The 60,948-nt window shown below is 46.1% G+C and overlaps 1 pseudogene; it reads left to right on the plus strand.

Annotated features, from left to right (window-relative positions):
• Positions 1-9,323: 9,323 nt before the first annotated feature.
• LOC135544310 (sodium/calcium exchanger 1-like) lies at positions 9,324-55,667 on the plus strand (annotated as a pseudogene).
• The last annotated feature ends 5,281 nt before the right edge of the window (positions 55,668-60,948 follow it).

Genomic DNA, 60,948 nt, shown 5'->3' on the forward strand with positions numbered 1-60,948 from the left:
TGATTATTTTATATTTTAGTAGAGTGTGAAAGGAGAGACAGAAAATAAAGGAAGCAAACGCTTAAAGGCTGAGAAACAGAAGGCGCATCAATGAACTTCTTGACACTTGTAGACTCAGCTGGGGATTTGATTTGATTTAATAGGATCCCCATTATCCGACGCCAATGCTAATCTTACTGGGGTCCGACACATAACGAAAAAGACATTACAGACAAAACACATTACAATTGACATACAATTAGAAACATTAACGTGTAGTGTGTGTGTGTGCATCTATTAGTTACACAAATATGTCAGTACATACTCACAACAAGTAGGTCACATGGGGAAAGGCGTTGTGCCATGAGGTTTTGCTTGATTCATTTTTTAAAACCAGGTTTGCTTTTCACTTGTGCTGTATAAGATGGAAGGAAGTTCCATGTACTTATGGCTCTGTATAGTACTGTACGTTTCCTTGAATTTGTTCTGGACCTGGGACTGAAAAGACCCCTGGTGGCATGTCTGCTGTGATATGTGTGTCAGTGCTATGTGTAAGTTGACTATGCAAACAATTTGGAATTTCCAACACATTGTTTTTTATAAAAACAGGAAGTGACTCAGTCAGTCTTTCCTCAACTCTTGACCAAGCATAGTATTAATATTAGCCCTCTGATTACAATGAAGAGCAAGAAGTGAGGGTCTTTTCTGGGCCAGCTGCAGCTTAACTAGGTCTTTCTTTGCAGCACTTGACCGCATGACTGGACAATAATCAAGATAATATAAAACTGGAGCCTGCAGGACTTGCTTTTTTGGAGTGTGGTGTCAAAAAAGCAGAGCATCTCTTTATTATGGACAGATCTCTCCCCATCTTTACAACCATTGAATCTACAGTGCCTTCAGGAAGTATTCAGACTCCTTGACTTTTCCACATTTAGTTACATTACAGCTTTATTCTAAAATTGATTTACAAAAATTTTTTACATCCTCAGCAATCTACACAGAATAGAAATGACAAAGCGAAAACGGAAAACAAGTTTTTAGACATTTTTGCAAAAACAGAAAAACCTTAATAACATAAGTATTCAGACTCTTTCCTATGAAACTCTAAAATTTAACTCAGGTGCATTCTGTTTCTATTGATCATCCTTGAGATGTTTCTACAACTTTTTATTTATTTATTTTAAATTTTACCCCTTTGTCTCTCCAATTTCGTGGTATCCAATTGTTAGTAGCTACTGTCTTGTCTCATCGCTACAACTCCCGTACGGGCTCGGGAGAGACGAAGGTTAAAAGTCATGCGTCCTCCGATACACAATCCAACCAAGCCGCACTGCTTCTTAACACAGCGCGCATCCAACCTGGAAGCCAGCCGCACCAATGTGTCGGAGGAAACACCGTGCACCTGGCAACCTAGGTTAGCGTGCACTGCGCCCGGCCCGCCCCAAAGGAGTCGCTGGTGCGCGATGAGACAAGGATATCCCTACCGGCTAAACCCTCCCTAACCAGGACAACGCTGGGCCCCACGGACCTCCCGGTCGTGGCCGGTTACGACAGAGCCTGGGCGCGAACCCAGAGTCTCTGGTGGCACAGCTGGCGCTGCAGTACAGCGTCCATAACCACTGCGCCATTAATGACAAAAATGTCTAAAAACCTGTTTTTACTTTGTCATTATGGGGTATGGTGAGTAGATTGATGAGGGAAATCCATTACAGACAAAACACATTACAATTGACATACAATTAGAAACATTAACGTGTAGTGTGTGTGTGTGTGCATCTATTATTACACAAATATGTCAGTACATACTCACAACAAGTAGGTCACATGGGGAACGGCGTTGTGCCATGAGGTTTTGCTTGATTCATTTTTTTAAACCAGGTTTGCTTTTCACTTGTGCTGTATAAGATGGAAGGAAGTTCCATGCACTTATGGCTCTGTATAGTACTGTACGTTTCCTTGAATTTGTTCTGGACCTGGGACTGAAAAGACCCCTGGTGGCATGTCTGCTGTGATATGTATGTCAATTGTAATGTGTTTTGTCTGTAATGTCTTTTTCCCATAATCCATTTTAGAATAAGGCTGTAATGTAACAAAATGTGGAAAAATTCAAGGGGTCTGAATACTTTCCGAAGGCACTGCTCCGTCAAGGAGAGAGGAGAGGAGGAGCTAGGTTCCTACGAGAGGTTTATGGCTCTGTTCAGGGCAGTCTTTGACCATTCACCAGAGAGCAGAGACGGAGGAGAGTGACTACTGCTGAGTACGCCTTCACCTTCCGGACTGTGGCAGCCTCCAGCAGATGGAATGACCCGGCACTCTGCACCCTATTCCGTGGAGGACTGAGCAAGGAGGTCCAGACCAGAGTCACACACATCACAGCACCACTCACCCTGACCGTGGGACTTCTGCACCAATAAATCCTTCCCTTCCTCATCATCAAAGCACCCGTACACAGTCATCCTCAGCCTCCCGTGGCTCCAACATCATGACCCCACCATCTTTTGGTCAAGGATAACAAATCACTGCCTGGGTTCCCGGATGTCGGAAGACCTGCTTTCCGTTACCCTGTGATTCCACTCGGTTGAGAGTCCTGTGGTTGCCCTCCAGCCAGACATCCCGGATGTTTACCAGAATCTCTGGGAGGTTTTCTCCAAGAGCCGTGCCACCTGTGTCCCTCCTCATTGCCCCTGTGACTGTGCTATCTACCTGCTTTCAGACTCTGCACCTCCGCCCAGTCACGTCTTCCCTCAGTCGGTGGCTGAAATCGAGGCCATGGAGGAGTACATCCAGGAGGTTCTCCAGCAGAGTTTTTCCCGCTCATCCACCTACGATGCATTGGCAGTCTTCTTCTTTGTGGCCAAGAAGGACAGAGGTCTACGTCCGTGCATTGATTACAGAGGCCTCAATTCCATCACCACCAAGTACTTCTACCCTCTCCCAGCCTCCATCGAACATCTCCGCGGGGCCCGTTTTTTTACTAAACTGCACTTGCGGAGTGCCTACAATCTGATCCGCATCCGTGAGGGGGAAGAATGGATAACGGCCTTCAGCTGGATGTCTGGGCACTACGAGTACTTGGTAATGCCTTATGGGTTAGCTAATTCTCCGTCGGTGTTACAGGCATTTGTGAATGAGGTGTTCCGGAACATGATTGGGTGCCAGGTGGTTGTGTATATCGACAAAATCCTGGTCTACTCGGCCACCTTGGAGGATTACATAGCCCACGTCCGGGTAGCGGAGGAGGAGTGCCAGTTCTATCAGGTGGCTGTCTCCTTCTTGGGATACCGAATCAGACCTCGGGAGTGGTAATGGTTGAGAGGAAGGTCGAGGCAGTCCCAACCACCTTAAAGGGACTACAACATTGTTTTGGGGTTTTCCAACTTCTACCGCTGCTTCATTAAAAACTTCAGCTCCATCTCCTCTCCTCTCAACTCTCTCCTCAAGGGCGGTCCCAGTAAGTTGGTGTGGAGTCTTGCAGCCGTTGTGGCCTTCCGCCTACTGAAGGGGTGTTTCACCTCCGCCCCGTTGCTGAAACACCCAGATCCCACTCTGCCCTTTGTGGTGGAGGTGTATGCCTCAGAAGTGGGTGTGGGGGCTGTCATGTCCCAACGCTAAGGTAACCCACAGAAATTGTATCCATGTGCATAATACTCTCCAGCATAGAGTAACTATGATGTCAGCCACCGGGAGCTCCTGGTGGTGAAGTTGGCATTAAAAGAGTGGAGACACTGGCTGGAGGGCGCCAAGGACCCATTTCTCATCCTCACCGACCACTGGAACCTACATATGGACAGCGTGGCGGCTGAATCCGTGCCAAGCAAGGTGGGCCCTTTCCTGTTCTGAGTGCGCCCATCATTCAGCCCTCTCAAATCATTGCCCCCGTGCTTTTGGACGTAGACGTGGACATCCACCAGGCTCTGGAGATGGGAACCCACGCTTACTGCCTGCCCTCCGGAGCACACCTGCATCCCCACGGAGGTAAGGGATTGGCTGTTGACCTGGGAGCATACATCCCTTGCCGGTAGACACCCACGTTTCACTCGCACCGTTCAATCCATGTCCGTAAAGTACTTAAGGCCTACCTTGGTGCAGGATCTCGCCCGCTACATCAACTCCTGCTCCATATGTGCCCAAACCAAATCACCCTGGCACGCTTCAGTAGGGAAACTCCTTCTCCTTCCAGTGCCTCTGCGGCCTTCGTCTCATCTGTCCATAGATTGCGTTACTGATCTTCCCCCTTCTGATGGTTTCACCACTGTTATGGTTGTGGTGGACAGATTCTCCAAATCCTCCCGTTTTATCCCTCTCTCTGGTCTCCCTACTCGTCTCTGACCATGGACCCCAATTCACATGACGGGAATGGAGAGCCTTCATGGAGAAGCTGGGTGCCACGGCCAGCCTCACATCGGGGTGCCGGTCAAATGAGCTGGTGGAGAGGACTTACCAGGGGCTGGTGATGTTCCTTAGACGTTGCTGCCAGGCCCGGCAAGGGGAGTGGGCCCGTTTTCTTCACTGGGCAGAGTACGTCCAGAACTCATTTTGTCATTCCTCCACTGGGCTCCCTTCCAGTGCGTCCTGGGATATCAGCCGGCCCTGGCCCCATGGACCCCGAGCCAGACCAAAGCCCCTGCGGTGGATGAATGGTTCTGGCTCGCAGAGGAGGTTTGGAACGCTGCCGCCGTGATGCTCCAGCACGCCATCTGCCTCCAGAAGGAGCAGGCGGACCGCCACCGCAGTGAAGCTCCCGTGTTCCATCCTGGTGATCACGTCTGGCTCTCCACCTACTCCCGCTCCTTGGCTCCGGCACTCAACATTGCCGGTCTACTAACCACAGGTCCTGGCAATCATCATTATGCACACCTGCTCCCCATCATTACGCACACCTGGACCTCATCATCACCTTGATTACTCTCTCTTTATTTCGCCCTCAGTAGCCTCAGTCATCAGGCAGTAATGGCTTTGTTCACATTCAGTATGCTTCTCCTGTTTTGTTTATCTGCCTTTTCTTATCATTAAGCGTACCTTTTGCACCTTCTTCCTGACTCCCCGCGTATATAAGTTAAATAGGCCCTCCTATTGCACATCAGGCACCAGACAGAGAGCAAAGGGAGAGGCGTGTGGTCAATCCCTGACAGGGTGTCTGACTGTGTGTCGTTGACGATAGGGAACACATGCTTCAGTAGTGTGAGAACGGCAGGGGTGACCTGCAGGTGTTCTCTAGCTCCTCTCTATTGGTCCCTTCATAGTGTGCTGCTTCGCTCTCATTCCCCTTGCTGTGCGCTAGCGGTGAGCAGCCCCGTGGTCTAACCTGGAGAAAGAACGATGTTTGTATATTACATCATCAGCTGACATTAATGAGGCAGTTACATTGCATGACCTCGAAGAGATTGCCTTCATGGTTAGCCTCAGTATTAGAACGTATATTCAGTATTAGCACTGAATTGATTTTATGGTCTCTGGGCCACAATGAAAACTGTTAAAAGGGTATAGGCATATCAATGATCAGTTACTGTATTATAGGATTTACATGATCTGTGTAGCATTGCTCAGCAGAGTGGAGGGGGTTGCTGTCAGGAGGTAGATGAAAATAGAGGGGAGGTGTGCGCAATATTGACTAGGCTGGACTGAAGAGGCAGAGTGAGGCAGATATGGTGTAAATACAGTATTGACTGCTTCTGGTCCCCAAACCAAACCCCTACCACATGGAATCTGCACAAGTAAAACAGCCCTTTGCTAACTGAAATCCATGGGTATGTATACCATCAAGTCTATGTGTGTAACACTAAAATTACAAATGTCAAATAGAAATTGAGATGGAGTGCGGTACCTAGTCTGAAACTTGAAAGGAAATTGAATCAAGTTGTACTAGCATATTCTGCCCAAGAAAAATCTGATGGTGGATATGGTTTGCTCATGTTGTTTCAAACTCTATTTGTTGTTTCTGGCCTGTTGGGTTTGGTCACTGATGGCAGAATTCTCAGTGGAGGCAGAGAGAGACGACGGCTAGCTGATTGGACCACTGATTAATTCTCTACCGCACACACAGCTGATGTCCAGTTCTGGGTCTGGTCTGTGTCTCTGAACCCAACATATTGGTGTTGTCTGGAATCAAATCAAATCAAAATCAAATTTATTTATATAGCCCTTTGTACATCAGCTGATATCTCAAAGTGCTGTACAGAAACCCAGCCTAAAACCCCAAACAGCAAGCAATGCAGGTGTAGAAGCACGGTGGTTAGGAAAAACTCCCCAGAAAGGCCAAAACCTAGGAAGAAACCTAGAGAGGAACCAGGCTATGTGGGGTGGCCAGTCCTCTTCTGGCTGTGCCGGGTGGAGATTATAACAGAACATGGCCAAGATGTTCAAATGTTCATAAATGACCAGCATGGTCGAATAATAATCAGGCAGAACATAATCAGACAGCAAGGAGTCATCATGTCTCCTGAGATTCGGTCCTGACCCCCCCCCCCCCCTAGTTGAGATGATTCTGTGTCTCTAAGGCCAAGTGTGTCTGTCAGTCTATTTTGTCACCTGACTCACCTCCAAGAGAGCGAAGGGAGCTCCCTACAGAAAATCTGTATTTTTACTCCTCTCATTTAATCCAACTATAATCCTATCTGAATCCATAACCCATCTTCTCAATATTCATGCAGTCTTCTTCTTCTTGGCATCTTGTAATATTATATAATCCTCCTGGCTCTGAATGACAATGTTTTTGAGATGCAACAATTTCCCATTTGACCCCTCAACAGTGCGCCTCATTTGCTAAAGGTTTACATGCTTGAAGACGCTTGGCGTTTTAAGGGTGCAAATCAATGAACCAAACCAATGTAAAGGTGCTCAGAGGCTTCTATGTCCTTTCGATGTGACGCAAACATTTTGTCCCTAGCTGACCGTACATGGTTGCTCACTGTTTTCCAGATCTCTGTTCCTTATCATTAAATTAATACTCAGGGTGCATACATGTGCGTGCCATGGCCACAGAGTGTTTTAGCCTGTCAACCATTGGGGAACTACAGCTACTCTCCAGTCTCACACTATGTTGGGCTATGTTGTGTGGTAAATTAAGTTAATTTGCTAGCTGGCTACATCACCCAGGACTAATAAAGTGTCGGCCTGACAAGACGAGGTAGTAACTCTGACCGTTGACTGGCAACATCTCTGCCCGGGCTGCCGGAAGCTTCTCCTTATGGTAGTTTATGCAGAATTGTGCTTCAACTCAGGAAATGCAGAATGGCTTCATGATTTACATAAATTCACTGAAAACCTGCAGTAACTCATGGTTATATTAACAGTATTGCACTTTTCATGAAGCCTAATTTTGGCCAGCTAATAGCCCAACCACCGATCAAGAAACATTTTGGACTTAACATTGAAATCCTGTTGCTGCAGTATTATTTTGTGGCGACAGTACTGGTCAAATTAAGGTCCAACATCTGTATAGGGCCAACCATGCATCATATACCGCACAGCAGTGTGTTGAACTGCTTATAGTGGCTGCAGGAATTTTCCTTGGGAGAATGGAAGGAAAAAACACCATAATTCCCCTCCAAGAAGTTGACGTTCCAGGGAGAGCCATTGGAGCAGGCAGGCTGATGATAATGTGAACTGTGAATAGAGGACTGGATCCCCTCCACAGATCAGGGATGCTGTTCTGTTCACCCACCTCTGAGCAATCTCTTCTTTAGCTCATAAGCCTCTATGGCCAAATGCACTTACCCACTTACCCAGAGAGGCTGTTTCTGTTGTTATTGGTACAGTAACTGTCGGTGATCATTGTTTGGAAACAAAGCAGTCCTGAAGTGTTGCTTATAGGGTTATGATCAACTAAAGAGGTGGGCGACTGGTGAGGTGTTCACATGGAGAGGGGAGGGGAGGCTGGCACTAGGAGGTGAGAGATTGTGGACCATTGTATGGCTTGGAGGGACAGGAGCTGCTGATGTGACTGTACTGTGCTGTTTGTAGAGAAAGAGAGGCTAAGGAAGCAGAGGCATCATTGGTCCTCCGTACGTGATACAGGCTCTTATAAAACACGCCTCAGCCAGAACGTTTCAGGGATGAGAAGGGAAAAAAACACGTTCTCTTTTTGTGAATATGACGCATTACACTGTTATTGTTACCACTGACTCTGGGCCACAGTTTAACACATTTGTTAAGCTCCTTCGACAGAAACATTTAGAAGAGTGAGGGTTATTTTTTTCAAAAAGTGTATTACAAAGTGAACACTCACTGTACTTGATCTATCACAGAGTTAACATTGACCCGGCAGCACAATAGGAAGTCAGTCACACAACAGAGAAGGGGTGAAACAGGAGCTGTTGAATGTGATATTCAGAGAACTAAAGTATTAAAGTACTGGTTGACAGCATCAGCTACAGCAGTAGCAATGGATATTGTAACACCAATAACAACAGAAACAGGGTTATGGTAAGTGCATTTAGCTGTGGCGCTTTATTTGCCAAAGAGGAGATTTACTCAGGTTGGTAAACAACAGTGGTGCTCATCTGTACTGTGCTGGCCTCACTTCATATGCACAGAAAGATACATTTGTATGTGTTCATCTACAAAGCCCTGTTGGGTAAAGAGGGAGTTTTAACCTCTGTAGTCTGGTCTCCTTCACCACCAGCAGTTACCATACCCGGTCTGCTAGGTGTTTGCTATTTAAAGTCTGCTGGACATTCACAGTATTAGGCAAGACTGCCTTCTCTTCTTGTGCACCAGACGCATGGAATAATCTACAGTCCATGCTTTGTCTCAATATGTTAGTGCCACTGAATGAACTTAAAATAATGATGGGAGACTCTGTTACAGAGGAGTGCAAATGCTTTCTTTTTAGGCTGGATCATGTTGTTGTATTGTTGTATGTTTTAATTCTGTAATGTATTGTTTGTTGCTGCCTTCTTGGCCAGGTCTGCCTTGAAAAAGAGACCCTGGGTCTCAATGAGCTTTTCCTGGTTAAATAAAGGTTAAATAAAAAAAAACATCTAAAACAGCAGTCGATAATTCTGGTTCTGGAGATCTACTTACTTGGTCTGCTGGTTTTCACTGTCATCCAGGCCTCAATTGATGAACCAGATATATGGGATGGAATAAACTATCACTGTAACTAACTCTCCCATCACATTGTGATCGACCACTAGAGCACCTAGCCTTAGGGAAAGACGAGGACTTGTGGACCTTACAATGATCTATCTGCAGCAGCTAACAATCAATATTCTGCTTGTGCTTGTCTTTCTTGTAACTCATTACACTTCTTCCCTTGCGTCTTCCAGGGGTGTCTGTTAAGACTTTGGATGTGAAGTGGGCTGATCTCTGGAGCCAGCTGACTCGAATGTCCAGACGCCGGCATGTTACACACCCGCATTCTGAGCCTTGTCCACCCCTTCGCTGCCTCCTGCCTCTCCACGTCCTTCTTCCTCCTCTTCCTCCTGGGGCTCACCCACCTCTCCCAGGCCGGCTCAGACCAAGCAGCACCCAGCAGCCCGCCCAGCAACTGCTCTGATGGAGACCCCTGCTCTGAGGGCGTGGTCCTGCCCATGTGGAACCCTCAGAACCCGTCAGTGGGCGACAAGGTGGCGCGGGCCATCGTCTACTTTGTGGCTCTCATCTACATGTTCTTGGGCATGTCCATTATCGCCGACCGCTTCATGTCTTCTATTGAGGTCATCACCTCTCAGGAGAAAGAGATCACCATCAAGAAGCCCAACGGAGAGACCACCACAGCCACCGTACGCATCTGGAACGAGACAGTATCCAACCTGACCCTGATGGCCCTAGGCTCATCTGCCCCAGAGATCCTGCTGTCTGTCATCGAGGTGTGTGGCCACTCGTTTGAGGCAGGCTCCCTGGGCCCCAGCACCATTGTGGGTAGCGCAGCCTTCAACATGTTCGTCATCATCGCCCTCTGTGTGTACGTGGTGCCAGAGAACGAAACGCGCAGGATCAAGCACCTGAGGGTATTCTTTATCACGGCAACCTGGAGCATCTTCGCCTACATCTGGCTCTACCTGATCCTGGCTGTCATCTCCCCGGGGGAGGTGGAGGTATGGGAGGCCGTGCTCACATTCATGTTCTTCCCCATTTGTGTGGTTCAGGCCTGGGTCGCAGACCGACGCCTGCTCTTCTACAAGTACATCCACAAGCGTTACCGTGTCGACAAGGCCCGTGGCATCATCATCGAGACGGAAGGAGAAGGCATGTTCACCAAGATGGACATGGAGATGGATGGCCAGGGGGGCAACTCCCACCCCCACCCCAAAGAGGTGCTGGACGGCATGCTGGAGGGGGTGGAGGAGGGCGGGGGGATGGGCTCAGAGGAGGATGAAGCTCGAAGGGACATGGCCCGCACTCTGAAGGAGCTGAAACAGAGGCACCCAGACAAGGACACGGAGCAGCTGATTGAGATGGCCAACTACCAGGTTCTGGTCCAGCAGCAGAAGAGCAGGGCCTTCTACCGCATCCAGGCCACACGCATGATGATCGGTGCTGGGAACATCCTGAAGAAGCATGCTGCCGACCAAGCCAGGAAGGTGGTGAACTGCCATGAGGCCAGTGGACAGGAGGAGGATCCCCACACTATTTACCTGCAGTTTGAACCCTCCCACTACCAGTGCTTCGAGAACTGTGGCTCGCTCAAGCTGTCTGTTGGGCGCCATGGGGGTGAAAGCGGCTGCACTGTCAAGGTCGGTGGGGACAAGCAACTCGTATTTGTCTTTGATACTAATTATACTGTATAATGGAAAGATTATTATGTTAAAAATCAATCACTCAAGCCACATGTAATAATGGGAAAGGTTTTTAGATGAGATAAGGATCTAGCCAGGGGTACATTTTAATTATTTCTGTCTAATTAATAAATTAAATCGGCATTGAGTTGGTTTTGTTCCTGGGTCAACGCAGGTAGACTACCGGACCGAGGACGGCACAGCCAATGCCGGCTCAGACTATGAGTTTGCCGAGGGCACGCTGGTCTTCAAACCCGGTGAGACGCTGAAGGAGCTGACAGTGGGGGTTATTGATGACGACATCTTTGAAGAGGATGAGCACTTCTACGTGCACCTCAGCAACCCTCGCATTGTGCACCGTGCCGAGGTGGCTGTCCTGGAGCCCAGCACCATCACCACCACCAGCAGCATGCGCAACCTCTCCCCCCACTTGTCCCCCAAAGCCGCCCTCGGCAATGCCCACACCGCCACGGTAACATCTATGATGATGACCACGCAGGCATCTTCACGTTTGAAGTAGATTCGATGAGGGTGAGCGAGAGCGTGGGCACCATGCAGGTGAAGGTGCACCGGATGTCTGGGGCCAGGGGTAAAGTGGCCATCCCTTACCACACCCTGGAGGGCACCGCCAAAGCTGAGGAGGACTACGAGGAGGTGGCCGGGAAACTGGAGTTCCAGAACGACGAGACCATGTGAGTAACACCACTTCCTGTCCTGTCCACTGCTCTGCTGCTGTTGATGGCTTGTGTGTTACATTTCAGCATAGTATTCTATGGGCCATTTTTGTGGCATAGATGGCACATATTTGAAGCAGGATTGGAGAGGAGATAAACAGCAGGATATCTAACAGTGAGGATGCAGTGTGGAGGACAGATAGAGGAATTGGTAGTGATGAAAGGGATACATATATGTAGCTATATTAGAACACTATATTTTCTATGGGAGTTCATTAATTGTAATGGGTAAGTAATGGTTGGCATTTGGGATTTCACCATTTTCAAGAAGGTAATATAGAGACATGAAGAAGAGACTAGTAAAAGAGAGAGGATGAAACTAAATTAATACTGCTAGAAAAACATGGTGGACAAGTATGTAAAGGAAGAGAAATAAAGAATAGGGGACTGAGTGAAAAGCAGTGGGTTTAGAAAATGGAACCGGTTTGTCTGATAGTGATGATTTCAGTGATAATTTAGACTAGAGAAAATTGTGGTAGATTTCGAGGGAGAGAGGAGGTAAGAGGGCGTAAGGAGAGGTAGAGAGGGGATGAGAGTGTAAAGCGGTGTGTTTTAACATTCGTCTCTCATTGTAGGCAGGGTTGGCTGACGGATGAGGAAGAGAGCTTAGAGAGTGGTGTGTGGGCGTGTGTGTTTGTGCTTCATGGAAGGTTGTTCCACCTCAAAAAGCACAAGAAAGAGAGATTTTGGCATCCACCATCTACGATTGCTCTGAAACCATTTCTGTAGTTAGAAACAGATACGATTTGCATTCCTGCTGCATCATTATTTTGTTGAAATATGATTTGATCTCTGAAAAATTAAACTAATTGATTGCACCTAAATTAAAACTAATTCTAAAGCCAATCACAGACCCCCCACACCTCACACCAATCCCACCCTAATAACCAGTATACACAGTATCAGTTCTCTATGTATGAGAAGTAGTATGGAGCTGTGGCTTGGAGTATTGTTTCTTCATACCATGTAATGTATTCTGAGCGAATTTGGTGATGGTTATTTTACCCTGTTCAGAGAAATTAGTAATTGAAGTTGTTCAGTTTATATCCCATCCTACATCCTGATATATTTGTGGCACAAATCCAATGCATGTCAATGGTACCTATATGAGCATTTTCATGATTCATGTCAAAATCATCCTAAAGTATAACATTTGTTATTGTATAAATCAATGAAGGTCACCCGTGATACAGTATTCAGTCAGTATTTGACATCCATCCATTGCTGAGGACGTTGCGAGATGACTTTGAAACCGGCCACTAGGGGCAACAGTGAGCGCTGATCGACAATGTCCACAGATCAATTTATAAGCGAAAATGTCGGTCAGAAGCGGTACCAGAACTATGCAGATCCCCTAAACAGGGGATTTTACATCTAAGAGGTTTTAACCATTTTGAGTTAACATCTAACCTTAAGATTTCTGAGCTAATGCCTAAGCTTAACCCTAACCTTCAAAATTCAGAGTTAATGCCTAAACTTAACCTTAAACACTTCTAAATGTAATGTTTGAGAAACATGGATGAACGTCCAATTCTAACATGAGACTGTGACCAATTTTCATGCGAATATTATAAAAAAAGCCTCAACTGGCTTGTTGCAGATAAAAGGCTGTGCAGGATGATGTACTGCACATTACAACCACTTTTGCATTAAAGTTCTGCCAAATGAACACACGTTAAATGTGTTTCCATTGCATTTTCTACTCTATCGATGATTTTGTCACACAAACCCAATTTGCACTTGCTCTCTAGACAACGGTGCGCTGATAAAGTGGACAGGACAGGTCAGGTTATATGATGAGATGGATAAGAGCAAGATCATTCTTATTTGTTAATTGGCACCAATCATCATGTCACTCAGTGAAGACTGCTGGGGAAGACTGCTCATAATAATGGCTGGAATGGAGCAAAGGGAATGGCATCAAACACATGGCAACCATGTGTTTGATGCAGTTGATACCTTTCCACCCATTCTGCACCAGCCATTCTCATGAGCCCGTCCTCCCCAATTAAGGTGCCACCAACCTCCTGTGATGTCACTAGCATACAAATTAAGACCCTCAATATTTATTGGAAAAGGGCATCAAGCTCTTCGCCCATGCACTTTCCCCACCCTGCAAAGTTCACCATGACTTCACAGGGTGATGAAGTATCAGCAGCCCAAAAAACTGTTACATTTTTTATTTTATTTTATTTAACATTTATTTAACCAGGTAGGTCAGTTGTGAACAAGTTCTCATTTAAAACTGCGACCTGGCCAAGATAAAGCAAAGCAGTGCGACAAAAACAACACAGTTACACAAACAAACGTATATTCAATAACACAATAGAAAAATCTATTTACAGTGTGTGCAAATGTAGAAGATTAGGGAGGTAAGGCAATAAATAGGCCATTGAGGCAAAATAATTACAATTTATCATTAACACTGGAGTGGTAGATGTGCAGATGATATGCAAGTGGAGATACTGGGGTGCAATAAAGATAAATAACAATATGGGGATGAGGTAGTTGGGTGTGCTATTTTCAGATTGGCTGTGTACAGGTACAGTGATTGGTAAGCTGCTCTGACAGCTGATGCTTAAAGTTAGAGAGGGAGATACAAGTCTCCAGCTTCAGTGATTTTTGCAATTCGTTCCAGTCATTGGCAGCAGAGAACGGGAAGGAAAGGCAGCCAAAGGAGGTGTTGGCTTTGGGGATGACCAGTGAAATATACCTGCTGGAGCGTGTGCTACGGGTGGGTGTTGCTATGGTGACCATTGAGCTGAGATAAGGCATTGTTTTACCGTGCAAAGACTTATAGATGATGTGAGCGTCACTCCAAAGCGGAAAGGAGGAATAAACGAGTTGGTTTCTTGTTTGAACGCCGTTTTCTATTGAGGGATTTTGGTCAATACAAACACTCCAACATAATCAATGAAAATCTCCCAAGGAAAAACATACATCTTCTTCTCCAGATGAAACAGGAAAACAATACGATTATCTTTAAACTACAACAAAGTCACGGGTTTGTCACCGTCTTAATAGTTCTTCGTTGTTAGCTTCTCTCTCTTGGTAGCCATCTTCCAGAGGTAGGCTTTTCCCTCCTTCTTGCTGGTTCCCTCCTCTCTCTTGTAGGGAAAAGATAATAGGTCATTAGTACCATCAGCTGTGCTTAATTGCCTCAGGTCCCCTTGACTCACATGCCTAGTTGGGCCTACTATCCATGAGTCCAGCCTGCCCTCTGGTGGTCCTTCCACAATGACCTGGAGCTAGTGGGTTTGGCGACGAATATGTAGCGAGGGCTAGCCAATGAGAGGTCGCAGTGGTGGGTAGTATATGGGGCTTTGGTGACAAAACGGATGGCACTGTGATAGACTACATCCAGTTTGCTGAGTAGTGTGTTGGAGGCTATTTTGTAAATGACATCGCCAAAGTCAAGGATCGGTAGGATAGTCAGTTTTACAAGGGTATGTTTGGCAGCATGAGTGAAGGAGGCTTTGTTTGCGAAATAGGAAGCCGATTCTAGATTTAATTTTGGATTGGAGATGCTTAATGTGAGTCTGGAAGGAGAGTTTACAGTCTAACCAGACACCTAGGTATTTGGAATTGTCCACATATTCTAAGTCACAACCGTCCAGAGTAGTGATGCTAGTCAGGCGGGCGGGGCCAATGTTACAACAGTCACCAGGTAAACAAAACCAAAGCACGATTGATGTCAAAAGACTGCTTACAGGGTAAGGAAACCAACATGTAATTTTGTAATTTGGGGGGGAATTTACACTTTTTTCACATAGGAAAATGCTTATCTTATCTGTTTCTAACTGCAGACAATATTTCAGAATCATTTGAGATTGGTGGGTGTCATTGTTTGCTAAAATGACATGGAACGACCCTGAAATGTGTGACGAGAAAAGCGCTGGTAATAATGCCTGGGAAAAGCGTTGGTGATAATGCCTGTGAAAAGCGCTGGTAATCATGCCTGTGAAAAGCGCTGGTAATAATGCCTGTGAAAAGCGCTGGTAATCATGCCTGTGAAAAGCGCTGGTAATCATGCCTGTGAAAAGCGCTGGTAATCATGCCTGTAATCATGCCTGTGAAAAGCGCTGGTAATCATGCCTGTGAATCATGCCTGTGAGCGCTGCCTGTGAAAAGCGCTGGTAATCATGCCTGTGAAAAGCGCTGGTAATCATGCCTGTGAAAGCGCTGGTAATCATGCCTGTGAAAAGCGCTGGTAATAATGCCTGTGAAAAGCGCTGGTAATCATGCCTGTGAAAGCGCTGGTAATCATGCCTGGGAAAGCGCTGGTAATAATGCCTGGGAAAAGAGTGGTGTGTATACATGTTAGATGAGTGGGTGGAGGGACAGGTGCATGTATTGTCTTCATCTGAGGTGTGTGTGTGTGTGTGTGTGTGTTCTGTGTGTGTGTGTGTGTGTGTGTGTGTGTGTGTGTGTGTGTGTGTGTGTGTGTGTGTGTGTGTGCGCGTGCGATTGACGGTGGGAGTAGAGGAGTAGGAAAGGAGGAGGCCAACTTTAACAGGCAAACTAATGAGCTTAAAATTGAAGCATGCAGTTTGCTGTGTTTCCCTTCCGGTTCTGAGCTCCATTAAATACACTGGGATTTGCAGACAAACCTCCCATCCTAAAAAATGATCTAGATTTGTGGATTAGTGTTTCCATAAACCCCTTTTTTATTTTTCTATGTTTGTTTGTGTGTGTCTGTTTGTTTCTGTCTGCTCTTCAGAGTGTGTAGAGCACTGACTGCACTCTTGTGTTGTTTATTCTGCTATTCGAGGCCCGAGAGGGAAAAACAAGCATAAAACAATGCAATGAAAAGGAAACGGGGAAAGGGGCCAGTTATATAACCAGATGCGCTGGGAGAGAGACAGGCTCTACCGGGGAAATCAATACAGGCATATTCCTCACTACCCTCAGTCTATGACTTCACTGACTACTGGATCAATAACCACCTGAGCATTCTGACACAAATGCACACACACACACACACACACACAGGTGCTAGTTAGGTGCTAGTTAAGCAATAAGGCCCGCCTACTGGTACCCTGTGTATATAGACAAGTTATCATTTACTCATTGTGCGTTTATTCCTTGTGTTGTTATTTTTCTATTATTTCTCTTTTTTAAGAGAAGCGAAGGGCCTGGATACAGCCCTTAGCAGTGGTATATTGGGCACATACCACAAACACACAAGGTGCCTTATTGCTATTATAAACAGGTTATCAACATAAAAATAACCATAAATAAGTAGTTTTTCTTCATACCCATGGTATATGTCTGATATACACACAGTTGGAATGCTGTTTACCCAATCAGAATCCAGGTCCCAAATTACCCGGTTTATAATAGTTATTTGAACACAAATGAGTCTGTTTGAATTTCACAAGAGGAGGGATTTTTTAAAGAGGTTACAAAAAGCTCTGAACTTTGAAGATGTTGTTATTTGAAAACAACGAAATAACACAGCGGTTTGTTAAGTAATCCATATCTTTGGGAGAGGTGAAAAGCACAGCATTTTTGACAGTAGATGTCTTAAAGGTTTCTTTCTTTCTTCTCCCTCTTCATCTCTCTCTGTTCCTCTGTTCCTCTGCTCACTGTCCTTATTTCTTATTCTGTACTAACTCATATATTTCCCCCATGCCTCTCATCTGTCAGTCATTTGGAATAGCAATTACACTCTGTTACCCAGCTACTTAAATGAGTTAGGACACTCACTGTATGGAGAATAACATACTGTAGATACTGCAGCTATAGTGTTTAATACATTCAGAGTTCTTATCCACATAATCATCTTGCCTCATTTTAGCTGGTCTTTTTGATGTGTTAACCAAATCCTCTACCCTGGATTCATCCAAAAGACTGAAATACACACACACACACACACACACACACACACACACACACACACACACACACACACACACACACACACACACACACACACACACACACACACACACACACACACACACACACACACATACGAACATACACATTCAATAATGTACGTACAGGCACATACACACACCGTATTGTGTTAATTGACAGATGATATTACCTCACCAGTGGGAGGTGGATCTCTCATGAAACAAGTATTATTCTGCCATCTCTAATGAAGACAAAACTCTTGTATTATTTTTCATTATGAAGGGAATTACAGATTGACTGGGGAATTTTTTCCCCCATGATGTTGACAGCTTTGATGAGTATTTATAGATCATCCGTTTGATCAAATGGCCATACAGATCACAAACACACGCTGTCTTTTGCCAAAGCACAGAAACATAATCGCCTCTAATCCTTACGCCATAAGGTGCAGCTGCAGTGATGAGCAAATCTAGATCTCTGCCAAAACCAAAAGCATCATTACATTGGAGATGTATCAGGTGTCACAAATCAGGAAAAGAGGAGTCAGATTATTTTATCTATTTGTTACATTTTCATTTTATTTCCGTTGTGAATGTTCTGGGCCATGGCGAAATGTTAAAGGGTGTGTACTATTTCACACGACTCCTGCATAAGTAGAGCAGGAAACAAATACAATTACACAAATAAATCAAAAGAACAATACAGTATTCTGAGTTACCATGTAGTCAATCACTGTTTGTCAAAAACTGGGTCATGTTCTCAAGTCTCCCCTGCACCCCTGCCCTGTATCTCTATGGTTATTGAAGACCTGGCCATGCTCAGCAGGCAGTGTTGTGTGACCTGCACCCCCAGCTCCTCACCTGCTACCCACCAGGGTCCTCTGACACACCATAGCAGCTGCTCCATGCCTCCCTCCATCACTCCCTCACTTCAGCCTTCAGGACCGTGTAGAGAGATCTGATGTGGATCTGATGACTGTGTCTCTGTATCTTTCCTGTCTCTGTCCTGCTCTTTTTCTTGCCCGTGTATTTTAGGAGCAGATCCAAATAATATATGTGTACAGTAACGTCACAGTCTGTAGCTTATCTCTCATTACCCCTCCTTAGTGCAGCAGTGTAGTGTTCTCTTACTGGCATGCTCTATTCAGTCATTACACACAGGGTGTGTGTGACGTCTCACTGACTCTTCTGTAAAAGCCTTTTTTTTTGCTAGCCAAACCACTGCCTGTGCGTGTCCCAGCTTGTGTTTGTGTGTGTGTGGACAAAAATAGACAGCCGCCCACATATCGTTAGGGAGATGGAGGGAGAGCGATAGAAACAGACTTAATTTGAGAGTGTGGAAGGCTGATGCAAACACATGGGCTCCCACTGAGACCTACTAAAGAGCACACCACAGCAGCCGAACATTTCCACTGTCAGACTACATTTACTGTGTGTGTCTGACTCTGACTGGGTGCTTCCACGCCTTTTGTACGTCAGTGAGTGTAATATGCTACAAAAAACACATACATAGTATCACTTAAACAACACACATGTACCCACAAAACTCTGTTACCACACACTAATGGGAATATTGCCAATGCAGCAGTGTACTGGTTCTACAGTTCTACACCACAACTGTTTTTCTGCATGAAACTGAACATCCCTCGTATACAGTACATTTCGCACCCTACTGCAATTAGTTTTTCTGGCTTGTTTACGTTTCCCTCTTGGCCGTTAATACTGCATGTGGCATGGAACTCAAGCACAACGTTGGACGCTCTGTCGCAGTTCACGAGGGCTTGTAATTAGGGACTAGGGACTTCATCTCCGTCACAGGATTGTGCTGCCAAAGCCACCGTTACTATGCTACTTTACCATGGAGATTGTTGCTACCACTGCAGCTACTGTACCATGTTAATACTGCTACCACAATACTATCAGCAGTATCTGCTGTCTGCTGTTAGGACTCATAAACACAACTGCATTTACATAATTGTAAATTGATTAATGGTGGTAAAACAGAGTTCTGTGTGTTGTTGCTTTGAAATAAGTTTGGCATTGAGCGCCGATGTTACAAGGGAAATGACACATATCAATTTCACCGAGCTGACTTCAACTTCTTTTGTCACTGAGCAGACACTCTTATCCAGAGCAACTTACAACTTACAGGACAGATTTGTCGGCTCGTGGATTCAAACCAGCAACCTTTTGGTTACTGACCCAACGCTCTTAACCGCTAGGCTACTGTACCTGCCACCACAACATCAAACATGTTTAGGCAGATTACATCTGTCTCTATCTCTCTATACTTTTGTCTTTACCACCCCCTCAGATTCACTGAGTTGAGAATTTATAGTTTATATCTCAGCATCAGATGTATGTGATGAGAGGTGTATTTTGTATTTCACTGCAGAAAGAGAGAAGACAGGCTGCTGATAGATGGAGAGATAGTTCCCTTAACATGATCACCTTTTCCCTAGACATCCCCCCCTCTCTCTCTCCCTCTTCTCTCTCTCTCTCTCGCTCCCTCTCTCTTCTCTCTCTCTCTCTCTCTCTCTCTCTCTCTCTCCCTCTTATCTCTCTCTCTCTCTCTCCCTCTCTCTCTCTCTCCCTCTTATCTCTCTCTCTCTCTCTCTCTCTCTCTCCCTCTTTCTCCTCATCTCTGTCTCCCCCAGCCACTCGCCCCCACAGTATATGTTAAACAATTAGGGACTACAGAGGGTTATAATTCCTACGCCAGGGAAGAGAACTGGGTAAAGATACATTCTTCATCTTATATCATACCTCAGATCGGTCTCTCTCTCTGTCTCTCCCTCGGTCTCTCGCTCTCTCTCACAGTAATTATGAGGTGGCTCTGTTTCAGAGTTGTTCCCTAAATCCCTCCTCTCATCTCTTCAGTGGGGTTCTTCCTCTTTGCCTCAGCAGTTCTTCACTTGCTCTATCATTCTGTCTTCATCTATGAAAAATCACGAAGTATTGATAAAACAGGGCTTTTGATTATTGACTAACATTTTAGAATGTTTTTGGTGTATAGAAACCATTAATTGTTGAAAGAAAAGCAGTTGCATCTACCCTTAATAAAGGTATGGCTTTTACACTGTTAGCATCAGGCAAACAGGGCAGACAATGTGGGAGAGAATATAAACGCTAAAGAAAAGGAGAGAGCTTTCTAAAGAACGTGTGGGAAGAGAACAGGGACAGAGAAAAGAGGAGCTAGTGGGAGATTTATCATCGATCTTGGCCATTGAGTATGGCTGACACAGACAGTCTATTGGGAACAAGCACCGCTCATAGGACTACCAAGAGATTTACATTCATTTTTAAATGGAGAAGTACAGAGATAAATATTAGAATTTATTGCCTAATATACACTTTCTCCTAATATACACGTTCTCCTCGCTCCCAGTGCCAGAGCAGCCTTCTCCTTAGGAAGGTATCAAGTTTTCCAGCCCTGCCACTACAATGCACTAGCCTCATGCCCACAGAACAGTAGAATGGCCTCAACCTAGAATGGCCTCAAGCACTATCTCAACCTTTCAATGCTAAAGCCACATTAATACTATAAACCCAGATGTGATGCTTCACTAACTCTGCATTAATTAAATATATATATATATATATATATATATATATAGGCTTTGATTTGAAAAGAGCCCAGTTAGGTGATGCAATACAAAGAAGAACATTTCACAGAGGACCAAGAGAAGCATCAGTTTAGATTAATGCTCCTTTAGATTAATAACAATAGTGATAAAACAATAATAACAGTAATAAATATTGCTGCGAGCAGCAATGAACGGGTGTTCACAGGATGACAGAAAGGACACAAGATCTGTTAGATAACAAAGTAAGCACTCTATCATGCAAAATTGCGCCAGCAGCAGTTTAATGGGCGCCCAACCAATTGTGCTATTATGTGGGGTTTTTTGCGTTATTTGTAACTTATTTTGTACATAATGTTTCTGCAACCGTATCTTACGGCAAAAAAAGAGCTTCTGGATATCAGGATAGCGATCACTCACCTCGGATTAGACTAAGATTTTTTCGACAACAAAGACGACACACAAAGACATTCTCCAAACACCCCACAGGACCGACATCCCCGTTATTTGCAAGAGGAAGTGACGCAGGTACAGAGAACAAAGAGCCGGATGCCTGGTCAGGACACGGAGAAGGCGACTGGGAAAGCTGCCGTTACCATCAATACTACTCGCCAACGTGCAATCATTGGACAATAAATTAGATGAGGTACGATCATGAATATCCTACCAACGGGACATCAAAAACTGTAATATCCTATGTTTCACGGAATCGTGGCTGAATGACAACATGGATATTCAGCTAGCGGGATATACGCTGCACTGGCAAGATAAAATAGCACACTCCCGTAAGACGAGGGGGGGCGGTCTGTGCATTTTTGTAAACAGCTGTAAACAGCTGGTGCAAGAAATCTAAGGAAGTCTCTAGATTTTGCTCGCCTGAAGTATATTATATATTGTATAGAGTATATTGTGATAAATTGCAGGCCACAGCCGCGAGCTTCCCAGTGACACAAGCCTACCAGACGAGCTAAATCACTTCTATGCTCGCTTCGAGGCAAGCAACACTGAGGCATGCATGAGAGCATCAGCTGTTCCGAACGACTGTGTGATCACGCTCTCCGTAGCCGACGTGAATAAGACCTTTAAACAGGTCAACATACACAAGGCTGCGGGGCCAGACGGATTACCAGGAAGTGTGCTCCGGGCATGTGCTGACCAACTGGCAGGTGTCTTCACTGACATTTTCAACATGTCCCTGATTGAGTCTGTAATACCAACATGTTTCAAGCAGACCACCATAGTCCCTGTGCCCAAGAACACAAAGGCAACCTGCCTAAATGACTACAGACCCGTAGCACTCATGTCCGTAGCCATGAAGTGCTTTGTAAGGTTGGTAATGGCTCACATCATCACCATTATCCCAGAAACCCTAGACCCACTCCAATTTGCATACCGCACAAACAGATCCACAGATGATGCAATCTCTTTTGCACTCCACACTGCCCTTTCCCACCTGGACAAAAGGAACACTTATGTGAGAATGCTATTCATTGACTACAGTTCAGCTTTGAACACCGTAGTACCCTCAAAGCTAATCACTAAGCTAAGGATCCTGGGACTAAACACCTTCCTCTGCAACTGGATCCTGGACTTCCTGATGGGCCACCCCCAGGTGGTGAGGGTAGGTAGCAGCACATCTGCCACGCTGATCCTCAACACTGGAGCTCCACAGGGGTGCATGCTCAGTCCCCTCCTGTACTCCCTGTTCATCCACGACTGCATGGCCAGGCACGACTCCAACATCATCATTAAGTTTGCAGACTACACAACAGTGGTATGCCTGATCACAGACAACAACGAGACAGCCTATAGCGAGGAGGTCAGAGACCTGGCCGTGTGGTGCCAGGACAACAACCTCTCCCTCAACGTAACCTCAAAGGAGATGATTGTGGACTACAGGAAAAGGAGGACCGAGCACGCCCCCTTTCTCATCGACGGGGCTGTAGTGGAGTAGGTTGAGAGCTTCAAGTTCCTCTGTGTCCACATCAACAACAAACTAGAATGGTCCAAACACACCAAGACAGTCGTGAAGAGGGCACGACAAAGCCTATTCCCCCTCAGGAAACTAAAAAGATTTGGCATGGGTCCTGAGATCCTCAAAAGGTTCTACAGCTGCAACATCGAGAGCATCTTGACTGGTTGCATCACTGCCTGGTACGGCAATTGCTTGGCCTCTGACCGCCAGGCACTACAGAGTGTAGTGCGTACGGCCCAGTACATCACTGGGGCTAAGCTGCCTGCCATCCAGGACCTCTTTTCTTTTCACCTTTATTTAACCAGGTAGGCTAGTTGAGAACAAGTTCTCATTTGCAACTGCGACCTGGCCAAGATAAAGCATAGCAGTGTGAACAGACAACACAGAGTTACACATTGAGTAAACAATAAACAAGTCAATAACACAGTAGAAAAAAAGGGTCTATATACATTGTGTGCAAAAGGCATGAGGAGGTAGGCAAATAATAACAATTTTGCAGATTAACACTGGAGTGATAAATGATCAGATGGTCATGTACAGGTAAAGATATTGATGTGCAAAAGAGCAGAAAAGTAAATAAATAAAAACAGTATGGAGATGAGGTAGGTATAATTGGGTGGGCTATTTACCAATAAGACTATGTACAGCTGCAGCGATCGGTTAGCTGCTCAGATAGCAGATGTTTGAAGTTGGTGAGGGAGATAAAAGTCTCCTACTTCAGCGATTTCTGCAATTCGTTCCAGTCACAGGCAGCAGAAAACTGGAACGAAAGGCGGCCAAATGAGGTGTTGGCTTTAGGGATGATCAGTGAGATACACCTGCTGGAGCGCGTGCTACGGGTGGGCGTTGCCATCGTGACCAGTGAACTGAGATAAGGCGGAGCTTTACCTAGCATGGACTTGTAGATTACCTGGAACCAGTGGGTCTGGCAACGAATATGGAGCGAGGGCCAGCCGACTAGAGCATACAAGTTGCAGTGGTGGGTGGTATAAGGTGCTTTAGTGACAAAACGGATGGCACTGTGATAAACTGCATCCAGTTTGCTGAGTAGAGTGTTGGAAGCTATTTTGTAGATGACGTCGCCGAAGTCGAGGATCGGTAGGATAGTCAGTTTTACTAGGGTAAGTTTGGCGGCATGAGTGAAGGAGGCTTTGTTGTGGAATAGAAAGCCGATTCTGGATTTGATTTTCGATTGGAGATGTTTGATATGAGTCTGGAAGGAGAGTTTACAGTCAAGCCAGACACCTAGGTACTTATAGATGTCCACATATTCAGGGTCGGAACCATCCAGGGTGGTGATACAAGTCAGGCGTGCAGGTGCAGGCAGCGAACGGTTGAAAAGCATACATTTGGTTTTACTAGCGTTTAAGAGCAGTTGGAGGCCACGGAAGGAGTGTTGTATGGCATTGAAGCTTGTTTGGAGGTTAGATAGCACAGTGTCCAAGGACGGCCCGGAAGTATATAGAATGGTGTCGTCTGCGTAGAGGTGGATCAGGGAATCGCCTGCAGCAAGAGCAACATCATTGATATGTACAGAGAAAAGAGTCGGCCCGAGAATTGAACCCTGTGGCACCCCCATAGAGACTGCCAGAGGACCGGACAGCATGCCCTCCGATTTGACACACTGCACTCTGTCTGCAAAGTAGTTGGTGAACCAGGCAAGGTTACTGAGTCTGCCGATAAGAATATGGTGATTGACAGAGTCGAAAGCCTTGGCAAGGTCGATGAAGACGGCTGCACAGTACTGTCTTTTATCGATGGCCGTTATGATATCGTTTAGTACCTTGAGTGTGGCTGAGGTGCACCCGTGACCGGCTAGGAAACCCGATTGCACAGCGGAGAAGGTACGGTGTCATGTCTTGTTATGTCTGTTCCTGTCCTTTCTCTTCACTCTCTCTCTCTGCTGGTCTTTTTAGGTTACCTTCTCTGTCTCTCATTCTTCAGCTGTTCTACATCTCCTCTAACTAGCTCATTCACTCTTTCACACCTGTTCTCTCTTCCCCCTCTGATTAGGTCTCTATTTCTTTCTCTGTTCCTGCTACTTTCAGTGTCTGATTCTTGTTTGTGTTTTTTGATGCCAGAAGCAAGCTGTCGTCTCGTTTGCTTCCACCTTGTCCTGTCCTGTCGGAGTCTGCGTGGCAGGTGCATCCTGCACTATACTAACGTTCTTTTTGTTCCGCTGACAACGTTGGAAGAGGATTTATGCCATTCCTGTTTTTTCATTAAAGAACTCTGTTTTCTGTTAAAACCGCTTTTGGGTCTTCACTCAAGTTCATAACAGAAGAATCAGACCAAGAATGGACCCAGCGGCTCCGGACCCTTTTCACTCCGCCGTCGAGATCCAGGGAGCGATGCTAGGCAGACACGAGGAGGAATTGTCTGCTGCTCGACATGCCGTTGAGACCCTGGCCGTCCAAGTCTCCGACCTCACAAGACAGGTTCACCAACTCCACCTCGATCCACCGCCCACTTCCAGGGTTTCCGAGTCTCCGGAGCCCAGGATCAACAACCCGCCGTGTTACTCTGGGGAGCCCACTGAGTGCCGCTCATTCCTCACTCAGTGTGATGTGGTGTTCTCTCTCCAGCCCAACACTTACTCCAGGAGCGCAGCCCGCATCGCCTACGTCATTTCTCTCCTTACCGGACGGGCGCGTGAGTGGGGCACGGCAGTCTGGGAGGCGAGGGCTGAGTGTATTAACCAGTATCAAGACTTTAAGGAGGAGATGATACGGGTTTTTGACCGTTCTGTTTTTGGGGAGGAGGCTTCCAGGGCCCTGTCTTCCCTATGTCAGGGGAATCGATCCATAACGGATTATTCTATTGAGTTTCGCACTCTCGCTGCCTCAAGTGACTGGAACGAGCCGGCTTTGCTCGCTCGTTTTCTGGAGGGTCTCCTCGTCGAGGTTAAGGACGAGATCCTCTCCCGGGAGGTTCCTTCCAGTCTGGACTCCTTAATAGCTCTCGCTATTCGCATAGAGCGACGGTTTGATCTTCGTCGCCGAGCTCGTGGAAAGGAGCTCGCGTTCTCCGCTGCTCCCCTCTCCACATCACTGCCACCTGCCGCATCACTGCCACCCTCCTCCGCCGGCTCGGATGCTGAGCCTATGCAGCTGGGGGTATCCGCATCTCGGCCAAGGAGAAGGAACGGAGAATCACCAATCGCCTCTGTCTCTACTGCGGCTCCGCTGGTCATTTTGTCACCTCATGTCCAGTAAAAGCCAGAGCTCATCAGTAAGAGGAGGGCTACTGGTGAGCGCAACTACTCAGGCCTCTCCTTCTGGATCACGCACTACTTTTCCGGTCCATCTCCGCTGGCCCGGTTCATCTGCTTCCTGCAGTGCCTTGATAGACTCTGGGGCGGAGGGCTGTTTTATGGACGAGACCTGGGCTCGGGAACATGACATTCCTCTCAGACAGTTAGGGGAGCCCACGGCCTTGTTCGCTTTAGATGGTAGTTCTCTCCCCAAGATTCAGCGTGAGACGCTGCCTTTAACCCTCACTGTCTCTGGTAATCATAGCGAAACCATTTCTTTTTTAATTTTTCGTTCACCTTTTACACCTGTTGTTTTGGGTCATCCCTGGCTAGTGCGCCATAACCCTTCTATTAATTGGTCTAGTAATACTATCCTATCCTGGAATGTTTCTTGTCATGTAACCTGTTTAATGTCTGCTATCCCTCCTGTTTCCTCTGTCTCTACTTTACAGGAGGAGCCTGGCGATTTGACAGGGGTGCCGGAGGAGTATCACGATCTGCGCACGGTGTTCAGTCGTTCCAAGGCCACTTCTCTCCCTCCACACCGGTCGTATGACTGTAGTATTGATCTCCTTCCGGGAACTACTCCCCCCGGGGTAGATTATACTCTCTGTCGGCTCCCGAACGTAAGGCTCTCGAGGATTATTTGTCGGTTTCGCTCAACGCCGGTACCATTGTCTCCTCCTCCTCTCCCGCCGGAGCGGGGTTTTTTTTTGTTCAGAAGAAGGACGGGTCCCTGCGCCCATGCGTGGATTATCGAGGGCTGAATGACATAACAGTTAAGAATCGTTATCCGCTTCCTCTTATGTCTTCAGCCTTCGAGATCCTGCAGGGAGCCAGGTTTTTCACCAAGTTGGACCTTCGTAACGCCTACCATCTCGTGCGCATCAGGGAGGGGGACGAGTGGAAGACGGCGTTTAACACTCCGTTAGGGCACTTTGAATACCGGGTTCTTCCTTTCGGCCTCGTTAACGCTCCAGCTGTCTTTCAGGCACTAGTTAACGACGTCCTGAGAGACATGCTGAACATTTTTGTTTTCGTTTACATGGACGATATCCTGATTTTTTCTCCGTCTCTCTCGATTCATGTTCAGCACGTGCGACGCGTCCTCCAGCGCCTTTTGGAGAACTGTCTTTATGTGAAGGCTGAGAAGTGCATTTTTCATGCCGCCTCTGTCCCTTTTCTCGGTTCCGTTATTTCCGCTGAGGGCATTAAGATGGATCCCGCTAAGGTCCAGGCTGTCATTGATTGGCCCGTTCCTAAGTCACGCGTCGAGCTGCAGCGCTTTCTGGGCTTCGCTAATTTCTATCGTCGTTTCATCCGTAATTTCGGTCAGGTGGCAGCTCCCCTCACAGCCCTTACTTCTGTTAAGACGTGCTTTAAGTGGTCCGTTTCCGCCCAGGGAGCTTTTGATCTTCTTAAGAATCGTTTTACATCCGCTCCTATTCTTGTTACACCTGACATCTCTAGCCAGTTTGTTGTTGAGGTTGACGCGTCAGAGGTGGGCGTGGGAGCCATTCTTTCTCAGCGCTCTCTCTCTGACGGCAAGGTCCATCCTTGCGCGTTTTTCTCTCATCGCTTATCGCAGGCAGAACGTAACTATGATGTTGGTAATCGCGAACTGCTCGCCATCCGCTTAGCCCTAGGCGAATGGCGACAGTGGTTGGAGGGGGCGACCGTTCCTTTTGTCGTTTGGACTGACCATAGGAACCTTGAGTACATCCGTTCAGCCAAACGACTTAATGCGCGTCAGGCTCGTTGGGCTCTGTTTTTCGCTCGTTTCGAGTTTGTTATTTCTTATCGTCCGGGCTCAAAAAACACCAAGCCTGATGCTTTATCTCGTCTCTTCAGTTCTTCTGAGGTCTCCACCGACCCCGAGGGGATTCTCCCTGACGGGCGTGTTGTCGGGTTGACTGTCTGGGGAATTGAGAGGCAGGTAAAGCAAGCACTCGCTCACACTCCGTCGCCGCGAGCTTGTCCTAGGAACCTTCTGTTCGTTCCCGTTCCTACTCGTCCGGCCGTTCTTCAGTGGGCCCACTCTGCCAAGTTAGCCGGCCACCCCGGCGTTCGGGGTACGCTCGCTTCCATTCGCCAGCGTTTCTGGTGGCCCACTCGGGAACGTGACGCGCGTCGATTTGTCGCCGCTTGTTCGGTCTGCGCGCAGACTAAATCTGGGAACTCTCCTCCTGCCGGCCGTCTCAGACCGCTTCCCATTCCCTCTCGACCGTGGTCTCACATCGCTTTAGATTTTATCACCGGACTGCCTTCATCAGCGGGGAAGACAGTTATTCTTACGGTTGTCGATAGATTCTCTAAGGCGGCTCATTTCATTCCTCTCGATAAGCTCCCGTCTGCTAAGGAGACGGCTCAGATCATTATCGAGAATGTTTTCCGAATTCATGGCCTTCCGTCTGACGTCGTTTCCGACAGAGGCCCGCAGTTCACGTCTCAATTTTGGAGGGAGTTTTGCCGTTTGATTGGAGCTTCCGTCAGTCTCTCGTCCGGCTTTCATCCCCAGTCTAACGGTCAAGCCGAACGGGCCAATCAGACTGTTGGTCGCATTTTACGCAGTCTTTCTTTTCGTAACCCTGCGTCTTGGTCAGAACAGCTCCCCTGGGCAGAGTACGCCCACAACTCGCTTCCCTCGTCTGCTACCGGTCTATCCCCTTTTCAGTGTAGCCTCGGGTACCAGCCTCCGCTGTTCTCATCTCAGCTCGCCGAGTCCTGCGTCCCTCCGCTCAGGCTTTTGTCCAGCGTTGCGAGCGCACCTGGAAGGGGGTCAGGTCGGCACTTTGCCGTAATAGGGCGCAGACTGTGAGGGCCGCTAATAAGCGTAGGACCAAGAGTCCTAGATATTGTTGCGGTCAGAGAGTATGGCTCTCCACTCAGAACCTTCCCCTTAAGACAGCTTCTCGCAAGTTGGCCCCGCGGTTCATTGGTCCGTTCCGTATTTCCCAGGTCATTAATCCTGTCGCAGTGCGACTTCTTCTCCCGCGCTATCTTCGTCGCGTTCACCCGGTCTTCCATGTCTCCTGTGTTAAGCCCGTTCTTCGCGCCCCGCTCGTCCCTCCCCCCCCATCCTTGTCGAGGGCGCACCCATCTACAGGGTTCGTAAGATTTTGGACATGCGCCCTCGGGGCCGTGGTCATCAGTACCTAGTGGATTGGGAGGGGTACGGTCCTGAGGAGAGGAGTTGGGTTCCCTCTCGGGACGTGCTGGACCGTTCGCTGATCGATGATTTCCTCCGTTGCCGCCAGGTTTCCTCCTCGAGTGCGCCAGGAGGCGCTCGGTGAGTGGGGGGGGGGTACTGTCATGTCTTGTTATGTCTGTTCCTGTCCTTTCTCTTCACTCTCTCTCTCTGCTTGTCTTTTTAGGTTACCTTCTCTGTCTCTCATTCTTCAGCTGTTCTACATCTCCTCTAACTAGCTCATTCACTCTTTCACACCTGTTCTCTCTTCCCCCTCTGATTAGGTCTCTATTTCTTTCTCTGTTCCTGCTACTTTCAGTGTCTGATTCTTGTTTGTGTTTTTTGATGCCAGAAGCAAGCTGTCGTCTCGTTTGCTTCCACCTTGTCCTGTCCTGTCGGAGTCTGCGTGGCAGGTGCATCCTGCACTATACTAACGTTCTTTTTGTTCCGCTGACAACGTTGGAAGAGGATTTATGCCATTCCTGTTTTTTCATTAAAGAACTCTGTTTTCTGTTAAAACCGCTTTTGGGTCTTCACTCAAGTTCATAACATACGGTGTGATTCGAGATGGTCAGTGACCTGTTTGTTGACTTGGCTTTCGAATACCTTAGATAGGCAGGGCATGGATATAGGTCTGTAACAGTTTGGGTCCAGGGTGTCTCCCCCTTTGAAGAGGGGGATGACTGCGGCAGCTTTCCAATCCTTGGGGATCTCAGACGATATGAAAGACAGGTTGAACAGGCTGGTAATAGGGGTTGCGACAATGGCGGCGGATAGTTTCAGAAATAGAGGGTCTAGATTGTCAAGCCCAACTGATTTGTACGGGTCCAGGTTTTGCAGCTCTTTCAGAACATCTGCTATCTGGATTTGGGTAAAGGAGAATCTGGAGAGGCTTGGGCGAGTAGCTGCGGGGGGGGGGCGGATCTGTTGGCCGAGGTTGGAGTAGCCAGGCGGAAGGCATGGCCAGCTTGTTGAAGTTTTCGATAATCATGGATTTATCGGTGGTGACCGTGTTACCTAGCCTCAGTGCAGTGGGCAGCTGGGAGGAGGTGCTCTTGTTCTCCATGGACTTCACAGTGTCCCAGAACTTTTTGGAGTTGGAGCTATAGGATGCAAATTTCTGCCTGAAGAAACTGGCCTCAGCTTTCCTGACTGACTGAGTGTATTGGTTCCTGACTTCCCTCTACACCAGGTGGTGTCAGCAGAAGGTCCTAAAAATTGTCCAAGACCCCAGCCATCCCAGTCATAGACTGTTCTCTCTACTACCGCATGACAAGAGGTACCGAAGTGCCAAGTCTCGAACAAAAAGGCTTCTCAACAGTTTTTACCCCCAAGCCATAATACTCCTGAACAGGTAATCAAATGGCTACCCGGACTATTTGCGTTGTGTGCCCCTCCCAAAGCCCCCCCAAATCCTCTTTTTACGCTGCTGCTACTCTCTGTTTATCATATATGCATAGTCACTTTAACTATACATTCATGTACATACTACCTCAATTGGGCCGACCAACCAGTTCTCCCGCACATTGGCAAACCGGGCTGCATTGCATCCCGCCACCCACCACCCGCCAACCCCTCTTTTACGCTACTGCTACTCTCTGTTCATCATATATGCATAGTCACTTTAACCATATCTACATGTACATACTACCTCAATCAGCCTGACTAGACGGTGTCTGTATGTAGCTTCGCTACTTTTATAGCCTCGCTACTGTATATAGCCTGTCTTTTTACTGTTGTTTTATTTCTTTACTTTCCTATTGTTCACCTAATACATTTTTGCACTATTGGTTAGAGCCTGTAAGTAAGCATTTCACTGTAAGCTGTTGTATTTGGCGCAAATTACAAATTAACTTTGATTTGATCTATCTTTCTTTATGTGCAATCAGTTACAATGCTTATCTTTCAATACCACAAGAATGACGCAAGTGAAGTTTAGTCTAGTGCTGTAGGTTGATTACCTCTGAATGCAGCAGGTAATCATTTCTAAAGTCATTATTTCATGTATTGAGTTTATGTCGAAAGCATTCCACAGAGACAATGATTCCCACAGTTGGGTCAAGTTGTCTGGATGTCTTTTGGGCGGTGGACCATTGTTAATACACACGGGAAACTGTTGAGTGTGAAAAACAGCATTACGGTTCTTAATCCTCCTTTAATCTGTCTCCTCCCCATCATCTACACTGATGGAAGTGGATTTAACAAGTGACATCAATAAGGGATCATAGTTTCACCTGGAATCACCTGGTCAGTCTATGTCATGGAAAGAGCAGGTGTCCTTAATGTTTTGTACACTCAGTGTATACCAATTATGGGATAAATTTGACTAATGGTCTATGTTTAGATTTGTTAAATATTTTCAGCGTTACTTTTAATGCAGCAGCTAATCATTCTCAAATTCAATAGAGGCTTATTCATTGAGTCTATATACCAAATCTGTAGTCAATTTGATTTATGGTTCATGTGAAGAATATTTGCAAAGTATTTTTATAATTTGCAAATGTGCTAACGTGCATCTATGGGTACAGTGTGGATTTATTTGAATGAAGTAAAAAAGCAAAAAAAGAAAAGTAAACAATCTCTCAAAGCCATTAAATGAGTCAAAATAATGACTCTAAATACAAAATATGAAGGGAATCTGACATAAGATTCATGAGGATGTCATGGATCCCTCTGGAACTTTCATTACACACACCTGGCCCCTATTCCCACTGATTGTATTTGTATATAAGTGCCCTTATTGTTACAATGTCCATTGGTGCGTGTGAGTACCTGTATTGTGATTATGGGTCAATCATTGTCCGTGTGTATTTATTTGGGTTCTCCTCGCATTGTTACATGTTGTACATGTACACGGCACACCATCTTTTGTGGCGTAATCAAAAAAACTATTATGCATTCCTGCGCCTGTCTCCCTCTGTCACATTGTTACCAACGTGACAGAGGAGAAGAAGATTGCAGAACTTCCAAGTTGATAGACCTTTGTGGAGCGGATTTACAAAGGATTTAATTACATTTATTACCTAAAATCAGTTTTTTGGGATTTATCAATATCTCAGCCATCTCTTAACCATCTTTTCTCAAACTAAGTTAAGAGATGTATCATGGGCCTACATACCGAATCTAGTGTTACAGTATTTGGACTTATGGTTCATGAGAAGTATAAGGGCACAAGGCGAGACCCAGATGCAGACACAGGAGGCAGATGGTTTTAGTCTTTGATATTTATTATAATCCAAAAAGGTAGGCAAGAGAATGGTCATGGACAGGCAAAAGGTCAAAACCAGTTCAGAGTCCAGGAGGTACAGAGTGGCAGGCAGGCAGAATGGTCAGACAGGCGGGTACAGAGTCCCGAAATGGGAAAGGTCAAAACCCGGGAGGACTAGCAAAAGACAATAGAAAAAGCAGGAGCACGGGAAAAGCACACTGGTTGACTTAACATACAAGACGAACTGGCACAGAGAGACAGGAAACACAGGAATAAATACAATGGGGAAAATAAGCAACACCTGGAGGGGGTGGAGACAATCACAAGGACAGGTGAAACAGATCAAGCATGACAGTATCCCCCCTCTAGGGACGCCACCTGGCGCATACCTGGCTGACCGGGGTGTCGGCGGTGAAAATCGGCGATGAGGGCTGGGTCCAGGATGTCTTTAGCAGGAACCCAGCACTTCTCCTCCGGGATATAACCCTCCCAGTCAACCAGGTACTGTAAACCCCTGCCCCGTGGTTGAACCCTCAGGAGGCGTCTCACCGTATATGCTGGCTGGCCATCGATGACACAGGGGTTAGAGATGGGCCTAGAAATAGAAGACAGAGGACTGTGAGACAAGGGCTTAATCCTGGACACATGAAAAGTAGGGTGAACACAGAGGGTACGGGGCAACAGCAGATGGACTGCAGTGGGACTAATTACTCTAGAAATTGGGAAAGGTCCAATGAAACGGGGGGAAAGTTTACGGGATTCTACCCGGAGGGGTAGGTCCCGAGTGGATAACCATACCCTCTGCCTGACCCAATAGCGAGGAGCCAGAGTCCGGTGGCGGTCCGCTTGTCGACGATACCTGGAGGTGGTCTTGAGAAAAGCCAACCGCACTCTTTTCCAGGTTTGGCGGGCGAACTGGGCTGAAGGTATGTTGACCTTCACTTCTTGCTCTGGGAGGAGTGAGGGCTGATACCCAATGGAGCATTCGAAGGGGGATAGTCCAGTAGTCGAGCCGGGGAGAGTGTTCCTGGCATATTCCACCCAGATTAGTTGCTGACTTCAGATGGTGGAGTTACTGGCAACAAGACCCGGAGTGCCGTCTCCATATTTTGATTGGCTCACTCCGACTGGCCGTTAGATTGGGGATGAAACCCAGAGGACAGGCTGGCTGATGACCCGATAAGAGCACAGAACACCTTCCAGAAATGGGATGAGAACTGAGGACCCCAGTCCGAGACAATGTTAACCGGGAGTCCATGGATTCGGAAGACGTGCTGCACCATAAGCTGGGCCGTCTCCTTGGCTGAAGGTAACTTTGGAAGAGGGATGAAATGGGCGGCCTTGGAGAATCTGTCAACCACCGTCAGGATGGTGGTTTTGCCATCTAACGGAGGAAGCCGAGTGACAAAATCCAGGGAAATATGGGACCAGGGGCGATGAGGGACAGGGAGTGGCTTTAGGAGGCCAGACAGAGCTTGCCGCAGAGTCTTGCTTTGCGTGCACACCATGCATGCGGCAACGAAGGCCGAGACCTCAGGAACCATGGTGGGCAACCAGAAATGTTGACGGAGGAAAGCCAGGGTTCGATGAGTACCAGGATGACAGGTAAGCCTGGAAGAGTGAGCCGATTCCAGGACCTGAGACCAGACTGAATCAGGAACAAACAACCGGTTAGTCGGGCCCCCCAGAGTTTGACTGGGAATGCTGTGCCTTAACGGACCAGAGCCTCAATTCCCCAAACAACAGAAGCTGCCAAACAAGAGGCAGGGAGTATGGTCTCAGATTCAGAGGGAGTGGCAGTGGAACTGTACAGACGTGATAGAGCGTCCGGCTTCTTGTTTTTTGACCCTGGGCGGTAGGAGATGGTGAAATTGAACTAGGTAAATAACAGAGCGAAACGAGCTTGCCTTGGGTTGAGCTGCTTGGCAGTGCTGAGGTATTCCAAATTTTTATGATCCGTTCATACCATAAATGGATGTTCCGCCCCTTTCAGCCAATGTCTCCACTCCTCCAGAGCCATCTTAATAGCTAGGAGTTTCCGGTTCCCAACATAATAGTTTCTCTCCGCAGAGTTAAGACGATGGGACATGTTCCTGGACGGATCGCTGGGAAAGAACTACCCCTACTCCCACATCGGAAGCATTAACCTCAACCACAAATTGACGAGTCAGGTCAAGATAGATGAGGATGGGAGCAGTCGTAAATCGCTGCTTTAGATCCCCAAAAGCCTTGTTCGCTGCTGGAGACCATGTGAACAGTACCTTGGGAGAGGTGAGTGCAGAGAGGGGAGCCGCCACATTGCTGTAGTCCCAAATGAAACGGCGATAGAAATGTGCAAATCCCAGGAACCATTGTAGCTGCACCCTGGACGTGGGCTGGGTCCAATCCACCACCGCTCTCACCTTCTCCGGATCCATCTGAACATTCCCCTCAGCAATAATGTATCCCAGAAAGGAGATAGTGGAGCGATGGAACTCCCACTTCTCAGCCTTTACAAACAACTGATTCTCCAGGAGGCACTGAAGGACCTGTCGAACATGGAGAATGTGTTCCTGGGCAGAACGAGAGAAAACGAGGTAGACAAAAACAAAACGATTCAAGATGTCCCGGCGCATTGTTGAGTCCAAACGGTATAACCAGGTACTCATAGTGTCCACTGGCATTGTTGAAAGCTGTCTTCCACTCATCTCCTACGCTTATCTGCATTTACATTACATTTACATTTAAGTCATTTAGCAGACGCTCTTATCCAGAGCGACTTACAAATTGGTGAATTCACCTTCTGACATCCAGTGGAACAGCCACTTTACAATAGTGCATCTAAATCATTAAGGGGGGTGGGGTGGTGAGAAGGATTACTTATCCTATCCTAGGTATTCCTTGAAGAGGTGGGGTTTCAGGTGTCTCCGGAAGGTGGTGATTGACTCCGCTGTCCTGGCGTCGTGAGGGAGTTTGTTCCACCATTGGGGGCCAGAGCAGCGAACAGTTTTGACTGGGCTGAGCGGGAACTGTACTTCCTCAATGGTAGGGAGGCGAGCAGGCCAGAGGTGGATGAACGCAGTGCCCTTGCTTGGGTGTAGGGCCTGATCAGAGCCTGGAGGTACTGCGGTGCCGTTCCCCTCACAGCTCCGTAGGCAAGCACCATGGTCTTGTAGCGGATGCGAGCTTCAACTGGGAGCCAGTGGAGAGAGCGGAGGAGCGGGGTGACGTGAGAGAACTTGGGAAGGTTGAACACCAGACGGGCTGCGGCGTTCTGGATGAGTTGTAGGGGTTTAATGGCACAGGCAGGGAGCCCAGCCAACAGCGAGTTGCAGTAATCCAGACGGGAGATGACAAGTGCCTGGATTAGGACCTGCGCCGCTTCCTGTGTGAGGCAGGGTCGTACTCTGCGGATGTTGTAGAGCATGAACCTACAGGAACGGGCCACCGCCATGATGTTGGTTGAGAACGACAGGGTGTTGTCCAGGATCACGCCAAGGTTCTTAGCGCTCTGGGAGGAGGACACAATGGAGTTGTCAACCGTGATGGCGAGATCATGGAACGGGCAGTCCTTCCCGGGAGGAAGAGCAGCTCCGTCTTGCCGAGGTTCAGCTTGAGGTGGTGATCCGTCATCCACACTGATATGTCTGCCAGACATGCAGAGATGCGATTCGCCACCTGGTCATCAGAAGGGGGAAAGGAGAAGATTAATTGTGTGTCGTCTGCATAGCAATGATAGGAGAGACCATGTGAGGTTATGACAGAGCCAAGTGACTTGGTGTATAGCGAGAATAGGAGAGGGCCTAGAACAGAGCCCTGGGGGACACCAGTGGTGAGAGCGCGTGGCGAGGAGACAGATTCTCGCCACGCCACCTGGTAGGAGCGACCTGTCAGGTAGGACGCAATCCCGTGGGCCGCGCCGGAGATGCCCAACTCGGAGAGGGTGGAGAGGAGGATCTGATGGTTCACAGTATCGAAGGCAGCCGATAGGTCTAGAAGGATGAGAGCAGAGGAGAGAGAGTTAGCTTTAGCAGTGCGGAGCGCCTCCGTGATGCAGAGAAGAGCAGTCTCAGTTGAATGACTAGTCTTGAAACCTGACTGATTAGGATCAAGAAGGTCATTCTGAGAGAGATAGCGGGAGAGCTGGCCAAGGACGGCACGTTCAAGAGTTTTGGAGAGAAAAGAAAGAAGGGATACTGGTCTGTAGTTGTTGACATCGGAGGGATCGAGTGTAGGTTTCTTCAGAAGGGGTGCAACTCTCGCTCTCTTGAAGACGGAAGGGACGTAGCCAGCGGTCAGGGATGAGTTGATGTGCGAGGTGAGGTAAGGGAGAAGGTCCCCGGAAATGGTCTGGAGGAGAGAGGAGGGGATAGGGTGCTTGTTGGGCGGCCGGCCGTCACAAGAAGCGAGATTTCATCTGGAGAGAGAGGGGAGAAAGAGGTCAGAGCACAGGGTAGGGCAGTGTGAGCAGAACCAGCGGTGTCGTTTGACTTAGCAAACGAGGATCGGATGTCGTCGACCTTCTTTTCAAAATGGTTGACGAAGTCATCTGCAGAGAGGGAGGAGGGGGGGGGGGAGGAGGATTCAGGAGGGAGGAGAAGGTGGCAAAGAGCTTCCTAGGGTTAGAGGCAGATGCTTGGAATTTAGAGTGGTAGAAAGTGGCTTTAGCAGCAGAGACAGAGGAGGAAAATGTAGAGAGGAGGGAGTGAAAGGATGCCAGGTCCGCAGGGGAGGCGAGTTTTCCTCCATTTCCGCTCGGCTGCCCGGAGCTCTGTTCTGTGAGCTCGCAATGAGTCATCGAGCCACGGAGCGGGAGGGGAGGACCGAGCCGGCCTGGAGGATAGGGGACATAGAGAGTCAAAGGATGCAGAAAGGGAAGAGAGGAGGGTTGAGGAGGCAGAGTCAGGAGAAAGGTTGGAGAAGGTATGAGCAGGGGGAAGAGATGAAAGGATGGAAGAGGAAAGAGTAGCGGGGGAGAGAGAGCAAAGGTTGGGACGGCGCGATACCATCCGAGTAGGGGCAGTGTGGGAAGTGTTGGATGAGAGCGAGAGGGAAAAGGATACAAGGTAGTGGTCGGAGACTTGGAGGGGAGTTGCAGTGAGGTTAGTGGAAGAACAGCATCTAGTGAAGATGAGGTCGAGCGTATTGCCTGCCTTGTGAGTAGGGGGGAAGGTGAGAGGGTGAGGTCAAAAGAGGAGAGGAGTGGAAAGAAGGAGGCAGAGAGGAATGAGTCAAAGGTAGACGTGGGGAGGTTAAAGTCGCCCAGGACTGTGAGAGGTGAGCCGTCCTCAGGAAAGGAGCTTATCAAGGCATCAAGCTCATTGATGAACTCTCCGAGGGAACCTGGAGGGCGATAAATGATAAGAATGTTAAGCTTGAAAGGGCTGGTAACTGTGACAGCATGGAATTCAAAGGAGGCGATAGATAGATGGGTAAGGGGAGAGAGAGAGAATGACCACTTGGGAGAGATGAGGATCCCGGTGCCACCACCCCGCTGACCAGAAGCTCTCGGGGTGTGCGAGAACACGTGGGCGGACGAAGAGAGAGCAGTAGGAGTAGCAGTGTTATCTGTGGTGATCCATGTTTCCGTCAGTGCCAGGAAGTCGAGGGACTGGAGGGAGGCATAGGCTGAGATGAACTCTGCCTTGTTGGCCGCAGATCGGCAGTTCCAGAGGCTACCGGAGACCAGGAACTCCACGTGGGTCGTGCGCGCTGGGACCACCAGATTAGGTGGCCGCGGCCACGCGGTGTGGAGCGTTTGTATGGTCTGTGCAGAGAGGAGAGAACAGGGATAGATAGACACATAGTTAACAGGGTACAGAAGAGGCTACGCTAATGCAAAGGAGATTGGAATGACAAGTGGACTACACGTCTCGAATGTTCAGAAAGTTAAGCTTACGTAGCAAGAATCTTATTGACTAAAATGATTGAAATGAAACAGTACTGCTGGAGTAGGCTAGCTGGTAGTGGCTGCGATGTTGACACTACACTAATCAAGTCGTCCGTCGAGTGTAATAGTTTCTACAGTGCTGCTATTCGGGGGCTAGCTGGCTAGCTAGCAAGGTTGATTGCGTTCCGTTGGATAGCTGGCTGGCTAACCTAGAAAATCGCTCTAGGCTACACAATTGTCTTAGATACAAAGACGGCTATGTAGCTAGCTAGCTACGATCAAACAAAACAAACCGTTGTACTGTAATAGTTACTACAGTGCTGCTATTCGGGGGCTAGCTGGCTAGCTACGTTAGAAGAACGACAATAGCTGGCCAGCTAACCTAGAAAATCGCTCTAGACTACACAATTGTCTTAGATACAAAGACGGCTATGTAGCTGGCTAGCTACGATCAAACAAATCAAACCGTTGTACTGTAATGAAGTGAAATGAAAATGTGATACTACCTGTGGAACGACGCGGAATGTTGACCGCGTCGTTCCACAAAAGGTGGTAAGCATTTCGAAGGTCCAGTTTGGAAAAGATAGTAACAGCCAGTGAGTCCTCAATGTACTTCTCCATGGCCTTGGTGTCCAGACCAGACAGAGAATATAGCCGGTCTCGAGGCGGTGAGGTGCCCGGAAAGTCAATAGCACAATCGTAAGGACGATGTGGAGGAAGCACGAGCCTTGCTGAAAAACCTCCAGGAAAACCTCAGAGGCCGTACTTAACCCTGGAGGCAGACATTTCGGAGAAGGCTGTGCCGCCTTTAGGCAGTATGAATGGAAGAACGAGCTCCAACCCAGGATGGAACCCGTAGTACAGTCAATATGTGTGTTGTGCTTCTGGAGCCAAGAAAACCCCAAAACAACAGGTATGTGAGGGGACTCAATGAGGAGCTGAATTGACTCACTGTGATTTCCAGATACCCACATATTAATGAGAACTGTGCTGTGTCACTCTACCAATGGAGCGGCCGTCTAGTGCCCTGGCATCCATGGGAACAGAGAGGAGTTGAGTAGGGATACTGAGTTCTGATACCAGGGTAGCGTCCATGAAACTCTCATCTGCCCCAGAGTCAGTAAGCACCCGGAGAAACTGGTCTCCCCACAGCAAGCTCACATAAAAAGGAGTTTGGGTAATGGGATTTAGAGGGTTCCCAGTCAGACTCACCAGAGTACTTGTACCTACATACAGGAAAAGGGGGCCAGCTTTCCTTTTGTTCTCTCTAATCATCACTCCTCTGGGATTCTGGAGCTCCTTTTCATCAGCCATCCAGAAGCACATTGAGAAAGTGATTCAGATGCGGTGGGCTGCAGGTGAACACATACTGCAGCTCGTCACTCACAACCATTCCTCAGGGACACAAATCTACAGACACAACAGCTCTCGTTTGATGAGACAATAATTCATCAAACAAACTGTTACCAACATATTAAAATAACAATGAATTACATATTTTCATTAACCTTACTTTGATAAGTCCACCAGAAGATGTAATCCGGACCAAAATTTGTTTGGAAATTCTTTTGGCCATGTTGCTACAGATGTGACCAAGACGTTAATTATTTTTGCATAGTTGCTATGCAGGCTGGATAACGTTCTTGTCACTTGCTAGTTAGCAAGCCAACTTCAGTTAACTGTAAAAAAATAAATACAAAATAAATAAGGTCCTTTTTGATCTGTCTCACACCAAAATGGTTGCTGTTTGTCATCAGTCTTTAACATGGTGCCACATGTGTCAGGGGCTACAGTCCATTACAGATTACAAAGGAAGACCCAGCAGTGATCTGTTTTTAATACATTTGCAAAAACGTCTAAAAAACATTTTTTGCTTTGTGATTATGGGGTATTGTGTGTAGATTGATGAGGGGAAATAACAATATAATCACTATAATCACTAGTACTCCAGTACGGCTTGCCGTGCGGTAGCAGAGAGAACAATCCATGACTTGAGTGGCTGGATTATTTGACCATTTTTAGGGCCTCCCCTGACACCGCCTGGTATAGAGGTCCTGAATGGCAGGGAGTTCGGCCCCAGTGATGTACTGGACCATACGGACTACCCTCTATAGCGCCTTGCGGTCGGAATCCGAGCAGTTGCCTGAGGGGGAAGAGGCATTGTTGTGCCCTCTTCACAACTGTGTTGGTGTGTTTGCACCATGATAGGTCCTTAGTGATGTGGACACCGAGGAACTTGAAGCTCTCAACCCGCTCCACTGCAGCCCTGTCGATGTGAATGGGGGCGTGTTCGGCTCTCTCTTTCCTGTAATCCGTGATAAGCTCCTTTGTTTGATTTGATTTGATTTGGATCTCTTTTAGTCCCCATTTGGTGTCCTTAAACATTCAAATACAATTTATAATATAAACACACTTTTACATATAACACACTATTACAAACATACATAATACTAGCTTAATGACCCAATAAATAATCAATCTAAAAATATATTGATTTTTCATCTACTATAATCCCACAACATTTCTATATACTATATTTAAATTGTTTTAAAATAATGTTTACATTTATATATTGAAAGGTTTCTAGTTTACTCAGTTAATTTATTCCATTTCTGTATTGCTCTAAATCGAAATGTTCTTTTGCCTATTTCTGTTTTCTGTTTGGATAACGCATAGGTGGTGGACAATCTATTCTTAGTATTTACGGAATGTCTGTCTCTTACCAACTGGAAACTGTTGTGAATGGAACTTGGCCGTTTTAAATGATATATTATCAAATAAAATAAGCATGTTTTTTCAATTACCTTGTCGATTGATGACCAACCAAGAACACTGTGCATGACTGCAAACAGAAGAACCATATCTCCACCTTAAAACAATCCTTGCTGCTTTGTTCTGTGCATTCTGCAGCCTCCTAACTTCACTAGATGATGCATTTCCTTTGTCTTGCTGACGTTGTGGTTGTTGTCTTGGCACGACACTGCCAGGTCTCTGACCTCCTCCCTATCATTGTCATCGGTGATCAGCAGTGCTTCATTTGAGCTGGATCCTGCCGGAACACTATCCGACGCCTCTCCGTTTTGGACTGTTTTGTTCCGGAACCTATTTGGCCGGATCAGATACCTCTCTTGGCATGGAAAATTATAATAAAAGCGATCAAAGTTCATTCAACTTGCATCTTCGTTAATCCTCCTGCCCCTACAAAACAAATGTATGTGATTTGGGTTGAGCCGGCCCGGGTTTATCGTTTGCCAACATTGTAACCTATATTTGTGTGAGAACGCGCCAGTATCTCTTCCATAACTAGAATGAGATTCATTTTTCTATGATCTCTCTCTCTCTTTGCTCTGAAAGACATGAGCAATGCTTTATTCAAAAGTATTTTTTTCTCATGCGTTTTGGTCCTCAGAACTCCCCAGGTCACCCCCAGTGTTGTCGGGAAAACTTAATGATGGTGTTGAAGTCGTGTGCGGCCAAGCAGTGGTGGGTGAACAGTGTGTACAGGAGGGGACTGAGCACGCAATACTGAGGGACCCCCTTGTTGAAGGTCAGCGTGGCAGATGTGTCACCACCTGGAGTTGGCTCGTCAGGAAGTCCAGGATCCAGTTGCAGAGGGAGGTGTTCAGTCCCAGGCACCCATGACTGCATGGCCACGCACTACTCCAACACCATCATCAAGTTTGCTGATGATGCAACGGTAGTTGGCCTGATCACCAGCGATGATGAGACTAGTGACCTGGCAGTGTGGTGCCCAGGACAACAACCTCTCCGTCAACATCAGTAAGACCAAGGAGCTGATCATGGACTATAGCAGTGGTCACCAACCTTTTCTGAGTCAAGATCACTTTCGCAGACAAAAAGCAAGCAGAGATCTACTGCTCAGACTTTTTTTTTACATTAACCTAATAAAAACAGTTCTGCAGGAATGAGGTTTGTGCAGTAGGCTTAATACATTATCACAGCAGATTGGCTATATCCTTGGCATACCAATATTGTTCTTATTAGACCATATTATATTTCAAAACTCAAGCTTTGATTACAAAATAGATCAGTTGGTGTAGCACTTGCGGGGCACAGCTGAGCATAAATTGAAATAATTTGCAAATAATTTGCTTTTTTATATGACTGGACTGATGGTACCTGCATTTGATGGTCATGGTGCTTTCAAGACAAGGTCAAGTCATGACATCAGTAATCTTCAGGTCGGAGCTCTAGAAAGATGCCGACTTGGAGTTTAAAACAATTTTTCAGTCGGATCTAGTTTTTTTTCCAAATTCCCAGTTGTCTTGAATGCACTGAAGTCGGAAGTCAGAGATTTCAGAATTCCCAGTTGTTTTGAACAAGGCATTAGTCTCAGCGGAGGAAGGGAGAGAGCAACAGAGGGTCTGCCTCCCATGGTCCCTGCTCTCTCCTTCCTTTCATCCGGTGAGACTGACCAGAGAGAGGGGACACTGTCTTCCACCTGATGGCGAAACTCGAGTCACACCGCATCTGTCCCATGCACAAATTCATGTTGTTCCTATTACCAGAGAAAGTAAAATATTCCTTGATATTAAAATAGACACGAGCTGCTAATAATAATAGAAACGCAGGGCTATCGATACACCAGGCTACTCATTCATTGCGGCTGTAGCGCAAGTGGAAGTAGGGGGAAGCACGTTTTATGTTTTGTGGTAGTGTTGAATTAAAACAGTGTTGACAGTGCTTCATAAAAACAGCAGCTCTTTGCTGTATTCATTGACAGTCTCTCTCTAGTCATGGTTTTAAAAGTTACTCATCTTGGAAGCTGTAGGCACCATGATTTGAGCTGTCCAATTGAACAGAGCAGGAGGCGCACACGATTTAGCCACAGGGTCTACCAGGTAGGCAGAGTCTCTTCAGACAAATCAAATGGTTCAAAATGATAACACTCTGCCTACACGGTGCGCAGGGCTTCTGAATGAAGTGCACCTAACACCAACAGCACAACATCAATAAAAAAAGGAGCGCAAAACTTTGTTTGCTTTCTCCAGAAATGTTTGGTGATCGACTAGGATCACGATTGACTTGCTAGTGGCCACTGGGCTACAGGAAACAGGGGGTGAGCGCACCCCCATCCACATAGGCAAGGCTGCGGTGGAGCAGGACAAGAGCTTCAAGTTCCTCGGTGTCCAAATCACTAAGGAGGTTGAAAAGGTTTAGCATGCGTACTCAAATCCTCAAAGAGTTATACAGCTTAAACATTGAGAGCATTTTGACTGGCTGCATCACTGCTTGGTATGGCAACAGCCCAGTACATCACTGGGGCCGAGCTCCCTGCCATCCATGACCTCTATATCAGGCGGTGTGAAAGGAAGGCCTGGAAAATGGTTAAAGACTCCAGCTACCCAAGCCATAGACTGGTATTAAGAGCCATAATATTGTTTTGGAACCGGCCCTGTATATACTGTAGCTTACTTGCTTCTTGTGTTCTTGTTATTTCTTATTTTTGTTCCACGGATTACTGCATTGTTGGGTTTAGAGCTTGCAAAAAAAGGCATTTCACTGTACTTGTCCAGTGAAATTGAAATTGAAGCACTTGTCTCATATACCAATTAAAAGATATGAGATGGATTACAACATAAACATAGAGAGCGAAATACGAGAGGCCTTTTTTTATTTCACTCGTCTCTCCTGCTTCCTCTTCCACGCTCTGACTACAGATATCTTGCCGAAGGCCATGGCTTTTTAACAGAAGATACACTATTGCTACCTGTTGCCATGCCAACCCCATGAATTTGTGTTTCATAAACCTCACCTACAGCTGCATGTGCAAAACCATAATTTGACAGTGCTAATGTGTTAGTGTTAACGTTAATATTCTACACACTCACCTGTGGGACTGTAAGCAATATAACTTAACTCATTTATGTTTTGCCTTGTGTTTTATCTGTTCATGTTCTCTCACCAGAGAGAAAGGCATCCTGGTCAGTCTGTAATTCATTTTCAGTGTTCCCCTCCTATATACTGGTGTACCAGAGGCACACTGCAACCCACGTAAAGCTGGAGGGCTCCAGGCAATTCAGGGCCCCCACCCACACACTCATATGTAATGTATTGGACATTTGAAAAATGCCTGCCTTATTGCTGTTTTAATATTCTGAGTAGTGCATTTCTGTTCATTCGTCACATTATCTTGTAACTCCAGTACCAGTCAAGAGTTTGGACACACCTACTCATTCAAGGGTTTTTCTTTATTTTTACTTTCTACATTTTAGAAAAATAGTGAAGACATTAAAACTATGAAATGTCACATGAAATCATGTAGTAACCAAAAAAGTGTTAAACAAATCAAAATATATTTCATATTTGAGATTCTTCAAAGTAGCCACCCTTTGCCTTGATGACACACTCTTGGCATTCTCTCAAGCAGCTTCATGAGGTAGTCACCTGGAATACATTTAAATGAACAGGAGTGCCTTGCTAAAAGTACATTTTTGGAATTTCTTTCCTTCTCGAACCAATCAGTTGTGTTGTGATAAGGTAGGGGTGGTATACAGAAGATAGCCCTATTTGGTAAAAGACCAAGTTTATATTATGGCAAGAACACCTCAAATAAGCATAGAGAAACAACAGTCCATCATTACTTTAAGACATGAAGGTCAGTCAATACGGAAAAATTCAAGAACATTTAAAGTTTCTTCAAGAGCAGTCACAAAAACCATCAAGCGCTGTGATGAAACTGGCTCTCATGAGGACTGCCACAGGAACGGAAGACTCAGAGTTTCCTCTGCTGCAGAGGATAAGTTCATTAGAGTTACCAGCCTCAGAAATCAGCATTTAACTGCACCTCAGATTGCAGCCCAAATAAATGCTTCACAGAGTTAAAGGAACAGACATATCTCAACATCAACTGTTCAGAGGTGACTGTGTGAATCAAGCCTTCATGGTCGAATTGATGCAAAGAAACCACTACTAAAGGACACCAAAAATAAGAAGAGACTTGCTTGGGGGAAATCTGTCCTTTGGGGTCTGGTGTGTCCAAATTGGAGATTTTTGATTATATTTCATATTTGAGATTCTTCAAAATAGCCACCCTTTGCATTCCAATCGCCATTTCTTTGTGAGACGCAGATTAGGTGAATGGATGCTCTCCGTATGTGTAAGCATGGAGGAGGAGGTGTGATGGTGTGGGGGTGCTTTGCTGATGACACTGTCAGTGATTTATTTAGAATAATTTGTTTTACAACAGGACAATGACCCAAATCACACCTCCAGGCTGTGTAAGAGCTATTTGACCAAGAAGGAGAGTGATGGAGAGCTGCATCAGTTGACCTGGCCTCCACAATCACCCAACCTCAACCCAATTGAGATGGTATGGGATGAGTTGGACCGCAGAGTGAATTAAAAGCAGCCAACAAGTGCTCAGTGTATGTGGGAAGTGACTACCTCATGAATCTTGTTGAGAAAATACCAAGAGTGTGCAAAATTGTCCTCAAGGCAAAGGGTGGCTACTTTAAAGAATCTCAAATATTAAATATATTTTGATTTGTTTCACACTTTTTTGGTTACTACATGATTCCATACAGTATATGTTATTTCATAGTTTTGATGTCTTCACTATTATTTTACAATGTAGGAAATAGTATAAATAAAGAAAAACCCTTGAATGAGTAGGTGACCAAACTTTTGACTGGTACTGTACCTTAATCATGACTGCTGCAGTCAAATGCAATGGGAGAGTTTGTTCTCTAATTGGTTGATTTATCACAGGCATACAGATCTGGGAAGAGGCCAGACTCTAAATCTAAATCAACATAAATGTACTTTTGTTTTATAAAAACAAATAGCGTCTCTGCTGAAGAAATAGAACATAATTCAATCTGTAGCTGCACTTTTTCACACAGTCTAGCCTGGGATACTATCTGCATGCACATTAAAATTAAAAATCAACATATATTTCACAGTCCCAGTTAATGGAATAATATTATGTAGCTATCAACATTCAAAACATGTCAGATGTGAGTAGGTTCGTTAAACACTATGCAAAGTCTCATACTTGGTATTTCATTCACTGCACTGCTCGACTCAAGCGTGCTGTTGGGAGGTACCCAGGGGAGTAAGTCAATTTGTATCTGTGTGGAGTGGTTACTTACTGTGTGTGTGTGTGTGATGTGTGTTTGTTTTGAGGTTTTGCTCCAGTGAGTAACAGTGCCATTCAATACCTGAAGGCCACAGTGTGGAATTAAGGTCTCATGCTTAAAGAGATAAATGCACAAATGCAGTTTTCCTGCGTGTTCGCGTTTCCTCCTCCTTCCTCCTATTGTCATCATACGTCTCCATCAGGCTGTGTGCACCCCTTCCTGTCTTCCGGGACGGCCCTTCAGTCTGCGTGGGGAATGTATAGATGGGGAGTTGACACCTGGGACCTCTCCACTCATCTGTGTGGACCAGAGTCTGTCTGCCAGAGGGTGTCTGTTTGTGTAAGGCAGAGGTCTGCTGGGCATAGGAGCACGATGGATCTGGGACTATTCTTATCTGTACACTGTCTGGCTTGGCCCATCTGCTGTAGCCAGCCCTGCAGTCTTAACATAGGCCTATCTGATAGCTGTCCACCGCTGTCTGTTTGGCTGCTGTGGAGCTTAGAGTTCAGCCACCCATGGGAATAGTCCATCGAACGACAAGGCTGCTTTAGTCACATTTACACTGATATGAGACACCATTTGGAAAGGCTTTCTGGGTCACTGGACAGAGGACAGAGAGATGTGGTGAGGCGTTGGCTAGAAATCATGCGATTAACACTGTGCCATCCAATAAAGAAGATTTCCTAACTCTGTGAGGGCTTCAGCAGCAAATTTGGGTTGCAGGGCAAGATGGAAAGGAAAATAAGATGAATTACATTTAAGTGATAACTCATAGACACGACACATGAATTAAAAAGGTATCTAGTGATAAGGTTGGAGGAAAATTAGGGTGGATGGATGTGTGTGTGTGTGTGTGTGTGTGTGTGTGTGTGTGTGTGTGTGTGTGTGTGTGTGTGTGTGTGTGTGTGTGTGTGTGTGTGTGTGTGTGTGTGTGTGTGTGTGTGTGTGTGTGTGTGTGTGTGTGTATTGTGGCCGTAATGTATATGGCTTAACCGCTTAATTGTTTGTTCCCAGAAGTGTCCCTGCCTGCCTTAGTGTCTTTCTTCATTATTCATGAACCCTAATTACCTGCACTCTGTGCCTCCCACCCTGCCTTCCTCTTTATATCACGCTCACTTTCTCATCCAGACAATGGAAGAAAATAAAAAGAGATAGCAAGCAGTTTTCTCTCCATCTTTCCATGCTGATATTCATCACCCCTTATCCTCACCTCTGTCTCTTCACCCTTCTTTGTCCCCATCTCTCTCTCCTTCTGAAGAGCTATCTGGTTCTTTGTCCCCATCTCTCTCACCTTCTGAAGAGCTATCTGGTTCTTTGTCCCCATCTCTCTCTCCTTCTGAAGAGCTATCTGGTTCTTTGTCCCCATCTCTCTCTCCTTCTGAAGAGCTATCTGGTTCTATGTCTCCATCTCTCTCTCCTTCTGAAGAGCTATCTGGTTCTATGTCTTCATCTCTCTCTCCTTCTGAAGAGCTATCTGGTTCTTTGTCCCCATCTCTCTCACCTTCTGGAGAGCTATCTGGTTCTTTGTCCCCATCTCTCTCACCTTCTGGAGAGCTTTCTGGTTCTTTGTCCCCATCTCTCTCTCCTTCTGAAGAGCTATCTGGTTCTATGTCTCTGACCCAACATGTATGTTTTTCCCCATCTGCAGGAAGCTGTTGGAGGTGAAGGTCATTGATGATGAGGAGTATGAGAAGAACAAGACCTTCATCATCCAGCTGGGGAACCTGTGCTGCTGGAGATTGGACGGAAACATGGTCAGTGCAGAGCCCTGCGGGTTCAAAGCTGCCATTTACTGTAGCAGCCTCATGTTATCGCTGTCAGATTTAACAGTCTTAAATGTTGTATTTCACACGATCAGTTATCAGAAAAACACAACAGCTGTTTCTGAAGGATGGAATGGTAATTGTGGAAGTGCTGGGGGTTTTATTTGTTGTTGCAGATCCATGTTTTAAGTGATGAGGTTGCGTCACATAGAATTACAACACGTGACATCCTTAACTTGTCATTTATTTTATTCCAAATTTAGGTGTTATGTTGCTTTCATAAACCCATTAGTGGGGATTGGTAACATTAACAAATGTATATTGAAAAACAAACACATCACCAAAATGTATTTTATGGCCAGGAAGCCCCTGAGTGTACAAATGGTTATACTATAGAGGCACATTAGTTGGCATTAGTGACTTGCGGGGGATTTCATCAAGACTGAGAGTAGTTGGTCCATGTTAGTGCTGTTTCTCCAGGCTATTCTTCTCACTGCACATTCATTATAGTATTTTACACTAATGGAATGTTTTTGGTGCATTTCAATTATTCCTGCATTGCTGATACACATGATAAAAATAAATAATTTACACCCTCACAAAACTCTGTATATTGATACAGTTTATACAGTTTATTCACAGAGAATTAATTTGATAAATAAATGACAGTGCATTTTTGTATACAGTGAGCTCCAAAAGTATTGTGATCCATTTTTGGTTGTTTTGGCTCTGTACTCCAGCATGTTGGATTTAAAATGACACTAACTATGAGGTTCAAGTGCAGACTGTCAGCTTTAATTTGAGGGTATTTTCATCTATATCGGGTGAACCGAAATAGAAATTACAGCACTTTTTGTACATAGTCCATTTTAGGGGACCAAAAGTATTGGGACAAATTCACTTATATGTCTATTAAAGTAGTAGAAAGTTTAGTATTTGGTCCCATATTCATAGCAAGCAATGACTACATCAAGCTTCTGACTCTATAAATTAGTTGGATGCATTTGCTGTTTGCTTTGGTTGTGTTTCAGATGATTTTGTGCCCTATAGAAATGAGTGGTAAATAATGTATTGTGTCATTTTGGAGTCACTTTTATTGTAAATAAGAAACACTTCTACATTAAAGTGGATGCTACCGTGATTACAGGTAATCCTGAATGAATCGTGAATACAGATACACAAATATCATACCCAATGACATGCTAACCTCTCAATATTACAATACCAGTGGAGGTTAGCATTTTATATCATACCCCATGACATGCTAACCTCTCAATATTACAATACCAGTGGAGGTTAGCATTTTATATCATACCCCAAGACATGCTAACCTCTCAATATTACAATAACAGGGGAGGTTAGCATTTTATATCATACCCCAAGACATGCTAACCTCTCAATATTACAATAACAGGGGAGGTTAGCATTTTATATCATACCCCAAGACATGCTAACCTCTCAATATTACAATAACAGGGAGGTTAGCATTTTATATCATACCCCAAGACATGCTAACCTCTCAATATTACAATAACAGGGGAGGTTAGCATTTTATATCATACCCCAAGACATGCTAACCTCTCAATATTACAATAACAGGGGAGGTTAGCATTTTATATCATACCCCAAGACATGCTAACCTCTCAATATTACAATAACAGGGGAGGTTAGCATTTTATATCATACCCCAAGACATGCTAACCTCTCAATATTACAATAACAGGGGAGGTTAGCATTTTATATCATACCCCAAGACATGCTAACCTCTCAATATTACAATAACAGGGGAGGTTAGCATTTTATATCATACCCCAAGACATGCTAACCTCTCAATATTACAATACCAGGGGAGGCTAGCATTTTATATCATACCCCAAGACATGCTAACCTCTCAATATTACAATAACAGGGGAGGCTAGCATTTTATATCATACCCCAAGACATGCTAACCTCTCAATATTACAATAACAGTGGAGTTTTTTGGGGGGGGGTATGAAATTTGACTTTGAAGTTTTCCTCTCTGCTTCACAGGAGACTCCAATGAGAACAAATCAGCCAACGATGAGGAGGAGGTGTCCAAGATGGGCTGTCCCAGCCTGGGAGAACACACCAAGCTAGAGGTGGTGATAGAGGAATCCTACGAGTTTAAGGTAACCTACAAAAATAAACAAACAAACCCCCACAGACACACCCCTCTCTCATATGTCCCCCTCTCTCCTCTGTCCCCCCCTGTCTCCTCTGTCCCACCCTGTCCTCCTTTCTTCTCTATCCCCCCTCTCTCCCCTGTCCCCACCGTCTCCTCTGTCCCACCCTGTCCCCCTCTCTCCTCTGTCCCCCTCTCTCCTCTGTCCCCCCTCTGTCCCCCCTGTCCTCCTCTGTCCCCCTCTCTCCTCTGTCCCCCACTCTCTCCTCTGTCCCCCCTGTCTCATCTGTCCCCCCCTGTCTCCTCTGTCCCACCCTGTCCTCCTCTCTTCTCTATCCCCCTCTCTCCCTCTGTCCTCCCACCCACCCTGTCTCCTCTGTCCCCCCCTGTCTCATCTGTCCCCCCTGTCTCCTCTGTCCCACCCTGTCCTCCTCTCTTCTCTATCCCCCCTCTCTCCTCTGTCCCCCCCCCCCTGTCTCCTCTGTCCCCCCCTGTCTCCTCTGACCCCCTCTCTCCCTGTCTCCCTGTCCCTCCCCCCCCCCCTGTCTCATCTCTGTCCCCCCTGTCTCCTCTGTCCCACCCTGTCCTCCTCTCTTCTCTATCCTCCCTCTCTCCTCTGTCCCCCCCTCCTCTGTCCCCCCTGTCTCCTCTGTCCCACCCTGTCCCTCCCTCCCCCTGTCTCCTCTGTCCCCCCTATCCTCCTCTCTCTCCCCCCTCTGTCCCCCCCTGTCTCCTCTGTCCCACCCTGTCCTCCTCTCTTCTCTATCCCCCTCTCTCCTCTGTCCTCCCACTGTCTCCTCTGTCCCCCCCTGTCTCATCTGTCCCCCCCCCTGTCTCCTCTGTCCCACCCTGTCCTCCTCTCTTCTCTATCCTCCCTCTCTCCTCTGTCCCCCCCCTGTCTCCTCTGTCCCCCCTGTCTCCTCTGACCCACCCTGTCTCCTCTGTCCTCCCCCTGTCTCCTCTGTCCCCCCTGACTCCTCTGTCCCACCCTGTCCTCCTCTCTTCTCTATCCCCCCTCTCTCCTCTCTCTGTCCCCCCCCCCTGTCTCCTCTGTCCCACCCTGTCCTCCTCTCTTCTCTATCCTCCCTCTCTCCTCTGTCCCCCCTGTCTCCTCTGTCCCCCCCCGTCTCCTCTGTCCCACCTTGTTCCCCTCTCTCCTCTGCCCCCCCCTGTCTCCTCTGTCCCCCCCCCCCCCGTCTCCTCTGTCCCACCTTGTCCCCCTCTCTCCTCTGCCCCCCCCCTGTCTCCTCTGTCACCCTCTGTCTCCTCTGTCTTCCTCTGTCCCTGCAGCATCATATTTCTGACCGACCACCTAGATCTGGTCTTATGTTGCAAAATTTGAAATTGTGTTTTTTTTTTCTCCACACCCTCTTAAGCCTTAACCTCGCCCATCTCTTTAAGGATTCACATGTGAGGCCATGTGCTAAACAGAGTGAGTAAGGTAGTGTTGTAAACAACCAAAGAATAAGACAAAAAGTGGTGAAAGTAGTAGCCTATAATAAGGAAAATCTCCAGATAAAAATACACGTCATATAGTCCTTGGTTTATAACCGAATCTGACATTGGTGCAGGTCCTGTTGTTCTTCACAATACTGTCTCTGGTAAACAAACAATATATCAAATGAATAATGTGTTTGTCACATGTACAGGATACAGAAGGTGTAAATGGTACAGTAGTTACTTGCATATTTCATAGTAGCAATATAAAAATAGACAGTGTCCAGATTAAAATATTTTATAAATATTTTATAATTATTAGATGATGCTTACCCAGACACTTGTCTAAATGGATGGATCATGTGAAAGAATGCAGTAATATAAATATGAATCTGCAGGTAGATAAACCTAACCTACTAGGTTCAGTGTTAGCTAGCTAGCTAACATTATGCTATAACTAGCAATGCAAATCGAGATCTGAAATACAACTAATATTACTACAAAGATCATACATGTTATGTAAGCTAGCAAGCTAGCGAGCTAACGTTCACTAGCTACCCTTTGACCTTGAATGAAAATGACTTTGACTAAATTAGAAACGTATAATAAGCTGAAAATGTAGCTAGACTCTTACCCATATACATGGACGAATGCTTCGCAGCAGATTGGATCCGCTTTAACTCTGTTTTGTTTGTAAAGCTTGTTTGCCTCACATTGTGTCAAGTATCTCCGGTTTGTACTGACCGTGTGCAGAAAGCAACTGTTTCCCACTGATCTTTGTCGATAGTGCCTGCTAAATTCAGGGCAGCAATGTTGTTGAGAGCAGTAGCAACACTTTTGCAGTTCTCTATGGCTAACTTTATATCTTTTGAAAAAGCTGAGTAGCAAGGATTAACTACATGCTACATGGCAGACCAATCCAAACTTATCTCTTGGCATGTCCAGCCCATCCATTATCTCAGTCAATCATGGCTAGCGGGAAGGTTCCTGTCGTTTCCGTAGCTAAACAAATGAGTTTCTGTACGTTATCACAATAACAACATGAGAAGTTAATCATGAAACATACTCCACCGCCTTTCTTCTTCCTAGAGAGTTCTTTACTCCTGTCTGCGTGATGTACTGAGAACCCAGCTGGCTGTATGGACAGGGACAGTATATCCGGAGAGAGCCATGTCTCCATGAAACAGAGTATGTTACAGTCCCTGACGTCTCTCTGGAAGGAGATCCTCACCCTGAGCTCATTTACTTTATTGTCCAGAGACTGGACATTAGCAAGTAATATACTTGGAGGCGGTGAATGGTGTGCACGCCTCCTGATTCAGACTAGAAGTCCCCCCGAAAACCTTTCCTCCGCTGGCAGTATCTTGGAGCAGCCTCTGGAATAAGTTCAATTGCCCTGGGGGGTGTGAACAAAGGATACAAATTGGGAAAGTCATATTCCTGGTCGTAATGCTGGTGAGTTACCGCCGCTCTGATACCCAAAAGTTCTTTCCGGCTGTATGTAATAAAACAAGCTTTCTGGGCTAATAATATAAGACACAAAAAAAACAAAATACTGCAAAGTTGCTTCGGACCTAGAAGCAGAGCTTCCATATCTGTCAGCTCCATCTTAACATACACCTAGTTACTGAAACGGGTCACATTTATTAGAAGCATGTCTTTCGCCAGTGAGAGAGGTCACGGTCTTGTTACTCCTGTCGATGTCTCCCTCTTCCTGTGAGGAGATTGTCTTGTTACTCCTGTCGATGTCTCCCTCTTCCTGTGAGGAGATTGTCTTGTTACACCTGTCGATGTCTCCCTCTTCCTGTGAGGAAACTGTCTTGTTACTCCTGTCGATGTCTCCCTCTTCCTGTGAGGAGACTGTCTTGTTACTCCTGTCGATGTCTCCCTCTTCCTGTGAGGAGACTGTCTTGTTACTCCTGTCCATGTATCCCTCTTCCTGTGAGGAAACTGTCTTGTTACTCCTGTCGATGTCTCCATCGTTCCTGTGAGGAGACTGTCTTGTTACTCCTGTCCATGTCTCCCTCTTCCTGTGAGGAGACTGTCTTGTTACTCCTGTCCATGTCTCCCTCTTCCTGTGAGGAGACTGTCTTGTTACTCCTGTCGATGTCTCCCTCTTCCTGTGAGGAGACTGTCTTGTTACTCCTGTCCATGTCTACCCTCCCTCTTCCTGTGAGGAGACTGTCTTGTTACTCCTGTCCATGTCTGCCCTCCCTCTTCCTGTGAGAAGACTGTCTGGACAGAGGCCAGCCAGGTCACCCGCTCAGTGGAGCAACTGAAAAAGATGGATGGGTCATTGCCCTCAAACAAATGAAGAACAAACTTGGCAAGATTACATTGTTTACCACACAAATTGGAAACATCAGACCAACCCTTACCTCTTCCACTCAAAATATCACACTTCTATCCATTCTATGTATTGATAACTCTAGGCTGAAATCTGATTGTGTTTTTTTGTTTTGTTTAGAACACAGTAGATAAGCTGATTAAGAAGACTAACCTTGCGCTGGTGGTGGGCAGCAGTAGTTGGAGAGAGCAGTTTGTCAATGCTGTCACTGTCAGTGCAGGTGAGTGCCTTATTCTCCTTCACTCCTAACTCTCTGGGACAGACTCACTAACGCTGCATGCTCTTGCATTAACGGATAGTCAGAGGAGTGGTGTTCAGGGCAGAGAAATCACACTCTCTACTTTGGGAGGTAGCAGTAATGAAATCACAGACACGCAAAGTTGCTGTTTGAAAATGTATAGATGCAAGAAGCAATGTTAAGTCCAACTTTATCCCAAGAAAAGCATTAATGGTGAAACTTTTATTTCCCTACTAGCGCTGACCTTGTTGATAACTGCTGTACCTTATTGTTGTCTCACCTAGCTATCTTAAGATAAATGCACTAACTGTAAGTCACTCTGGATAAGTGTCTGCTTGCTAAATTACTCAAATGTAAAATGAAACTAGTTTTGTACCACGTAAAAGTTCAATAAAACGCTGCATCTCATCAGAATGATTTGTACTATATGTGTAAACACCTCTCATTCTCTCCCCCAGGGGATGATGATGAGGAGGAGAGTGGGGAGGAGCGCCTCCCGTCCTGTTTTGACTACATCATGCACTTCCTCACAGTGTTCTGGAAGGTTCTGTTCGCCTTTGTCCCGCCCACAGAGTACTGGAATGGCTGGGCCTGCTTCTTTGTGTCCATCTCCCTGATTGGTGTTCTGACGGCTGTGACTGGGGACCTGGCCTCTCATTTCGGCTGTACAGTGGGGCTTAAGGACTCTGTCACTGCTGTAGTATTTGTGGCCCTGGGGACTTCCGTTCCAGGTGGGTGCCTGTCTCTATGTAGCCTACTCTCTCTGTCTGTCACTCTTTCTCTGGGCTGTATCCGTTTCTTGTCCGTGTCAGAATCAGTTACTTATTTCTAACCATCTATTTCTGCTTACTTTATGTTCACAAAGACACATTTGCCAGTAAAGTGGCGGCCATCCAGGACCAGTACGCTGACGCCTCCATCGGCAACGTAACGGGCAGTAATGCAGTGAACGTGTTCCTGGGCATCGGCGTGGCATGGACCATTGCGGCCGTCTACTGGAAGACCAAGGGAAAGAAGTTTCTTGTAGAGCCTGGTTCGCTGGCATTCTCCGTCACCCTGTTCACCATCATGGCGTTTGTGTGTGTCCTGGTGCTGATGTACCGCCGCCGGGCCGGCGTGGCAGGGGGAGAACTGGGGGGCCCGCGGACCGCGAAACTCCTCACCTCCCTCTTCTTTTTCTCCCTCTGGTTCCTCTACATCATGCTGGCCTCCCTGGAGGCCTACTGCCACGTGCCAGGCTTCTGAGAGAGAGAGAGAGAGAGAGAGAGAGAGAGGGAGCGAGAGAAAGAGAGAGAGCAAGATAGAGAGAGAGGAGAAAGCTTGTCTCCTATTGTTTACATGTCTATCCCTCTCCTTTTTGTGTACTTTTCTGAGTGTTTTAAAGTATTTATATTGTTTATTATTATTGCTACCGTGGATGCTTGACTCTGAAGACTTTTACCCCATTTACAATGACATGGATGGCAGCTTTAGCCATTCTGTTGGAAGCGTACTGGCACCAGCTAATGACTTGGTGTATGTTTTCAGATGACTTATGCCTTGAGGCATAGCTTTATCGAAATAGGCTGTCTGCACAAAATGAGGGAAATGAAATGACCTTTGACTCTTCTGAGAATGCTCCTATTTTGTTTATAGTCTATCCTGAACATTTAGCTCTTTTAGCCCCACTGATCGTCTCCTACATCTCTCCATTCAGATAGAGGATGACCCTAATCAACCAGTCAATTTCTTGGAGATGATAGCACACTGACTCAGAAGAGCTGACCCAGATCCTCCTTCTCCCCATGTCTGAACATGGTTCCTGGTTGACCAACTATGTAACCCCTGATGCCCCACTAGCACAGTCATTCCCATGAAGGTTCTCAGCCTCTGCCCTGAACGTTGACTACTACCCTCAGCCCATCCTAACCTAACTCTTCTTTTTCAACAACGTTGTGCGCTTGTGTTGTGGACATTTTCGAAAAGGATTTTCGTTTTTGAAAAGTCAAGATAGTCAAGATGTTTGAACAATGTAAGTGTTTGTAGATAAAACAGTGCCATATTCTCTTTGAACAGGGTCTAAAAATAACTTGTGATAGGAGTTAATGGGATAACTACAGTTGGCATGGTACTGCATTAGAATTAGTAGCCACTGAGGCCAAAACATAATGTCAAATGTTATTCAGGAAATGGTGATCAGTTGAAAAGCTGTTGGTGTTTGTTGATAAGATTAATATTACTATTTATCTCAAACTATTTGTTGTATATCACGTCAAAGAATAATAGTACTACTAGGTGTGTACATGTGAGAGCGTGAGTGTGTTTTGTTGTATTGAGTGAAGAATAATTGTATGATGGAAACATTTTGAAGTATTTATTTTATTACGGCTATCCTCATGAGTGAAAGTCTAGATGTGAATCCAAGCTGAACACATGTGAATATATCACTGCCTGGTTCCCTGATCCACACTCTGTCTGTGGACAACCTCAGTCTCATAAGGACTTCTTCCAAGATACTTTTTATACAGGACACTAATCTATGTGAGACAATCTCTGCCAGAGATTTCCAGCTTAATTAAAGTGTGCTTTACAATTTTAATTTGAGACGATGTACTGTAGAAGCACACTTTTTCCAAGGGTTTTGTATGAGTGTGTGAGTGTGTGGATGTGAATCATAACTCAAGGTATATGTACTACTTGTCTTCAGAGTTTGATGAAAGGCAAGGCTTTATTCCATCCTAAATGTTTACTCAACATGGGGGTATGGATTTTAATGATGAAATGTCTACACTTCTGAGTCCTCACAAATCTTTTTGCATTATTCTCTGTCACATTCAGGCTTTGAACATATTTCACCTACATGACTATGTCAAAGCACTGCATAGAGGAGAAAAAAGGTTTTAAAACCTAACGATTAGTTTATTTCCTAAACATAGCACTTACGGTGTACAGTTTTTGAAATGGCAACAAATAAACAAAACTATGACGATGTTGTAATGAAAAAAAAGACCAAAACCAAATGATTGCCAAACCTTACTGGATAGTGTGTAGACTTTGTTTTTGAAATTTAGAACCCTAGATCCATTCTTATTATTTCTAGATGTATTTATAATTACATGATCATTGCTGCTTTTATTTGGATTAATATGCACGCTTAATGTATGATCAGTGGAAATAAAAGTTGTTTATTTATTATTGTTCAAATGGAGTTTTATTTATTCATTGATCAGGACTTGGAGCCCTTTTTAATCATAACTGGTGGCTGATTTTACAGGATATATGAAAGATTTCATTCTTCCCATGCAGCGAGAAAGCATGTTTGTATCAGTATGCTGTTTCTTATTGATTCACACAGGTAAACATTGTTTTATTGAATCTGAACTGCATTTGTCCGTGTAAAACAATGTGCTTGACAGATCCTGCTACTGTGATTCAGTAATCCAGTTACTGCCACACCTGGCCCATCACTGCACATTCATTACTCTCTCACTGTTGACTTTTTGTTCAGTGTAAAAGTCTCCATAAATAACTTTTCTTACATTACATAATCATTAAGCGCAGTCTCTGCGCCCTCATTTCCTCGTCCTCCATCTGCTCTGATCAACCTGGGACATATGCTTCAGGAAGTTTTCATGATGCTTGTTGTTTGGCATCTCAATGGATCACACACCACAAGCTGGGAATTTACAACTTCTGTTCTCTTTAACCCCTTAAGTTGAGTCCCTGTTTCTCCACAGACAAGACATTTTCCAGGTTGCTAAAATAGTCACGTCAGTCTGTAGCAAGGAGGGAAGTGTTTGGCATGAAACACTTTTATTTGATGCAGATCCTTGTGCTGCGACAGCAGCTTTAAGTAGAGAGAGTTCTACAGGAATCCCACAGGAAAAAAATCGACAGGAATTTCTGTAGTTGATTTGTTACATGTAGTTAATTAACCTTAGTTGGACTTTGGATTGAATCAACTGATCAGTATTAGGACACTAACATTTCAATTCCGTCTCAGAAAAGTTGTCAGAGTCATCAGGCACAAATCTGAGTCAGATCTGAAGTCATAGTCTGTATTTTTGAGATTTAGCGCTAGAGATTGCACAATAGTAATCAAAGGTCATTTCAAATTGAGCCGACCGTGAATGCAGTCTCCTCTAACCCGGGAACATTGCCTTTAAGGTCTCTATTCTAGCTCCGACAGTGCAGTAATATCTAACAAGCAATATCTAACAAATTACATAACATATACCCAATACACACACATCTAAGTATGAATGAATTAAGACTATATACATATGGAAGGAACAGACTAAGATACAGTAGAATAGTATAGAATACAGTATATACACATATGGGATGAGTAATGCCAGATATGTAAAGATTATTAAAGTGACTAGTGTTCCATTCCTTGAAGTGGCAGCCTCTAATGTTCCCTGAAGAGCTGGGAATGATGGCTGTTTAACTGTCTGATGGCATTGAGATAGAAGCTGTTAATCAGTCTCTCGGTCCCGGCTTTGATGCACCTGTACTGACCTTGCCTTCTGGATGAATGCGAGGTGAACAGGCAGTGGCTCGGATGGTTGATGTCCTTGATCTTTTAGGCCTTCCTATGACATCGGGTGCTGTAGGTGTCCTGGAGGGTGGGTAGTATGCCCCTGGTAATGCGTTGGGCAGACCGCACCACCCTCTGGAGAGCCTTGCAGTTGCTGTACCAGGCAGCGATACAGCCTGACAGGATGCTTTCAATTGTGCATCTGTAAAAGTTTGTGAGGGTTTTAGGTGACAAGCCAAATTTCTTTAGCCTCCTGAGGTATTTATGAGAAGACCGATTTTCTGGATGTCTCAAGGTCTGTCAAGCACCGCTGTAGCTCTGCCACTTTCACCGCAGATGTGGAAATGCAACATCGGCGGATGCGGTGGATTGAGACACATACAATGCAACAACAACAAAATCTCTGTTGACAGTGCATGTCAGAGCAAAAACCAAGCCATGAACTCAAAATAATTGTCCGTATAGCTCCGAGACAGGATTGTGTAGAGGCACAGAGCTGGGGAAGGGTACCAAAACATTTCTGCAGCATTGAAGGTCCCCACGAACACAGTGGCCTCCATCATTCTTAAATGAAAAAGAGTTTGGATGACTAAGGCTCTTCTCAGAGCTGGCCGCCCGGCCAAACTGAGCTCATCTCTGCAGAACTTCACCAATCAGGCCTTTCTGGTAGAGCGGCCAGACGGAAGCCACTCCTAAGTAAAAGGCACATGACAGCCTGCATGGAGTTTGCCAAAAGGCACCTAAAGGACTCACAGACCATGAGAAGCAAGATTCTCTGTTCTGATGAAACCAACATTGAACTCTGAATGCCAAGCGACACATCTGGAGGAATCCTGGCACCATCCCTACGGTGAAGCATGGTGGCAGCATCATGCTGTGGGGATGTTTTTCAGCGGCAGAGACTGAACGGAACAAAGTACAGAGAGATCATTGATGAAAACCTGCTCCAGAGCTCTCAGGACTTCAGACTGGGGCAAAGGTTCAACTTTCAACAGGACAACGACCCTCAGCACACAGCCAAGACAACGCAGGAGTGCTTGTAAGCGTCATACCCAAGAAGACCCAAGACTATAATTGATGCCAAAGATGCTTCAACAAAGTACTGAGTAAAGGGTCTGAATACCCTTGTCAATGTCATATCAGTTTTATTTTTTTATACATTTGCAAACATTTCTAAAAAACAGATTTTGCTTTGTCATTATGGTGTATTGTGTGTAGATTGATGAGATAAAAAAACGATATAATCCATTTAGAATACGGCTGTAACATAACAAAATGTGGAAAGGTCAAGGGGTCTGAATACTTTCTGAATGCACTGCATATAGACAGGTGTGCCCCTTTCCAAATAAATCTCTAATCAATTGAATTTACCACAGGTGGACTCCAATAAAGTTGTTGAAACATATCAAGGATGATCAATGGAAACAGGATTCACCTACGGATATGGAAAGGGAAGAGAGTAGGGTTGAAGAGGCAGAATCAGGAGACAGGAGGGATAAGGATTTAGCAGAAGGGAGAGATGATAGGATAGAAGTGGAGAGAGTATTGGGAGAGATCGAGCGAAAATTGCGACGGTGCATGACCATCTGGGTAGGGGCTGAGTGGTAAGGAGGGGAAAGAAAGAGTTGGAAAGAAATGAATCAAAGGCAGACGTCGGGGAGGTTGATTAAGATTACTTTATTGGTCAATTGCACACAAGGTCCGAACAAAATTTGACTTTCACTTTTAACCCACCCCCTCCGGAAGAGAGACATACATGATTTTGGAGCGGTGCGGGGGGCTGCCACACTGGGTGCCCAGGGGGCTGTTGTTGTGGGGGATTAAGTGCCTTGCTCAACAGCACCATGGCTCTTGGGATTTGATTCCATCAACCCTCTGGTTGCCGGCTCACTTTCTGAGATTTTTCCCTTCGGACCCGGGATTCGAACTGGCAACCCTCTAGTTGCTGTGTAACCCCTCGAACCACTAGGCTACCTGCCATTGAAGTTGCCAAGTATGAAGCGCGGTGAGCCATCATCAGGAAAGGTC

This window comes from Oncorhynchus masou, chromosome 8 (genome assembly GCF_036934945.1).
Source record: "Oncorhynchus masou masou isolate Uvic2021 chromosome 8, UVic_Omas_1.1, whole genome shotgun sequence".
Lineage (NCBI taxonomy): Eukaryota > Metazoa > Chordata > Actinopteri > Salmoniformes > Salmonidae > Oncorhynchus > Oncorhynchus masou.